General features: G+C 45.4%; 1 protein-coding gene across 1 annotated transcript; it reads left to right on the forward strand.

The window, feature by feature from the left end:
* The first annotated feature begins 39,777 nt into the window (after positions 1–39,777).
* Ccnq (cyclin Q) lies at positions 39,778–41,018 on the forward strand. Its single transcript, XM_085829771.1, has one exon. The coding sequence runs from the start codon at positions 39,862–39,864 to the stop codon at positions 40,612–40,614; it is 753 nt and encodes a 250-aa protein (XP_085685897.1). The 5' UTR covers positions 39,778–39,861; the 3' UTR covers positions 40,615–41,018.
* The last annotated feature ends 31,071 nt before the right edge of the window (positions 41,019–72,089 follow it).

The raw sequence follows: 72,089 nt of genomic DNA on the forward strand, positions 1-72,089 counted from the left end.
AGGAGAGAGGTATTGGCTCAGGCTATAAATTAGAGGCTTTGGGGCCTCAGCACAATGCTTTAACTGTTTCAGAGAGAAAGAGACAGAGAAAGGGAAAGATGGAGATGGGGAGGTGGTGGTGGTGGTGGCAGCCGGTTTCTTTGAGCTGTGAGATCTGGCCTCTTAGAGAGGCAAGTCTATGATCTCAGCGCATGCCCATGATTCCAGCCTTCAGAAGGCAAAGGCATGAGGAATAAACAAAGCTCCAAGTTAGCGCTGGTGAGATGGCTCAGTGAGTAAGAGCGCTTAGTACTGTTTCAGAGGACCTGGGTTCAGTTCCCAATATCCACAGTTGGCAGCTTGCAACTGTCTGTAACTCTGGTTTCACGGGGCCTTATGCACTGCATGCATGAAGGCACACATGCACACACACACACACTCAGGCACGCACATATACAAAGATTTAAAAATAAAAAAAAAAGAAAAAAAGAAAAAGAAAACTTAAGCCAGGCAGTGGTGGCACACGCCTTTAATCCCAGCACTTGGGAAGCAGAGGCAGGTGGATTTCTGAGTTCGAGGCCAGCCTGATCTACAGAGTGAGTTCCAGGACAGCCAGGGCTACACAGCAGAGAAACCCTGTCTTAAAAAACAAAACAAAACAAAACCAAAACCAAAACAAAAAAACCAAAACCAAAACAAACAACCAAAAAAACCCTTTAAGGCAATCCTTGGCACAGTTTGAGGCCAGCCTGAGCTACCTACGACCTTGTCATACATACAACAACAATGACAAAAATTACCCACCTCTCCCCTCCCAAAAGTGAGCCATCTTTTTTGCTTGCACATATACAGACACCCATGAAGGGCTTAAAAGCCTCAAAGCAGCTTAAATCTGTGCCGGGTCCCCTCAAATCCTCCATCTCTGCCAAGTGGCTTGATCACTCCCGACTCATGCCATGGACCTAACCTTCTATTAAGGTCATCAGACTCTGCACCATGTCACTCAGCCTCACTGAGCCCTGCCCATAAATATGGATGGCATGCTAACAAGACTTGGTGTTAATTCAACAGCAGTGGAGTGCGGGTGTGTGAGCGGATCACACACACAGAGAACGGTATTGAAAAGCAGGAGTAATAATTAGAGTTTAATAAATGGTAATTTGCTCCTTGCCACCTCATGTGTTGGGAGCTGGGGAGCATAATAAAGGGTCCCTTCAGGAAGGTAGAAGGCAGAACATTTGCTGCGATGGCTTCATTTTCATTCTCAGGACTGAAATTAATTCTCGTCTACCTACGGATCCTCTCCTTTCTGAAAATAACTCCCACAGAATGTAGAAGACACAATTTGATAAGAATTATTTATCACTGGGACCAAATTTTAACTGAAGTTACAGAATGAAGAAGCCCTAGCTCCAGAGAGGCAAAGTGTGGCGAAGAATGCAAATGACTATCTGGATCTTTCAAGGGAGGAATAGTTCTTGCTCGACTAAGCGTTTGACTCATCTGAATAATTGTTCTCATCCTTTAGGTCTGGTGGGGAAGTCCTGGCCAGAAGATGGGTCAGCAGAGAGCCTTAGGTGAGCATGTGTGAAGAAAGGACGGGAAGGCTGCAGAGAAGCTTCAGCCTCCAAAGCTGTATGGTGGCAGGCTTAGTAGGCTGGCCAGGCAGAACAGTGGTTGGAGGACATATGCCTTGGAGCCACACATGAAAGCAAGCAATGCTAATGGACACAGAAACCAAGGCCAATGGAGCCAGATTAAACCTGAAGATAGCTGTGTCTGGCTGAGTGGGGGTGGGAAGATGAAGAAATCGAGCTGAACAGAGCAAGGCGGTGTGCGCACATGCTCAGCTGTGCACATTTGCACGTGTGGTGTGAAAATGGAAGGGCCCTGAAGGTTCTCCCCTTTTAAATATGGCTACTTTAGGGGCTGGAGAGATGGATCAGGGGCTAAGAGTGTGCAGTGCTCTTGCAGAGGACCCTCGTTCAGTTCCCACAACCCATGATGGGCAGCTCACAGCCAACTGTAATTCCAGCTCTGGGGGAAATCCAGTGCCCCTGACCTCTGTGAGCACAGGCTCTCATGTACACATACTTCCCTCATCCACATGTAATTAAAAAGAAAATAAAGCTTGGGCTGGGGAGATGGCTCAGCGGTTAAGAGTACTGACTGCTCTCCCAGAGGTCCTGAGTTCAATTCCCAGCAATCACATGGTGGCTCACAACCATCTGTAATGGGATCTGATGCCCTCTTCTGGTGTGTCTGAAGACAGTGACAATGCACACACACATATAAAAATAAAATCTTTAAAAAGAAAAAAAAGAAATCTTTCTTAAAAAAAAAAAAGAAGACAGCTGCTTTAGAACTGAGCCCGGGGGTGCTCTGGGTAGCAGAGTGTTTCCTTAGTAACCATAAAGTGTTTCATCCCCAGCACTGTGTAAACCAGATGTGGTGGTGTGTGCCTGTAATCCCAACACTCAGGAGGTAAAGGCAAGATGACCAAAAGTTCAATAATGTCCTTGGATGCTACATTAGTTACTTTTCTATTGCTGTAATAAAACTCCATGACCAAAGTGATTTATAGAAGACAGGGTTTACTTAGTTTTTTGTTTTGTTATTTTTTTGTTTTTTCGGTTTCAGAGAGGTAGGAGTCTATCATCACAGCCAGGAGCATGAATGGCAGCAGACAGGCAGAGCGCTTGAGCAGCAGCTGAGAGATCACATCCAGATCCACCAACAGAAGACAAAGAGGGGACTGGAGATGGAAGGAGGCTTCTGAAACTTAAAATTCACCCATCGTCGTCGTCATGGTCGCACACCTCCTCCAACAAGGCCACACCTCCTAATCCTTCCTACCTCAGGTCAAGTATTCAAGTCCATGAGCTGATGAGGGCCATTCTCATACACACCACCACAGTTACATAGCAAATTTAAGGCCAACCGGGGCTACAGATGAGACCCTGTCTCCAAAACAAAACCAAATAATAAATTAGTTAACTAAATAAAATAAGCAATTATAGAGACAAAGACAGATGCTTTATTTAAATGTCTGGGTGATCTATGACCGTGATCAACTGGTGCACTCAGTTTTCAAACACGAATCTCTCTTGGAGGCTATGATGGTTTTTCTAGGAATTGCCCCCCACAGAGTCTCGTGTGTGGAAGGTTTGGTGGTACACAGATGGTGGAGCTCATCATGGAGAGGTGTCTGGGTTGTAAGGTCAGAAAGGTCATCCATGGATTAACCTGTCGGTGAGTTCAAACTGGACGGGCTCTGAGGCCGTGGGAACTGAACTCGATCACTGGGGACACGTCCTGGGAGGGTACACCTTGCCCTGGCCTGTCTTCTCGTCTGCTTCACTGCTCACCTCCCAGAAGCCTCTTCTGTCATACGCTCCTGCTATAGTAATAATCTCCACTCCCTCTGGCAGCAATGTGTCATCTGAGCATGGATTGAAGCCTTTGACCCTGCTCTAAGACATTTGTCACAGTGACAAAAAACCCAGCCAACACAGAGCTCAATGCAATTGCTACTAAGCTTACTGTAGAAATCAGTAATATCTGGCCGGGATGGATTTATAATTCCTTTTCTCAAAAGGCAAACCTTTATTCCTCTCTCCCCGAGTATATGGGTTGAATGTTAGTGTCTGACAGCTCTAATCTCAGCACTGGGAAGTTTGAGGCAGGAAGACAGCCAGGAGCTCAAGGTTACTTGGGCTACATAGAGAGACCTTGTCTTAAAAAAATCAAAAATCAAAAACCAAAACCAATAAATAAATAAATAAATAAATAAATAAGCAAAAAACAAACTACCAAGGCTCTGGCAACATTGTGGGAGAGAGGGCAGAAAGAATACAAGACCTGGAGGATTGGGAGGGCTGTTATGGAGTTATGAGTGGCTACTGCGTTCATGAACTCACAGCAACAGTGACCGCTCAAGACCACATCCCATTCCATTGTACATGGCAGCAAGGACTCTGTTATTGCCATGACTAGGTTGCTCTTGCTCAAGTAAATAACTCCTGACACACATTCAGTAGGCAACCTTAACTAAGTGCAATGGGCTGTGCAGAAAAAAAGAGATGTAAAAGAGGGAGGAAATTTGTTGTTGGAGGGAGAAAGGGGTCAGCGGAGGTAATGGGGGTGGGGCTGGTGAGTGAGTTAAGGTGCCTGAGTTGGATCTGCAGGACCCGTGTGGTACAAAGAGAACCAACGCCTGCCTGAAACATGTCTTCTCACCTCCACACGTTTGCCATTTCAGGCATACACACACACACACTTTCTTCTACATACACGAAGTGTACAAAACATTTAAGAGAAGGGGATGGGGGGAATATGATCAAACTATATTTCATATTTATGAAATTGTGAAAGAAGAAAAGGATGAATAAATGAACGACAGCAGCAGCGATAACACTCAGGACAAATGATCGCAGTCTAACACAGGTGCTCATATCCACAAGCGTTCCCTGAAGAATGAATGAGTGAAGCTGGGCTGTCTCCTGCAGATGGATGGCCCAGAGCTTAGGGGCCTTGAGCAGACAGCACAGGGACAAGACTAGCTCGCCAGGGTTTGTTGGTGGAGCATGGCCTGCCTCCTTATTTATGCACCAGGGCTTCATCATTTGCTACCCACACTTAGGGGATTAATTCCTGGGACAGGCAGTCAGTAACACACCAGCCAGCCAGACGACAGATACAGATAAGAGCAGCCAGCGTTGTAATTCCCATCCCATTGACAGGCCTTCAGCTAGCAGAGAAAGAATGGAGCAGCTGAAAGCTTCCATTCAAAGTCGGTAACAATAAGTTACAAGTGACTGTGTGGGAAGGGCAAGGGTGAGGTGGGCAGGAGGAGGGTGGGCAGCCAGCCCTGTTCTTTGTACCAGCCGAGACCACAGGGCCAGACAGACGGCAGGCTGAGAGTCTGCTTAGATCTTAGGGAAATGATGAAAGCTTTTCAATTTAGAAAACTGGAATGTAAGAGCTTGTATGCCCCCTTGGCATACAAAGCCTTAGAACCTTTACATTTTTAAGGTGAATATGATCAAGGTAGATCAAGGCACGAATGGGAATGTCATAATGAGATCCATTGCTCTGTACAATTAGTATGCACTTTAAAAAAAGAATTCCCTCATTAGAGGAATAGCAATTTTTCTTTTGATGAGTATAATTGCCAAGGAGCACCAGAATCTAGAGTGAACCTCAGCCAGATTCACCAACTCACCCTCCTCCCTGGGATCTCTGAGTGATTAAATAGCATAAATTCAGGCAAGGCGATGGCAATGGCAACTGCCCCATTGTTGTCCTCTTTCAATGAACCATTATTCCTAGAACTGCTGTTGTGGATGGGCTGTGTGGCTGTTGTGGATGGGCTGTGTGGCTGTTGTGGATGGGCTGTGTGGCTGTTGTGGATGGGCTGTGTGGCTGGCTTAGCTGGTAGAGAGTTTGCAATGTAAGTACAAGGACCTGGGTTCAAATCCTCAAAAAAACTAGGCTCAGTAACCTATGTTTCATTCAGTGCTCCTGCCAGGAGATGGGAGGCAGAGACAAGAGAAATCCCTGCAACTGAAGGGCCAGCTAGTCAGGAGTACGCTGTGGCTTTAAACAAGGTGGAAGGTGAAGACCAACCCTAGAGGCTGTGCTCTGATCTTCACACCGATGTTCATGTATGCACACATGAACATGCACATACACACACACACACACACACACACACACAGGATTTATTTTAAATTGAACACACAGAGTTACTGTATAATCCAAGTCCACTGCTTAGGTATATTTCCTAAAGAACTGAAGACCAACCTCAAGTCAACCCAGGCACAGGAATATTTGATATAGCACTATTTGCTAATCAAAGTGGCCATCAATACATGAATGAATAAACAAATTGTGGCATAGCTATACCATGGAATATTATTCAACCATCAAAAGGGAGGATAGATTGGTGTCTGCTGCCACATAAATGCACTTTGAAGAGATGATCCTAAGAGAAGGCAAACACAAAGGTTATAGGTGGCATGACTCCTTTTACATGAAATATCCAGGGGAGGCAAATGCATAGGCACAGAATGAAGATTGAGGATTGCTGAGATCTGAAGAGAGGGGAGTAAAGAAGTTTTGTATTGAGTACAGGTGTTTGTTTGTTTGAAGCAAGGTTTCTCTGTGTAGCCCTGGCTGTCCTGAAACTCAATCTCTCTGTCTTGTGGGTGCCAGAATTAAAGGTGTGTACCTGGCCTCCCACCTCCACTCGGTTGGTTTTCCAAGGTCTTCTCTAAGTCTGGGCCTCAGAAGTGGCCGGGCTCTCAGACCTCTTCAAATACTCTTCTTTCTTTGTTTTCCACTCAGGCCACCTTCAGCTCCTTCAGGTAACCATCCAGTGCCAAGGCCCTCTGCCCACCATAGCCTGTCAATCTGTACTCCCGCAAGGGTGAGCCCAGCCCTTGCCTGGCTGGTTGAAGGTATTCCCAAAAGTTTTTTTTTTTTTTTTTGGTTTTTCGAGACAGTGTTTCTCTGTGTAGCCCTGGCTGTCCTGGAACTCACTTTGTAGACCAGGCTGGCCTCGAACTCAGAAATCTGCCTGCCTCTGCCTCCCGAGTGCTGGGATTAAAGGAGTGCGCCACCACACCCAGCCCCAAAAGGTTTTGAGCCTAGATTTTTTTAGAATCAGATGGAACACTTTGACTCTTGTCACCCAGTGCTGTGCAATCAACTCATAAAAGACTGTTGGCAAGCTTTTTATATCAATATGTTTTAAAATATCTACTCGTAAAGCCATGCATGGTGGTACACATCTGTAATCCCAGCATTTGGGAGACAGAAGAGGATTTTGGGTCCCAGGGTCACCTGAGCTACGATGTAGCAAGATCCTGCTTTAAAACAAAAACAAAAACCAAAAAAATCTAGTTGCTGTTGAGCCTTGCTGTGCAGCAGATACTTAGTTGTATGCCCCCAAAAGAGTTGCACTTAGTCCCGTGGAGAAGTATTATAAACCTTATCGTGCAGAGGACCGCAGTAACGCTTAGAGAGATGGAAGAACGGGCCAGCTAATGAGTACAGAAAAACTGACTGGGAAAGCCACACTCTGCCTTTCTACCATGCTATCATATGGTCCAAAACCTGTCACTTATCAGAAGTGAGTCTTACCAGTGCCAGGGACTCATGCACCTGCTGACAAGTCCCTGGGAAACTATATCCAATATGCAAATGAGAAAGAACAAAAGCTGAGGGAACAGAGCATCCCAAGCGCTCTGTGCCCTAGTTGGCTGCACCCTTGACCTGGAGTAGAATCCTCCTCTTCCCTAATGAGAGTGTGAGTGTCTCTTCAGACCTGCACTTGTGGAGGCTGAATGCGTTTTCTATTTAGCCCCTTCTTGACTGGGGTACTGACCCACACCATCAGTGTATTAGATTCCGTTTGAACCCCAGCATGTCCTCTTATTAATAACGAAGCTTCAGACTCAGGAAGTATCATTTCTGTGCCCCAAATATTTGTGGCTCTCTCAGCTCAGAGCTCAGTCACTTCAGGTTTCCCACCCCCACCCCCCTGCCAGGCAACAAACATTCCAGGTCTCAGGGTTATCTCTGGCCACAGTTCTAGACCTGGGGTGATTCTTAATCCTCTCTCTCTCCAGGGCTTTCATCCCCTCTGCCCTCAATCCACACAGGCATATGATCGGGTCTTGGATCCAGACACAGAATGGATATGAAAAGGACATTGTATCTGAGCCCAGAGCCCAGAGTTCCATGGGTCAGGTTTCCACCTCCCACGAGCACTAATCAGGTCTGCAGAGTCACATGAGGGCCCGTGACCCCAGCCCAGATGGTCTCATGTCTCACCACAGGCTGGATGAAGCTGGGACACACTGCCTGACTCTCAGTTACAGGCTCAGCCCACTCCCTGTGGGAGCCATTCCTGGGAAAGCTGGGAAAGCTGGGAAATACATGAATGTATGAATCAAATCTTCTTCTTACCCCAGCCATGCATGTCATTTCAAAGACTCCTTATCCCCTGTTTATACTCTCACAGTGTCCCTTCTACTGTGGAGTTGAGCTGGTCTCTTTAGAGTGTGCATAATACACTAAGTGGATTATATATGAGTGGCCTCATTTCATGCTGACAATCTTGGAAGGCGAATACTGTTTTTATCCCCATCCTTATAGACCACTGCAACCGCTGCCATTCACAGAGAGAAGGGAGGAGATGCTGTTCTTCATGCATGCGGTCATTGGCTGACTGTTCTGTCACTCTCACTTCTGTGGTATAGATGTTACAATCACTGCCCATTAAATAAGAACCAGAAAGGTAGAGTGAGTGGCCCAGGTCACACAGACAGCAAATGACAGGGGCTAGTATTCCTGTCTGGTCATTCTGCCTCCTGGGACTCCTGGCCATTCTGCTGCACAGTACCTTGTGCTTCTTGAGACAGACTCACGTGTCACCTTAGCACACACAGCTTGTATTACAAATCGATGAGTTGTGAGCCAGAAGGGCCCTGGCTCGGTCATGGAGGTTTCCCCAAGTGCTGAAGGACAGACCACGGTGATTGATTTTTTGGCTGAGCTTTTAAATGTCAGAGTGTGCGTGACCACCTCAGACCTTGAGTCCAGAAATAAAATGCAGAGGGAAAGGACATTCTTCTGCTGTGTGGGACGATGATGATGATGATGATGATGATGATGAAGGGGAAGGAGGAGGAGGCAGGCAGAGCAATGATGTGGGGTGCACACATACAGGATGTGTGGGCTTCCTGGGGAGGTAGTGGGGGATGGGAGTGGGCTGAGAAAGGCACACTTGACCTTGAGCGACTAGGAAGCCATTTATGGAGTAACACCGGCCGAGGAGAGATGGGTGGTAACTGATTTCGCTCTCAATCTATATTGATTGGTCCCTGTTTGGGTCAGCTCCTTAGATCAGCCTGCCGGGTAAGCCCCACTAGCCTGCTCTCAGAGCTCACCCAGACCCCTCCTGCATGGCTCTATGGGTCTGCCTAGTCCTCTCACTGTCTGTCTTAGGAGCTAGGGGACAGACACACCCACAACAGACAGAAAGCTCCTGCTATCACATAGTCTCGAAGGAGACTGACAGACTAAGGGAGACTACAAGAAGTGACCGCAGGTGAATTTCAGATGTGTTGTGTGCTACAGTAAGGCCAGAAAATGAGGTCATGTGAGGGACTTGTGGGGAGGGGGGTGAGGGCTTCTCTGAGGACTTGACATTTCACAAGCCAAGATTACAAGCATACAATACCATACCATATAGTTTATGCTATGCTGGGGGTCAAACCTAGAGATTAAGACATGGGCAGGGGGCTGGTGAGATGGCTCAGCAGGTAAGAGCACCGACTGCTCTTCTGAAGGTCCTGAGTTCAAATTCCAGCAACCACATGGTGGCTCACAACCATCCATAATGAGATCTGATGCCCTCTTCTGGGGAGTTTGAAGACAGCTACAGTGTACTTACATATATAGTAAATAAATCTTTTTTAAAAAAGACATGGGCCGGGTGTGGTGGCACACTCCTTTAATCCCAGCACTTGGGAGGCAGAGGCAGGCAGATTTCTGAGTTCAAGGCTAGCCTGGTCTACAAAGTGAGTTCCAGGACAGCCAGGGGTATACAGAGAAACCCTGTTTCGAAAAACCAAAAATAAATAAAATAAAATAAAATAAAAAAAGACATGGGCAAACACTCTGCCAACTGAGCTATAATCCAAGCTCAGAGAGTGGTCCTAACAAACTCCCTTAACCAGAAATGACAACAATTCCTCTCAAACTCCCATGTATGCAGCTTTTTGTGTTGTGAGAATTAAGAGAAGAACATTAGTGACTACCATATTTTCATTTTCTTCTTTTTTCTTTTTCTTTCTCTCTTTTTCTTTTTCTTTTTCTTTTTCTTTTTCTTTTTCTTTTTCTTTTTGAGACAGTGCCTAACTATGCATCTCTGATTGTCTTGGAACTAACTTACTATGTAGGTCAGGCTGACCTCAAACTTACAGAGACCTGCCTGCCTCTGCCTCCCAAGTGCTGGGATCAAAAGTGTGTGAGCCCCAAGCCTGGCTTACACATTCTCTGTTTCTAAAATAGGGGAATTGTTTTATAAATTTGCATAAGGATTAGCATACAGCAGGCACATCACAAATGCTGTTTTTGTGGCTTTTGCGATGAGTTCAAGTGTCTCGTCAGCACCCAGCCATAGGCTTTGTACATTTTGAAGGCTCAGTAAAATTGCCATCATCTGCAGCAGCTCCAGGAAGTGTGTAACTCAAAGGGGCTGCTTGGATACAGTCTGTCATATTTGCCATCCCCAAGACTGCTCAGTGAGACCTTCTTCCCCAGATGTTCTAGTATTTTTAACCTGAGCTGCACACTGGGAATAAAATCACTTGGGGACTTTAAAAGAAAACTTTCGTGCCTGGGTCTCACGGGTAGGGATGTCTGATTTCATTGGCCCGGTTAGTGCCCAGACACTTGGGGTTTGGAACAGCTCTCTAAGGATTCTGACACTTCAGATTCAATAATTAACTAAGGATGCAGGACCAGGCAGAGGGCTGAGAGCTGAGCGGGGACAATGTGGTATCTTTCCTCTCTGGTCGGTCCTTTTCTCTGCTGTGTCCCTTTGGCCTCAGAGACTGCGGTCTTCAGGAAGAGGCAGGCTGGAGCTCCAGATGGTGGAAGTATTGGGGATCCCCTCCACAAAGCTGTTACCTAGGCACCTTTTCACATATTCTGAAAGGTGCTGCACTGCCATGGAGGATGGTGTACACCCATGCCAGAGAGTCAGAATGGCAGCCTGAATCACTGAAATCTTGATTGAGATGAGTAGCAATAAAAATTGTGGTTTGAGATAAGGTTTTGCTATGTTACCTAGACTGACCTCACCCTCCCAGTCTTACATGATCCTCCTACCTCCATCTCTGGGACAACTGAGACTAAGGTGTGTACTGTTGTGCCTGCTAATATTCTGCATAAATAAGAATTCATCTGCTGGTTATGGTGGGGCAAGCTTTAATCCTAGCTCTCAAAGAGGCAGAGGCAGGGGGATCACTAAGATTTTGAGGCCAGCCTGGTCAAAAAGGGAATCCCAAGACAACTAGGGCTACACACAGAGAACTTGTCTTAGAATAAACAAACAAATAGACAAGTAAATAAGTAAATAAATTAATAAGGACTCTAAACCATTGGGGAGAAAAGCATCCAAGTAGATGCTCTACATAATTAATAATGGAAATTATAGTTTATATAGGGCAGAGGATGTAGCTCAAATGGTGGAGTGTTGGCCCCAGTATGCAGGAAGCCCTTGGTTTGATTTCCAGCACTGTCTAAACAGGAAGTGGTGTTGTACAATCGTAATCTCAATACTTGGGAGGTGGAGTCAAGATGGCAAAGATTCTAGGTCATCTTTGTTCACACAGAAAGATTAAGGAGGCCAGACTGGGTTAAATGAGATCTTGTCCAAAAATGAATAAAAGGAGAGATGAAGGAAGGGAGGAGGAAAGGAAGAAATCAAGGAAGGAAGGGAAGGAGAGAGGGAGGAAGAGAGGAAGGAAGGGGGGAGGGAGGAAGGAAGGGAGGGAGGGAGGGAGGAAGGGAGGGAGGAAGGGAGGGAGAGAGGGAGGAAGAGAGGAAGGAAGGGAGGGAGGGAGGAAGAAAGGAAGGAAGGGAGGGAGGAAGGAAGGAAGGGAGGGAGGAAGGAAGGGAGGAAGGAAGGAAGGGAGGGAGGGAGGAAGGGAGGAAGGGAGGAAGGGAGGGAGGGAGGGAGGAAGGAAGGGAGGAAGGAAGGAAGGAAGGGAGGGAGGAAGGGAAGAAGGAAGGGAAGAAGGAAGGGAGGGAGGGAGGGAGGGAGGGAGGAAGGGAGGGAGGGAGGAAGGGAGGGAGGGAGGGAGGGAGGAAGGGAGGAAGGAAGGGAGGAAGGAAGGAAGGGACGGAGGGAGGGAGGGAGGGAGGGAGGGAGGGAAGAAGGAAGGGAGGGAGGGAGGGAGGGAGGGAGGAAGGGAAGAAGGAAGGGAGGGAGGGAGGGAGGGAGGGAGGGAGGGAGGGAGGGAGGGAGGGAGGGAGGAAGGGAGGGAGGGAGGGAGGGAGGAAGGGAAGGAGGAAGGGAGGGAGGGAGGGAGGGAGGGAGGGAGGAAACAGCTTAGTGTCTGCAGGCAGAACCTTTATAATGTGAGTTATCCAGCAGAGAAGACTGCTCCCGCCTGCGTGAGTTTAAGCCAATATAAAGTCTTTATTAGCCGCCTGGTGACTACCCTGGGTGTTTGGGATCCCAGTGTAGCCCTGAGCCTTTCTCAGGGTGAGCTTTTAACCATAAAACCCATGTCCTGGGTTGACATATTTCAGTCAGTAAGAACAGTTAGCCAGAAGCAGACCTACAAAAGCCAAAAAGCAAGGTTAGTACAGTTAGAGATTTTTTTCCAGAACTATGGACTTCCATGGTCTATGCCTTTGTTTTAGTTTTGGCAAGTGGTGCTGTCTCTATGCTGGGCTTTACAGCCTGAGTGGTTCTTTCATCATGGAGTCAGTTGTGCTAAGGTCTGGGGCCTTATTATACTTCATAGTGTTCATCAAATCCCCACCATACCCCCGTGAAGCACATATGAGCAACCTGGGGAAACCGAGGCTTAAGAGGCCAGGATTGCACTCCAGGCTGTCCTCTGTGCTTATCCCCTTAACCATCACATCCAAAAATCCATCACCCTGCCCTGCCCTAGCTAGATCTAGAGGAAGAATTACTGCCTTACTCTTCATGATCGAAGAAAATTCAGAGCTCAGAGACTCCTTCCTATTGTAGGATGGGAAGCTGAGCCTGGTCCTGGCCTCCCTGATTCTGCAAGTCTGGATTCTTTACTTCAATTGGCCCAGAGCCAGCCAGCTTCCATGACCCCACCCTGCTTGGATAGGTCTCATTTCACTTACAATTTTTCTTCCTGACTAAAGAGACCAAAGGGCAGATGTTGTCAGCCACATTGAGGGATCCCCTGACCTCACAGACTGCAAAGGGAACTCTCAAGATAATCAAGGTGGGGCCCACTCACTGAAGAATGGGCTTCCCCAGCCCTACTGGCCTGATATTCCCTCTAGGAAGTTTTGCCAGGACCGAGTTTCCACCATATTTTTAAGCAGGGCTGTGGGGGCACCAAGAAATCTACACCTTGCTAGAGTGCGCACCGCCTGGGATGTACCTGACTCTCTAGAAGCTCCCTGGGACCTACTGACCAGACACGTGGTACTCAGCCTTCTCTTCTCCTAGACTTTGAGCCTGTTTGACAAAGTCCAAGAGGACCTCTCTGCACTCTGGGAGATACTGTTGCCAACCTAAGGGCTTGGCACGAACCAAATTACGCTGAATTAATTGGATGTCATTAGTACTGTCAGGGAGGGGGCTGGGGAGCAGCAGCAGCCACGGAGCCTGGGGAACTGAAAGATGGAGAGGCAGGACAGCCCCCAGCACTGGATGCCCCTCCACACAGCTTGTGAGAAAGAATTCCTATAGTCAGCAAGAGCCAGAATAACCACAGCCCCCACTCCTGCCTCAGCGGGCACCTCCATTCTGCAGTGGCCACCCAGTCTCGGGGGCATTGAGCAGTGAGCCTCCAGATGCAGCTCTCCCTAGTCCCAGGAGTCACAGGGAGGCCTGGATAATAAGACCGAGCAGGCAGGGTTCCCAGCTTCCCCACTAAGCACTGAGTTTGAATCACAAAGGAACCGGCAGTCCCCACCTCTCAGTTGCACTTGCAGCTCCCAGTGGTGGGAGAAGTTAGGAAGAGTTCCCACAATGGATATTGTTAGGTCTGCAGGAAAACTCCCAAGAACCCCAAAAGGGCAGGCCCTTGGTCCAAAAGGGCAGCCTCTGCTCAGCTGACGCTGGCAGATCCTTTCAGGATCTCTTGGGAACCCGTCTATGAGGAAGTTACTTCCTTATCTCCCCTTCCTCTGGCTGATGAGGAACCTGGCCCTCTATTAACTTGTACCTCTGGTGCACACCAGAGCCAATGCCAGCCCGCAGAGTCCTGTCCCTATTCACGTGTACTTGTTGTGCACCCCAAAGCCCAAGCTAGAATCCTCCATGCTCCTCACTCCTTCCTCTAACCTCAACTCTGAAGCCGCCCCAGTTCCCTCCTCCCAGCTACTTGTTCTTATAAATGGCATGATCCCCCACACCCCACTTCTCCATCCCTGGTCATGTCTCCACTGTGTCTTTTGCTTTCTGCCTTAGACTCTTCCAGATGCCTCTGGATGCTCTCTCTTACCCCTAATAAAAACCTTCTCCCAATCATGGAGTGGCCATCTCAGTGGTATCTTTTCTGTGCCCTCGATTCCAGTCATCACAACTAATTTGTACACCTAAAGTGCACAAGTGATTGATTGCATATGTGTCTTAGTCATGACCAAGAAGCAAGTTGGGGAGGAAAGGGTTTATTTAGCTTACATTTCCACACTGCTGTTCATCACCAAAGGAAGTCAGGACTGGAACTCACACAGGGCAGGAAGCAGGAGGAGCTGATGCAGAGACGACAGAGGGATGTGCTTGCTTCTGCTTGCTTTCACAGCCCAGGGATGGCACCACTCACAAGGGGCCCTCCCCACTTGGTCACTAATTGAGAAGGGAAGCTCCTTTCTCTGTGATAACTCCAGCTTGTGTCAAGTTGACACACAAAACCAGCCAGTACAATATGTGTGTAAAAGACAGAGGACAATGTTACATGCCACTATGGTGCCATCCACTTATTTTGTAGCAGGTGTATCACTGGCCCGGGGCTTTCTGATTGAGCTATGCTGGCTGGCCACACTGGTTCCTGGAATTCACTTGCTGGAGACCACCCCACCACTGGAGATATAGACATGTGTCCTTGCACCTGACTTTTTACATGGTCTTAAGGACTCAAATGTTTGTGCAGCAGTCACCTTATCTGCTGAGCCATCTGTTACCCCCTGTTTTGATTTCTTTTGTTTTGTCGTCTTACCTTTGAGATACTGTCTTTCTGTGTATCCCAGGCTGGTCTTGAGCTCATTGTGTAGCTCAAGTTGACTTCAAACTTACAACAATTCTCCTGCCTCAGTTTCTCACAGCACTGAGATTTTTAAACTATGTCATCATACTTGGCTTTTTCTCAGGTCCACGTGATCATAAGGAGGATCGTGGGAGCTAGAGAGATGGCTCAGCAGTTAAGTGCACTGGCTGCTCTTACAGAGGTCCTGATTTTAATTCCTGAGTTAATTAGTTCATTAATTAAACAATATGGACATTGTTGTATAGCCGTCATTGATGCCCATCTGAAGTTCTGTGTAATCACAAACTAAAAGTTGTGCTCAATAGCACATGCCCTAATCCTCCCTCTCCTAATCCCTGGTCACCACTGGTATTTTCTTAAATAAATGGTGATCAAGGGTTCAGGATGTAGCTCAGTTGATAGATTGTGTGCATAGCATGCACAAGGCCCTGGATTCAGTTCCCAGCACCCTATAAAACTGGGTATGGTAACACACAACTGTCGTCCCAGCATGCAGGCAGTGGAGGCAGGAGGATCAGGAGTTCAGTGGCATCCTCAACTCCAGAGAAAGAGAGGCCATCTGGGATCCATGAGATCCTGTCATAAAAAAGCAAAAACAAGAAGTAGGGAGATGGCTTAGGGGGAAAAAATGCGCATTATACAAACACAAAGCCTCAAATTTGGATCCTTGCACCCATATTTTTTTAAAGCGGGGGGTGGGAGGGAGACTGGACAAGACTGCTCTCACAGAAACCAAAGGATCACTGGCCTTGCTGGTCACCAGTCAAGCTCCAGGTTCAGTGAGAGAAACCCTTCCTCAAAGGCAGAGAGGGACAGCAGGACACCCAGTGTCCTCCTCTGCCCTCTATGTGCACACATGTGCACACACTTAACCACCACCACACATGAAGGGAGAGAACAGAATGAAAGCACACACGTGCAGTGGCTCCTTAAGTGGAGTCCATTGAACAGTTTGATGGTGAAGAGGAGGCCGGCTTCCTCAAGCCGAGGCGAGGAGTCTTAACCCTGCAGACCTGATAGGTAATCTGTGTTCTGACATCAGTAGGGATAAATAATGAACCTGTGAATTGTTCCCTGGGATGAAGAGGATTGTGATGATTTCCCCCCTGTATATATAGAAGAAGCAGCACCTCTGATAGAGTTAGCAGAAAAGTCAGAGAAAGATTGTGGGGAGGCTTGAAGAGCAAGAATATTCTAGATCTAAGAGTAGGCATGTGGGTGTGTATCTCCATTTAAAACAACCTTTGATCTGTCCAGATTTAAACACTTTGCTGTATGCATATTACACCCTCAACCAAGCCATTTCATCAACTAATCAATCAGTTAATTAGTTTCATTTTACTTATTCTACTTTGTATTTGGAGACCAGTCCCATATACTACAGGATGACCCTGAACTCACTGTGTAGCCAAGGATGACTTTGAACTTTTGACCCTCCTGTCTTTATCTTCCAAGTGCTGGGATAACAGGCATGTGCCACCAAGCTTGGTTTTGTGCTGTGCAGGGGATAGTATAGTAGCCAAGACCTTGTGCATGCTAGGTGGACACATTACCGACTGAGCTACATCCCACTCAATCATACTGTTTTAGAAAAGTGATCTGGGGAGATTGATCAGCAGATAAGGCATTTGCTGTACAAGCATGAAGACCAGAATCCATGTAAAGCTGTATTTGTAATCCCAGCATCCTTACACTGAGATGGGAGGCAGAGACAGTAGAATTCCTAGATGTTCATGGGCCAGCTAGCCCAGCATATACAGTGTCTAACAAGAGACCCTGTCAAACAAAGTGGGAAGTGAAGACTTACAACCAACACACACACACACACACACACACCCCTCACAATTAAAAACACAAAACAACAAAGACCACAATATGTGAGCCATTCAGTTCAAGTGAGTGTAACCCTCTCAGCATGCTAGGCAAGGAAGGGTCACATCCTTCCCCCACCAGCCTTTTACAGGAACCTGAACTTGACAGTACAGTACAGTCTTGTCTATCCTGAAGTCACACCAGATCACACACTGTTTGTGTATTCCTCTGTTAGAGTTTGTGGAGCACCGTCTATGAGCCAGGCTCTGGGAAATGCCTGGAGGACCAAGGCCTCTGACCTCGGAGCTACCTGAGTCATCCTTCTCTCCCTGGCCCATTTTGCCTCTGTGGCTTCAGCCTTCAGTTGAAGCTCATCTCCTGCATCTTTCTCAGCAGAGGACATCCGAAAGATGCTCGTAGTGTGTATTGAGAGGCTCCAGCCAGACCGACAACGATAAGGAGTAATCCTTTTTGTCAGTTTTCCGTTGAGCCTTCTGACCTGTATTGGTTAAACACTGCCTGGGTGGCCAGGCACTGCAGTTTATCTGCTGTGTTCCTCTCACTCAGAAGTTCTTGGTATATATTCATCTCTGTATCTCTAATAGTTATTGAGTACATATATATACACGTATATATGTACATAAATATATATATATATACACACATATATGTGTGTGTATATATACACACACATATATATACATATGTGTATATACACACATATATACATATGTGTATATATATACAGTACAGTGTGTATTGTATATGCATATGTTGTATATATACATATGTATATATGTACACATGTGTATATATATACATGTGTATATATGTACATATGTGTGTGTGTATATATATATATATATATATATATATATATATATATATATAGCACAGCATGTGTCACACAGCAAGTGTGCAGTTCACAGAATGAACAGCTAAGTTTTAAGTGGGCAGACAACTACAAGATCAGTAAGTTCAGGTTGGCTAAAGGACAGGCTGAGGGACATAAAGGACTGGCCACATTGCCAGTGACAGTTGTCCCAGACTTGTCCGCACCTGTCTCTTACCTTGGCAGGCAACAAGCCATACCATAAAACTTCTTATCTGTCTTTCAGGAGTTGATTTACATCAGCCATCCAACGGCAAAAATATGGGCCTTCAGACTTTTACTGCCTTTTCATTATTCCCAGTGACACACAGAAATATCATTCAAAACATTAGCAATTACTTTAGAAGGCATGTGTCTGAAGGGCTTGGCGGCTATGCTCCAGTGAGGTAAGTCAGGGTGTTTCTGCCAGCGGGTCCAGGGCCTTCAGTGGGACTTGGAGCTGGTTCAAGAGCAGAATTGATCTCTCAAGCCTCATTTTCATCTCCATCAGCACCCTATCAGACACCTCATTCCCCTAGCCAGTTCCCATCCATGTATAATTTATGCACTTGATTTCAGGGGATTAATCTCTGCCTCATTCAATGGGGGTGGAGCGGGCAGATCCTTTCCTTGTTTCTCACTGGAGTCCACTCATGTGTATTTCCATAGATTACATTCTGCGTCCTCCTGGAACTTTGCTTTTTTAAAGAATTCACTTCTAAGTCACCCCTTTTTTAGTAAGTTCATAGGGGTGGGTGGGAAGGTGAGTGTGTATGGACTTCTGTTTATGTGGGAAGTACTTGTCCCCAGCCTACCTAAGAGGAGACCAGTTGATCCCTTCTTGTCACGTAGAGACAGTCATCCACTTTCAAGTTCAAACAGGGATGCTGGGAGCCTCACCTGGCACCAAAACCTGTGCCATTGACCTTCAACCCAAGAATTAGGTCCCCAGGCCCTGAGCTCCTAGCTCAGTTCTACCCCTCAAGTGTAGCAGCCTCTTGAAGCAGAGTAGAATACAGACAGAGGAATACTTGAGCCTCTTCCCTAGCCTTAGGACATTCCCATAATGCCACCCCCTCCTTGTGTTGTGTCAACCGCCCTTGGGGAATAGCTCATCTAACTCTGAAATCTCAGAATCCCGACCCAGAAGCCTGTCTAGATGGCTCAGTGGGGGAATGGTGCTTTCCCACCAAGACTGAAGACACTACAAGGTCTCAATGTCAATAGGTTGATACCTGTCTAAGGATTTACAGTGTTCTCCAGTAAAGTATGGATTTGAGATCTGTCACTATAGAAATAGTCTCCCTTTATTAACTCAGTGTTTCTCCAGTTTATTTAATCCCAGACTCTTTTAACCTGAATGAAGCAAGAAGACAGGTGAGCTTGCTGGGGCTGCTCACCCTGAGACACAGGCTTTTGCAGGTCCAGTGGCAGCAATGGTTTATGGAACAGACTTTGAGAATACTCTTTGGCATCCCCATGCTCCTCAGATTACTAACTTCCCCTGTAGCCACCCACACCATAGGTCCTATGGCATAGGTGGTACCACCAGGGCTGCAAGCACATGTGGCCTGGGACCATGAAGAAAAGTTTCCTGGAGGCACCCTCTGGTTACCCTTCTGATCCCGAGAGCCAGCTCCTGTCCTAACTGTTGATCTTCTGCCTTCAGGCACTTCCTGTCTCCCTGACTATCAGAGAAGCCACAGCAGCCTGCCTGCCTGCTTCCGGCTAGACAAGAGACTCTGAACTGGAGAGTGAGAGCCCTCTGAGACAGGCTTGGTTGGAAGGACGGCACCCAAGGCAGTGTTTAGCAGGATCCCTGCTGGGGAATCAGCTTTGCAGGGAGAAGGCATCTGACAGCTTGCAAGGCAATGAAGCAAACACTTCTCGGCACGAACCGCCTTCACAAGCGCATGGCGTGTGAAAGAATCCACCTGTCTCAACACCACTGCACCCACCCAGGTGACACCTAAAGCAGCAGCAGCCACCACCGCCTCCACCCCCCAACAGCCAAAGTCATGTGAGAGGCACCAGCCTTTGCCTGTCATCGCCGAAAACAGAGCCAGCCTAACTGGTACATTTTGTCCAACACAAAGCCCCAGTGAGAGATGAATAAAAACTAAGAAGGAAAAGAGGCCCAGACTGGGTCAAGTCAGGGTGGAGAGACCTGTGACGTAAGAAAGCCTTGTAATGTCTTATGATGTATATTCACTCAGGCTGGACATCTTCCTGCTAAAGGACCTGGACTAACGTCGTCCATGATTAACAGTGTATGTGTGTGCACGCTTGTGTCTAAAATAATAGAGATGAGGACCCATCCCTGTAATCCCAGTGCTCTAGAGGCAGACCAGCCTGGGCTACATACAGAATTCCAGGCCCACCAAAGTTTTACAGCAAGGGCATCTCAAAACTAAACAGGCTTTACAGTGGATAAGGGTACTTACTGCCAACCCTGGAGACCTGAGTTCTACTCCCAGTCCCACACAGAGGAAGGAAAGTACAAGTCCCATAGCCATTCTCCGATCTCCACATTCAACGTGGCAGGAGCACTTATATATACAAAAGAAATAAACATTAAAAACATGTAAAACCCCAATTGTTGCCAGACATGGTAGTCACGCCTTTAATCCCAGCATTTCAGGAGGCAGAGGCAGGCGGGTCTATGTGAGTTCTAGGCCAGTTTGGTCTACATAGTGAGTTCCAGGTCAGCCAGGGCTTCATAGAAAAACCCGATCTCAAATAAATAAACAAACACAAAGGCCCAATTGTTTAATTCCTCCTCTACCACCACAAAATAAAACAAAAACCCATCAGCAGGAACAAATTCATATATAAGCTAATTAACAATGGCTGGTATTAGATGTTGCTGAGTGGCTTGCATTGTGAGTAGACTTTGCTGCTAGATACCTGGTTATATGGGAGAGGAGACAAGAACACAGAAAAAAAAAAAAAAGCCAGACTGGAAGGGGGCAGAGAAACAGTCTCTAGGAATGAGCCCTGTTTTGTATGATTGAGTGGCAAACACTGGCATTGGTGACTGCCTGTCTTTCTGGCCTTCACCCATCCTGGAATAGGTTCCCCTAGCAAACAATTTCCAGCTTGACTGGTGATGCTATATATACTGTACAATAAATAGCACAGGGGCACAGGGTCCTGCACTATAACCAGAGGGCAAAGCAACGAGTCATCTATCTCCCCAGGTTGAGGTTCCAGGCTCTTACTGCCTTGATTATTTACTCTGTAATGAAACCACAGTAAGGTCTTAAGTACCTTCTTGTCGGGTACTGAGTGCCACGCCCCACTAACACTTTTTTTTGGTTTTGTTTTGTGCTTGTTTTTTGTTTGTTTGTTTGTTTTTTCTCAAGACAGGGTTTCTCTGTGTAACCCTGGGCTGTCCTGGAATTCACACAGTAGACCAGGCCGGCCTTGAACTCAGAGATCCACCTGCCTCTTCCTCCCAAAAGTTGAGATTAAAGGTGTGTGTGCCACTAAAACCAGGCTTCCCTCACATTTATTTAAAAGACCCTATTTACAATACAACTGATTTTTCTGCAAATCTTCCATTTGTGTGTGTGTGTGTGTGTGTGTGTGTGTGTGTGACAATCTTTGGAGCGATTAATCAAAAATGACATCGTAAGCTGTTCACTTTTCATCACGTCTTGTTTCTGCCAAGAGCTTGGAGCCTTCAGCTCCAGCTTCATGTTTCTTGGAGGAAAGTGGGGAAGCTCTAAGCTTTCAGGGGAACACAACGCCTGGAAGTCTGACGTACCCCCTAGTGTGTGTGAGTGTGGGGAGGGGAGGCAAGAACACAAGAGAAAGCAGGAAGGAGCAGTCTTATTCCTGTTAGTCCATTTGGCTCAGGCTGGCCTCGAACTCACTAAGTAGCTGGTGAGCACCTCCAGGTGATCACGGGTGTGTCCCATCATATTCCGTCCAGGCCGTGCTCTTTTTTTTCTTTTTTTGAGTCAGGAGTTAACTATACAGCTCCAACTGGCCTGAAGCTCATAATCCTCCAGCCTCAGTCTCCAGATTCCTAGGGTTACAAGCATGCATCATGCACCTAGATAAAAAAAAAAAAAATCTAACGCCAACAGGGACTTCATGTCAGTGCCCCAGGTCACCAACTCCCATTTCTTGTCACTCTTTCTCTCTTGACAAATATGAAACTCCTAGAACATACACACCCTGCCTGTTCTTTCAAATCTCTCGCCTTTGCAACATTCCCAGCATTCTAGAACAATTTCCCATTCTTTCTCCTGGCTAAATCCTGTTCGTTCTCTAAGATCCAATTCAGCATAATGTTCTCTGGAAATCTTTCCAAGGGATGGGCAATACGGTAAGTCCGCCAACCCAAGCTTGATCCCCAGGCCCTACGTGCTAGAAAGAGAGGCGTATTCCCATGAATTCTTCTCTAGCCCCCCTATAAATACTATGGCATGGCCCTCACAAAAGAAATAACTAATTTTGTTTATTAAGAACCAGAAGCTCATGAACTTAAATTGGGAAAACTACTACCTACTGGGAGTGTAGTTCAGTGGTAGGTTGCCTGCCTACCATCTGCGAGTCTTGGTTTTGATACCCAGCATTGCAATAATAAAACAGACATACATGTGTGTGTAGTCATGAAAAATAATGGACCAACTTATCTAAGCTGATTTGACCCAGGGTTTCTCTGATTTCAGCTCATTTGCAGCAAGGGAGGAATGTTTTACTTCAGAGCAGAGTCTGGGTCACAGGACAGAATAAGTGGGGCATCTGCATTGAGCTCTGAATCTAAGCAGGAAGCCCCCCTCTATAGACTGCCAACAATTTAAACAGCCCCTGCTGTGTTCACAGTGCAGGAGAACACAGACGCAAGCAGGAGCCCTGGGGTCAGCGAGACTGCCAGCAGCTCCCTACTCCAGCACTGTTTTTGCAAGACCTATTGGGATAGAGGTGAAGCCTTGCATGGGGACTGATTGATGAGAACTCTTTTCCTAACCACCGCTGTGTGAACAGGCCTGGAGTAGTAACAAGAGTTCTGAATATTAAAGCTGACAGTCCATCACCTACAGCAGGGGGCAAGAACAATGTACGCTCCACCAAAGAGCAGAACTATTCAAACTGCAGTCCTATGAAAGGAACATCAAACTTGAAGACGCGTCAGAAACACCTTGAACATCACCGGAAGCATCAGAGACACATGGCAGGGCCCTGTCCCCAGAGGCCCAGATTCAGTAGTCTGAAGTGGGCCAGAGTTGCATTTGTACAGAGTTTAAGGTGATCTTGAGTCTGTTGGTACAGGGATCACGTTTTAAGAGGCATTTGGCCTAAGGGAGCCACACTAGGCCAAATAACTCAGCCACATGGCTAATAATGTCACTTAGGGAAGTGAAGCTGGCCTTCAGCGCTCATTTGATATTAGCATGCTGACCAGTTGATGTAGCTTTGAAAGGTGGGACTCTGGCACAACAGTCCTCAACAGTGAGCAGCTCCTAACAGCTCACACAAGCCAGCCTCTAAGTTTTCAGAAAATTTGCAAGCTGTTTTGTTGGTGGTGACATTTTGTTTTGCTTTTTGAGACAGTCTTGCTAAGTAGGTCAAATTGGCTAGAACTTATCATCCTCCTGCCTCTACTTTCCAATTGCTGGGATTACAGGCTGGCTACAAACTGGTTAAGTGATAGAAAACACGACTTCTTTATTTTCAGTGCTAAGGCTTGAACTCCAGGCTCCTTAAATGCTAAATAAGCACTCTACAGCTAAATGTGATGGGATTAGAGTCATTCATCCATGGCACCTTCATGGCCAATTGGCCCAGGTGTGTGTGTGTGTGTGTGTGTGTGTGATTTTGTCCAATCACCGTTGAATTAAAACCAGTTATGCAATACACAAGAGAAGTACTGTAAGATTCAATCACAGATGTGGACTTTACAGCTGAATAATGTACTTTTACTTCTTTCTTTTAAAAAACAAAAACAAACAAACAAAAACAGGGCCGGGCCGGGCAGTGGTGGCACACACTTTTAATCCCAGCACTTGGGAGGCAGAAGCAGGTGGATTTCTGAGTTTGAGGCCAGCCTGGTCTACAGAGTAAGTTCCAAGACAGCCAGGACTATACAGAGACACCCTGTCTCGGGAAAAACAACAACAACAAAACCTACACGTAGGTTGGTGTGATGGCTCAGCAGTTAAGAGCACTGATGGCTCTTCCAGAGGTCCTGAGTTCAATTCCCAGCACCCATATGATGATTCACAACCATCTGTAATGGGATCTAATGTCCTCTTTTGGTGTGTCTGAAGAGAACGACAGTGTACTTGCATATGTAAAATAAATAAATATATCTTTAAACAAAAACTGTATGCTTTGAATGTTTTTCTCTTTAAATATGTGCATGTGCATGTGCATATGTGTGTGTGTGTGTGCATGTAGGTACCCTTGAAGGCCAGAGTTGCCCTATCTCCCTGGAGCCGCAGTTCCAGGCAGCTGTGAACTGCCCAACGCTGGGAACCAAACTCTGGTCCTTTAGAAGAGCAGCATGCACTCTTAGCCACCGATTCATCTTTCTAGACTCTGAAATTTTTTTCTCTTTGTATATTGTGCACATACATTCATAGGCTCAGACCACGATAACAAAATATCATAGGTTGAGTACCTTAATCAACAGAAAATTACTTTATTTTAGGTGCTACAAACTTCAAGATCAAGGTTCTAATTGTTTGGTTTCCAGTAAAGCCATTCTTCTCGGCCTGATGGCCACCTTCTCTCTATGTCCTCCAGTGTCTCTCCGTATGAGGTCACTAATTCTGTTGAATGTAGGGCTCAATATAAAATTTGGAAGAGGGACACAAATATTCAGACAATAACAAGTGAGCCATCATGTGGTTGCTGGTATTCGAACTCAGGACCTTTGGAAGAGCAGTGCTCTTAACTGCTGAACCATCTCTCTAGTCCCGAAAGGTTTTTGTTGTTGTTGTTGTTTGTTTGTTTGTCTTTTTGTTTGTTTGTTTTTTGGGTTTTCGAGACAGGATTTCTCTGTGTAGCCCTGGCTATCCTGGAACTCACTTTGTAGACCAGGCTGGCCTCAAACTCAGAAATCCACCTGCCTCTGCCTCCCAAGTGCTGGGATTAAAGGCATGCACCATCACCGCCCAGTGAAAGGGTTATTTGTGCATCACAGTTTTGATGTCTATCATACTGGGGAGACCACATCAGAGCAGAGCAGTTCACACCATGGTGGCCAGGAAGCAGTCAGGGAGAAAGAACACTTGTTTCTAGCAAACTTCCTCTTTACTTTCCCTCTGTACCACCATCCTCTGGGGTGTAGAGCACTGCCCATGTTCAGGGTGGGTCCCCCCACTTAGTGAGTCCTCTCTAGTGATGTTCTACAGACACACCCAGAGGTATGCTTTACTGACCTTGGTGCTTCTCAACCTAGCCAAGTTGTCAATCAGTATTAACCATCACTAGTCTATCTGTCACTCCAACACCTGAGCACGTTTTCTTAATCACTGCCTTCTACCTGCCTCTGCCTCCCAAGCACTTGAATTAAAGTCAAGTGGCTAAAGTACACATTCTTATCCTCAGAGGGAGAAACAGGAACCTAAGATGGAGGGATGAGATCAAAGCCAGACCAGAACCCACCAGGGAAGGCTTCAAATGCTGTAGCTTGTAGCTCCATGCATGATCTGTGGCACATAGTATCTCAGTATGACCTCCAATAAACTTGGGTATCTCTGACCATCCACATTTTCTTGTTGCAGTCCACATGGTCTCTGTCCTAGGCTGTCTAGGCTATTTCCCTGTGGGTTCCATAAAGTATCATTGTTTCCCTACTGAGCTCTCTATTGCATCTATGGCTTCATGCTCTGATCTCTCAGAGGGTCACCTGCAGGGACTCGGACTCTGTCATATACTGCCTGGCTTCATAGATCTTTCCTCTGAAATCTGAGTGGAAATGCCTGTGACCCTGGGACTCTTGCAATCTGTCCTCCAGCCAAAGCATCACATGGATGGAGCTGGAGCTGTACCCTCTTGGACCATGGCTTCAAGTCAGGTCCTAACCTAAACCCAGACCCCAGCCCTAACCTCTGAGTGCTTATGTAAATAAACATGGGAATACTGCACTCAGTGGCAGGTCAGACAGAGGCAAGTCCCTGGGTGGCTGTGTTAGTTACTCTTCTCTTGACTGTGACAGCGTACCTGACACAGGTAACTTTATGAATGAAGGGTTCATCCGGGCTTATGGTTTAAGGTGGGGGAGGGGAAGGTGGGATACTCCATCAGGGAGGGAAAGAACAAGCAGCAGGAGTAGGAGATGAGTAGTCACACTGCAGCCACACTCAGGACCCAGAGAGCAAATAGAAAACACACCCAGGCTATAAAATCTCAAAGCTGGTCCTCAGGGCCCCAATTCCTCCAGTGTGGTTTCACCTCCAAAAGATTCCATGACCTTCCAAAGGTCAGCCAGCTGGAAACTAAGCGTTCAAACACATGAGTCTTTTGGGGACATTTCGCTTTCAAACCACCACTGTGGTCCTATTTTATCCCCATCAGCCTGTGATGGTGGAGTCCTGATGCTTCCAAGATCTTCAAACCTTTCTGCTTTAAGGAAGCAGAGGTCGAGCTTTTGGAGCTTTTCATCTAGGAGGAAGAGGAGTTGGTGTGTCTGGGAATCGGTATGAGTGTCTCTCCCACACCTCACACAGGTCTGAGGAGGACAGTTCAGAGAGAAGGCACCCAGGAACCCCAGGTCACAGCGCTTACAGAACTGGCTGGCCTCCTTAGGGGCTCTGAATTCACCTATTTGGTTTGTTTCTGTCTGGCACCCCAACCGGGTGTTTCGGCGAACATGATGTGCACAGGCTGGCAGCCAGAACTGGCTTCAAACATGAACACGGTCACTTATTAGACTCTGTGTTAGGCAGGTCTATCAAGTAGGAATGGAAATGTACTGGGAACTGTGTACAAGTTAGGGCGTTTCCTTGTTATTATAAGTGATTAGAAAGTAACTTTAGTAGTTACAATTCTCATGGTTGCAGCTGAATACTTGATAAAAGCAACTTAAAGAAAGGGCTTATGTTGGCTCACAGATTGAGGGTCCAATCCATTGTGTGGGAGGGGCATGGTGACAGGAGCATGTGGGAGAGAGGGAGAGAGAGAGAGAGAGAGAGAGAGAGAGAGAGAGAGAGAGAGAGAGAGAGAGAGAGAGAGAGATCTATCCTGGGACAGATCTAGCTGGCTTCTGGTATGGCTGGATCTAGGCAACTAATTAAAAGTCCTCAGGCCCTGTCGTCCATCACTCTTTGCCTCTACTTTCCACTTCCTCTGTGTTGGCCCCCTGTCAGATGGGCATCTGCTCAGGGTGGGAGGATGGCTGCCCAAACTTCAGTCATACATATGGTCAGACTCCCACTCTGCAGTAAGGAAAACAACACTCCTCCGGATGACGCCCACACAGACCCTAGGCTTCACTTTGGACCCGCATCCTAAACCTATCTATACCAGTGGTGAATACAGGGAGCCAATGAAGCTACTGGGTCACTTGCATATGCTCCGGAGCCAGGATACGGCCTGACCCATAGCACTGGAACCACATACGCACTAGGAGTGACTTCCCACGGAGAGGTAAAGAGGTAGTTACTGAATGCCTGCTCCACCTTCCCCTGCCAGGGCCTCAGCTCTGGATTGATTTGGTTTTGACTGTTAAACTCTCACAGTGGAGTGAGGAGCTGGCTCAGTGGTTAAGAGTACTTAATGCTCCTGCAGAGAACACACCAAGCAGCTCACAATCCAATTCCAGGGGATGAAACAGCCTCCTCTGACCTCCTCAGACACTGGCAGGCGTGTGTTGTACATAGACACTCAATGGTACACACATATACATTAGTGTTATCTGCGGATAGCGACCATTTCTGGAGCTAGTGGTACAGGCCTTCAATCCCAGCATTCTGGAAGCTGAGGCAGGAGAATTTCCAGTTTAAGGATAGCCTGGCTGCAAATCAAGAGCCTGCTCTCAGCCCACTCCTTCCACCAAGAATAGCTAGGACAGAGCTAAATGCTTCGTGGAGTCTCATTTACTTACGTATGTCCAAAAATCATTAGAATAGATGACAGAGAAGGCCATATATACGACATCCAGCATATAATAGCTAATAAATATGAATTTTAAAAAAGAAATAAAAGGGAAAGGACGTGACTGTTCCTAGGTATTTTGGAGGAAAAAGTTTATTATAGGTGTGTGGGAGAGCAGAGCTGGAGGCAGACACATTTGGGAGTCCAGATTGGTCCTGACCCTGAACCCTATGGGGAGATGGAGAGGAGAAGCAGAGGGGAGACCCAGAGGCCAAAGATACAAAGAGAGCAGGTGAGGGCAGGTGACCAAAATGGTTGGATTAGACAGGAAAGAACAGTTTAGACCCCTGGGCAGGAGAGTTTAGAGTAGAAGGTGGAGCATGCCATTCAGGAGGGCCATTTAACAGGTAGGAGCTCAGGGATGCTGGGAGAACCTCTTGGCCAGGTCCACTTTGATATGCTAAATAGGTACCTTAGCTCTTTGTCCTAGGTTTGAAAGCCTAACAAAATATTTAAATAAATTTCATCTGCATTAGCCACTAATCTCCTACAGTATTAAGCATGTAACAGACGCTGATCTTCTCCGGTTGACTGAATAACACGTACGAAGCATTTCTGCATTTCTTCACTTCGCTAGCTGCACAAAGGCTTTTGGTATAACACATGGGAAATTCATTCAACAGGACAGCAAAATGTAAACAGAAAAATACAACCCGGACCAAGGGAAAACATAAATTAGAATAGATTAACAAGATGTACAGAGAAAGAAAATACATTCATGGAAATGATGGGATTCATTGGTGAGTTTGACTTTGAGTTTCCTGGCAACCAAAGAGAAAAAGGGAAACCATTTGTCAAACTCTCATAGTTCAACAGTGTAGGGGTGGTGTGGGGGGAGGGGGGAAATAGGAGGTATGGGGGGGGATTATTCCTTGTGGAAACCAATTCAATATGTCAGCTTTTGGATACAAAAATTCTCATAGGCAGTGTGAGCTGGAGAAGGGGAACAGAACCAGATACTGAAAGATCGGATTTGGAGAAAGAACAGCAGCGCAGGAAGCGACATGACAATAACCCTTCGTAAGACAACTGCCTGCTGTACCTTAAATAACAGGGCAAGGTGTCATTTAGGGTTTTGAAATAACATTGAACTCCTTGGGGAGAAGTACTAGGGAGGGACTCAAAGGGACAGGCTCCTAAGTTTGTCCCTGCAAAGAGGTTTGACTCAGAGTCTCCAGGTGCTGTCTCGGAGGCCTCAAGCCAGGGACTAAGGGGTTCACTTAGTCTCTTCCCTTGGTAGGATGTCTCTTTTCAGGTCAGGAAAGAGTTAAGTGTGGTGACCCAAATCTGCAGTCCGTCTCCAGCACACTGAAAATTACTTTTTAATCCTAGCTTTCAAGGCTTGCCTGGGGAGCCATCTGCCGTCCCCTCCCCCACCGCGGGCACCAGGGGATTATACCCACCTGCCTCACTGCACTTACTTTCCCGGGGGCCAAATTCTGTTCCTGCCCTTCCAGACAATAATAATCTGGAGGATGACAATTCCATCTATGGAGTTGGGGGTGGGGGTAGCAGCATAGGTTTTTCCACAAGATGAAGCTTAGTCTTACAGCTCTGATGAAATGGAAAACAGGCTGAGAGATGAGATTCCTCAGGGGAGAGGGTGGACGATGATCAGGACCCGAAGCCTCACTGATTCCCTGACATCTGTTGTGGGTACCTCTGAGGTAGTGTGCCATCAACCTTTAAGCTGGGCTCCAATATTTGAGAACCCCAGAGTCCTATAATGGAGTGGTGGCTGGGGATGTAGCTTACTGGGCAGAATGTTTGCCTGGTTGTGAGTCCCTGGTTCTACCCTCAGCACTAGATAAACCAGCCATGGTGGTATATGCCTATAACCGTAACTCTCAAGAGGCAGAGGTGAGAGGATCTGAATGTTCCAGGACATCCTTGGTTACACAGAGGGTTTGAATCTAGCCTGGGCTACAGACCCCATCAAAAAGAGTGACACACCCAAGCAAACTGAGCAGAAGTCCTTGAATCAAAACCCAGAGATAAGCCCTAACTGCCCAGTGTTTCAGCACCTACTCGGTGACCTGCTGGGTACTTTGTCCCTTGAGAGCCTCAGTAACCAATGGAGCAGAGAGATGAGTCAGTAAAGAGCCCAGTGTGATGTGTGTTGTGATGGGGTCTTTGGACTGACACTTAAAAAAATAATAGCACCAGGTGGACCCCTTCTATGGAAGGGGAGTGGAAAGGGCAGAGGCCTGAGTTGGGCTGATGTTTCCTAAGATGGATGAGACAGAGAAACAGGGTCTTCCTTGCATGACTAGTCTTAAAGTATCAATGGCAGGTCCAGTCCTGAAGATGAACAACCCAGCAATGACACCTGACATTACGAAAACACGCATTCTTTCACACAGATACCCCACTTGGAAGAATTTATCTCGAAAATACACACCCACATAGGCACAATGACACACTGACAATGCCATTCAATGCAGCATTGTCTGCTATGGCAAAAGGTTGGGAATGACCTAAATGTCCACCAGCGGGAGGCTGGCTCCCAGGACGATAGCGCACTCACACAAAGAGCACTCTGCCGTAGGAGAGGGAATAAAGGGGTTCTTTATGCTCCCCTATGAAACAACTCCAAGAGCATTGTTAGGTGATAGAGAAGCAAAGGAAACACCCGAGAGCATGTGTGGCACTGGCTTCTTCTTCTTTTTTTTTTTTTTTAATTCAAACTGGTGATGGGCGAGTCGTCAGGGAGAGGGGAGTGGGAAGATTCTCCCGGGATCTTTCCAACTAAGTGGAATATGGATAGTTTATATGTGGGGCTGGGGGCTGAAGTGAGGCACTTGCCTATCATTTATGAAGCTCTGAGCTTGACCCCCAGCATCACAAAAACTAGTAATAACCATTAATAGTAATAGCAGCAGTGATAAAGTTGAAAGGTATTGGGGTGGCAGGGAGAAGGACATGACCAGCCTTTAGTGAGGAGAGGAGGGGCAGAGGGTGGGTCATCCTCTAGAGGAGAAAGTGGATGCTGTATCCCAAGGGGTGTCTGGGAGTCAAGTGCTTTTTGTTAGAGGAGAAATAAAAGCAGGCAAAGCAGGGGAACGTGGCATGTTTACCTGGAAGACAAAGCAGAACAAAGCCAGCCTGCATGTTAATATCACCAGCGGCAACACTGGTTTGTGGTTTAGCGCATGGAATTTCCAACTCCTTAGTTCTCTTCCCTATGAGAGTTGAATGGCACATCTCTGTGTTTGCTTGTACAGACACCCAATCTCTGGAAGAGAGCACATATATAGCTGCCAAGATCTAGTCCAGGAGTCCCAGTCCAGGAAAGTGGAGTCAAGGCTGAAAGATGGGCTGGCAAGGACACTGGACTGTTCTCTTTCTCCCCACCCTCTCTCTTCAGAAGATAAGGCCTTCTAATTTTTATTAAATTTGTTTTTAGAATGTATGTGTGGGAGGAGAGAGGGAGAGAGAGAGAGAGAGAGAGAGAGAGAGAGAGAGAGAGAGAGAGAGAGAGATGAATACCCACAGAGACCAGAAGAGGAATCCTCATAGCTAGGTTGATGGACTGGGTATTGACATCCTTTCAGAGTAGGAGGGCTGAGGAGGGTCATAAGACCTTCACCTGAGTGTCCACCCCTCCCAACAAGCTGCATGCAGTTCTGCCTTCATTACCTGTAGCCTCGGGGAGGAGTAGTTATGTGAGATGGGAAAGATTAGGGAAGAGTCACCATCTATGCTGGGTGCAGATGTTCCAGGATGGCGACTTTAAGGCTACCCACACTTCTACCTGTAACCCTTCATCTATGCTCTATAAAGAAACCCAATAAATTCATTGGTTCCCCAGTGAAGTTTGGTTTATGTTTCCTAGGGAAGGAATTTTCACAACATACCCGTAATCCTGGCACTTCTGAGATAGAGGTAGCTGGATCATAGGGATAAATGACATGTTAATTAAACAGGGTGATATCCCAGATAAGGGTTACCATTGCAGTGATGAAACACCATGACCAAAAGCAAATTGGACAGGAAAAGGGTTTATTTGTCCACATCACTGTTCATCATGGAAGGAAGTCAGAACAGGAACTCAAACAGCAGCATCCTGGAGGCAGGAGCTGATGCAGAGGCCCTGGAGGGTGCTGCTTACTGGCTTGCTCCATGTAGCTTGCCAGAACCTAGAACCACAAGTCAAGGGGTGGTCCCATCAATAATGGGCTGGGCCCTCCCTCTATACTGGGCTGGGCCCTCCCACCTCAATCTCTGATTAAGAAAACACCCTATAGGCTTGCCTACAGCCTGATCTTACAGAAGCATTTTTCTCAATTGAAGTGCTTTTCTCTCCAATAACTCTAGCTTGTGTCCAGTTGTCATAAAACTAGCCAGCACAGGTAATAACTTCAACTCTACGTGGAAAGCAGCCAAGGAACACCAGTTGACACTCACAGCAAAGCCAAGTCCCACCCATAACTAGCTGATTTCACAGCTTGTGTTCTTTCCCCTCAAGTGAATCACAAAATCACATTGAAGGTAGGAATAGGGTCAGTGGGGTCCCTGACAATCAGAAGCAGAGGCCTTGAGGGTCTTTAGTGTCCATAGTATCTCTGCCAAGAAGCACACACAAATGCTTTTTGCAGGCTCACGAAGGAGCCTGGAGGTCACATGGATAAGAGAAGTGTATCCTGTGAGTCAGGTGTATCACTGAGACCCTAACTTCCCCTCTGAGAAGTGTGTTCTCAAAGCTGTTTCCAGGCATCTGCTCCCATGTCAGAGACACTATGGACACCCGAACCCCATCTTTTATCTTCCGTGGACTTCAGTTCTCTAACCTGTAAATGGGAATGCAAATATCACCCCTAGCTGTCTCTTTAGGCTGATGTGAAAGACAGATGAAAGGAGGTATCTGTTAATGACCTCATAGAAGGCTGCAGACTAGGACCGCCTCCAAGTCATTTGAGCCAGACATCTTTGACTCCACCAATGAATACATTCTAAAATGTGATCAAATGGAAGTGCAAGAACTCACTCTGCATTAGCAAGCCAGAGCTGTCACCTTGAACTTCCCTCAGCCACCACCCCCTAGATGACAATACCCACAGGTGGGCGGGGAGGATACTGAGCCCATAAATACACACAGGCAATATCCATATATTTCAAATGTTTGTCCTTGGCAAGAGCTGCAGCTGTCCCTTAATGTAGCTAAATGGAGTGGAGGAAAATCAGAAAAATGCAAATGAGCTTCTTATTTTAGGCAAATCAATCTCAGCAATGCTCATATCTGATCAGGCTTATCTTTAGGACGATCATCAGAATAATGGATTAATGTGAAAGGTTATTTTTACCCTGCCTGCTCTCACTCCTTAAAACCTTTCAAAGCTTATCCTGGCACCCCCCAAAGAGGAGACCCTTTACAAGTCATTTAAAAGACAGCATCCCCAACATTAGTTGGCGATGATGCTAGAGATCTTGGGGTCTGCCCAGTTCACTGCAAGGTCACCTAGCACCACCCCACCCCCACTTCTCACCAAGTACCTAAGCCACCTGCTGCCACAGTCAGGCTTCAGCGGTTTTCCTAAGGAAAGTCCAGAAAGGCATGAAGAAGCATAAGAATATAAGGGACTGTGTGTGTGTGTATGTGTGTGTGTGTATTTGTTGAGAGACAGTCTGAATGTAAGGTGAGCTAGCCTTGAACTTACCTCCAGCCCAGGTTGCCACTCACTTTTCGGAGTTGTTGTACCATGCAGATGAGATTTGTGTGCATAAAAGCACTTCATGGAATAGTTGATTAGGGGTATGTGGTAAAAATGACAGCTACCAAGTACTCAATATGCTCCCACTACTGTCTGTTTGAGACAAGGTCTCTTGTAGCCCAGGCTGCCCCCAGTTTTGCCCTCCAAAGTGCCCAGACTGCAGGCATGTGTATCAAGACCAGGTTTACGTGGTGCTGACAATGGTACCCGAGGCTTCTCGAATGCTAGGTATGTGGGTATGTACATGCAACAGGAGACACAAAATACAGAGCTGAATTACATTCCAGCCACTAGCTCTGTCCTGTATGTGCAAACATTTATTTTCATACTAGCAACAATTTTATAACGTAGTAAAAGAAAAAACAAACAAACAAACAAAAACCAAAACCAAAAACAAAAACCTCAAGGTTTTCTGGGTGGGAAGGGACACCCTGTTTTGAGGCTTTCTCTGCTCTATTGAGGAGGCAGCTTGAGAAGTCAGCTCCCTGGGACCCTGCAGAGATGAAACTCAGAGCTTACTCATTTCAAGTATTAGGCCATTTTTCGCCAAAGCTATAATGAAAAGCATACAACAGTAAGCTGGAGAAATTGGTGTCTGTGTATGAATCTAAGACTATGTGTCTGCAACATAAACAAAAGCCCAAATTCTTAGAAACAGCTTAACCAGGGCTGGGAGATGCTTAGTCAGTGTCCTAGTTTTATTTCTGTTGCTGTAATAAAATACCCTGACAAAAAAAGGCAACTTAGGGGAGAAAGGCTTCATTCTGATTATAATTCCAGATTCTGGTCCATCATTTCAGGAAAGTCAAGGCAGCAGACACTTGAGGCCCTGGTCACATCCACAGGCAAGAAAAGAGACAGGAAGAATGAGAAAGAGTGCATGAAGGTATACTATCCAGCTTACCTTCTCCACTCTTATATATAGTCCAGGGCCCAAACCTAGGGAATGGTGCCACTCAAGGTGGGCTGGGTCTTCCCTCATCAACAAATGCAAACACCACCTTCCTTCCATGCCCCTTTGAGACAGTCCAGCCTGATCTAGACGCTCTCTTCCCAGGTGATTCTAGATTGTGTCAGCTTTACAATTAAAACTAACCATCACGGGCTGGTGAGATGGCTCAGTGGGTAAGAGCACCCGACTGCTCTTCCGAAGGTCCGAAGTTCAAATCCCAGCAACCACATGGTGGCTCACAACCATCTGTAATGAGATCTGACGCCCTCTTCTAGAGTGTCTGAAGACAGCTACAGTGTACTTACATATAATAATTAAAAAAAAAAAAAACTAACCATCACAGTTAGTAAAGTGCTTGCCTTATAAACACAAGGACCATGACAGATTGTGTCTTTAACTCTAGGGTTGGGAGCAATGACAGGTGGATGCCTGGTGCTCAGTAACTAGTCAACCTAGTTGAGCTGATGAATTCAAGGTTCAGTAAGTGACCCTGACTCAGAACACTAAGATGGAGAGCCATCAAGGATTGGTCCAGGCAATCAAGGATATCAACCTCTGGCCTTTACTTATGTGTATACACCAATGCCTATACATACATACATACATACATACATACATACATACATACATACGAGAGAGAGAGAGAGAGAGAGAGAGAGAGAGAGAGTGAGTGAGTGTTATGGTGCATGCTTGTATGTTTGTAATTCCAGTACTAGGAAAGTGGAAACAAGATGGCCCCTGGGAGTCTCTGAGCAGCCACCTTCACCATTTCAGGCCAGTGAGAGAGAAGCTATCTTAAAAACAAAAAAGGTAGACAGTGCCTGAAGAATACCATCTAAGGAGAAACGCACAAGGTTGTCTTTTGGTCTGTGCAAACACACACACACCACCAACCACAGTGTAATCATTAATGCTGGTCTCAAGAAAAAATATAATATTCACCTAATATTCATTAGACCATGGATGACCTCTTTATTCACTTGTTTTTTGTTTTTTGTTTTTGTTTTTCTTTGTGTGCTTTTTGGCTTTTTGAGAGAGGGTTTTTCTGTGTGTCTCAAACTCACAGAAATCCACCTCCCTCTGTCCCCAGAGTACTGGGATTAAAGGAGAGCACCACTACTCCCTGGCTGTTTTTTGTTTGTTTGTTTTGTTTGTTTGTTTGGTTGGTTGGTTGGTTTTTCGAGACAGGGTTTTTCTGTGTAGCCCTGGCTGTCCTGGAACTCACTCTGTAGACCAGGCTGGCCTCAAACTCAGAAATCTGCCTGCCTCTGCCTCCCAAGTGCTGAGATTACAGGCATGCGCCACCACTGCCTAGCCCTGGCTGTTCTTTTTTATAAATTATTTTATTTTATAAGTACAAGTGTCTGCATGCATGCCTGTACACCTTGTGCATGCATGCCTGATGCCCTCAGAGGCCCAAAAGCATCCGATTCCCTGGAACTGAAATTAAATGGTTGAAAACTATCATGTAGGCGCTGGGAATCAAATCCAGATCTCTGGAAGAACAGCTAGGGCTCATAACCCCCAGCCATCTCTCCAGTCCCACAACTTCCTGATCTATATGTAGGATGAACGATACCTCCCTCACAGAATGTCTGGATGTGCGAGGTCTAAGTAGGGTCTAGAGTAAGAAGGTAAGAAGGCAGCACTAGTGTTCTTGAGATCTCTGCGCCCTTGCTTATTTCTTTACCAAAAAACTGGGAGATGGGAATTGGGAAAGGAAAGGATTTACTTTGGCCAGAGCTGGGGAGAGAGAAATTCTTAGCTTCTCCTAGCCTTGCCAGCAGCAGAGTTACAATTTATAAAAAGGATGGAACAAAAGCCAGGAAATATGCATATGTAGATTTAGCTCTGAGATAAGTTTGTGGAACTGTGAGATAAATCTTCTCCTCGGAGAAGACTCTTCCTCTGGCTCCAAGGCTCCAGCCTGCTCTCACACCTGGCCTGGAATTTTCTGGAGAACTTCTAATTCTTTAGGAGCCTTGTTGTACTCTCTCTCTCTCTCTCTCTCTCTCTCTCTCTCTCTCTCTCTCTTTCTCTCTCTCTCTGTCTCTCTCTCTTCAGTGAACTGAACCTTAATATCCAAGGTAATGGGCATAACATTTTTACTGTTTGATAATTTTACATTTCTAGCAGATAAAGGAACATGTTGCATTCAGTTGACACTGTGTGTAGAGATGGACACGCCTGCCTAGACAATTCTCTGAAAAGCCAGGAACTCCCTACTTCTTCCTCAGTCCAGTGAGGTATGCATGAGAATGACCCTTGTCCTCCTTTTAGAGATCAAGAATCTAAGGGACTTAATCAGTAGCTGAGCTTTTCTCGGGGATTCAGGGCCTGGCCAGCTAGGGTCATGCATGCCTATAATCCCAGCATTTGGAAGGACGGCGGAGCAGGAGGCATTTAAGGGCCAGCTACATACTGAGAACATCTCAGAGGAAAAGGCTGCAGACTGGAGAGATGGCTCAGCAGTAAAGAATACTTACAGCTCTCCCAGAGGACTTAGGTTTGATTCTCAGCACCCAAGTCAGGCAGGTTACATAGTCTGTAACTCCTGCTCCTGGGGATCTAATGCTGCCTCTGCCAGCACCTGTGCTCACATGCAGACATGCACACCTACACACACACAAAAAAAAAAAAAGGGGGGGGGGAGAAAAGGGTACAACTAGATGTGTATGGTGGCTCATGTTTGAAATCCTAGCACTAAGGAGGCAAAGGTAGGGAGATCAAAGCCAGCATGGATTATACAAGATCTGTCTAAAAAAAGAAAGAAAGAAGCCAGGCATGCCTTTAATCCCAGCACTTAGAGACAGGCAGATCTCTGTGAGTTCGAGGCCAGCCTGGTCTACAGAGTGAGTTCCAGGACAGCCAGGGCTACACAGAGAAACCCTGTCTCGAAAAACAAATGGAGGAGGAGGAGGGAGGAGAGGAGGAGGAGGAGCAGGAGCAGGAAAAGAAATAAGGGTCTAATCCTCGCTCTTAGTTTTCCTAACGGTTTAGGTGCACTTTGTGTGCTTCACTCATTCACTGCAAAGCCAAAGGGAAATGGGTGTCCCCAAAATAGGCTAACAACACGGAGAAGCCTGGAAAGGATAAGGACAAAAAAGAAAAAAAAAAAAAAAGAAGAAAGAAATAAGAGGGCCAGGTATGGTGGTGAACACCTTTAATACCAGCACTTCGTGGCAGAGGCAGGCAAATCTCTACAAGTTCAAGGTTAGCCTGGTCTACATGTGGTATTCCAAGCTAGCCAATGCTGGGCTACATAGAAAGACTCGGTGTCAAAGAGAGAGAGAGAGAGAGAGAGAGAGAGAGAGAGAGAGAGAGAGAGAGAGAGATGGAGGGTGATATTCTTTATTTCTAAAACTGAGTTCTTTCTCAAGGCCATGAGGCTACATCTATACACCCAGCCTCATTCAACCCAGCAGTACAGGGAAAGCCCAATACACTCCGCCAGACATGGCTCTGTATTGGCTTTAGGGCTTCAAGGTCTTGAAATATCCTTGTGCACTCAGACCTTTTTTTTTTTTTTTAAACACTTGGTATGTAGCCCTGGCCTTCCAGAAACTGTTTATGTAGACTAGACAGGCCTTGAACTCACAGAGATCTGTTTGCTTCCCACCCACCACAACCCCCACCCCCACAGTGGCCTTTGGACATGAAGGGTCATTTCCTTTGTCCCCAAGGAAATCTGGGAGGCCATCACCTGCCCGCCACATTTCATTTGTCTCACACTGGGGCTTCGTTTCATTACCCATGGAAATTCAGCTTCATTGCTATGAAGGGGCTAATTACTACAAGAGACATAATTACAAGACAGGAAATGGATTTACAGCTGCTTTCGGGGGAGGGGGAGCTGCAGCAGACACTGGCTGCTCTGCCCTTCTGCCTTGAGGGCTAACGCAGGCCCATGCACCCAGGCCCCTGCACCCAGGATGGACAGTCTCAATTTACCAGAGTGTGCTCATCCAGAAGTCAGGGTTCTACAGAGCTCTGGAAACACTTCTGTTTTCCCTCTCAAGTTATACCACTACTGTTGATGTGTTTTCAATAAGATCCTCTGACATAGTAAAAAAAAAAAAAATCATACTGAAGTGGGCAGGGCATTTAGTTCACGAGTAATGTGCTGGATTCTATCTGTCCCCAGCACTACCAACATAGTGTCTTCCACAGCATGTGAAAGCTCACACCTTTAATCCCAGCACTTGTCAGGCAGATCTCTGTGTGTTTGAGGCCAGCCTGATCTATATAACAGGTTTCAGGTCTGCCTGGGCTATTTAGTGAGATACAGTCTCAAAAAACAAAACAAACAAAAAATAAATAAAATTTGAGAATGTAGTCTCAATCGTAACATTTAAAGAGGAAGATAACAGTGTGCTACAAGTGGCCAAATGAGAAATGTAGACGTTGTGGGGTACTGCTTTTCTTGGAGGCTAAAGAACGCTGAGATTGAGAAATCCATGTCTGGTACATCATCTAATGCATATACCTCTTTTTTGAATCCCTATGGCTTAGGGTATTTTTTCCCACTTTATAAAAGTCTTAATTCATACAGACATATAAAGACATAAATGAAAGTGAAAGATTCCTCAAAACAAATTAGTAATAGCTAAAGGTCATGAGCTGGGTGATGGTAGCAGGGTGGGGGTGGAGGGGTGGGCAGCAGCGCATGCCTTTAATCCTAAGAGACAGGTAGATCTCCTGATTTGGAGACCAGCCTGGTCTGCAGAGCAAGTTCCAGGACAGCCAAGGCTACAATAGAGAACCCCTGTCCTGATGTCCTGATCTTTCTTTCTTTCTTTCTTTCTTTCTTTCTTTCTTTCTTTCTTTCTTTCTTTCTTTCTTTCTTTTTCAATTAAAACAAAATATCGCTGAGTGTGGTGTTGCACACCTGGGATAAGAGGATCAAGAGTACAAGGCCAGTCTGGGTTAAATGTAGAAAACCTGACTCAGAAAAATAATCATCAAAGCCAAACTTATGGAGCACACTTGATCTGCCTACATCACTCGTTCATTTTTCACAAGAGCTCCATGAGGAGGGGACAGCCAACCACCCCAACTTGCACCTAAGGAATGAGATGTAGATGATCAACCAAAGCCCCCAGGGTCACAGAGGCGAATGCCAGGGCGAGAGTTGGCTCTCATCCTTTCCATAGCCTGGATTCTCAGGAACAGTGAAAAAGTCCCTTAAATCAAAAGTAGTATCTTCTCAAATGTCTTAAAAATAGCACTCCCCATCTCCACCAAGCTGCTCCTGAGTTCCTATCTTTTAATGTAGGAGGAAAAGCGGAGCAGGGTGGGTGTGGCGGCAGGGCGGCTGGGGGCGTGGCCGCTTGACGGCACGCCCCCTCCGCGAGGACCCCCGGAGCCGGCCTCGGCGCGCCGGAGCGTTTCTCCTTCCGGGGCGGCCTGCTGGGCCTCATGGAGGCTGTTCGGCCAGACAGCTGCGAAAGGGGGACGGTGGCGCCGCGAGCCGAAGAGAGGCCGGCTCCCGAGGCGAGGGTGCACTTCCGAGTAACCCGGTTTATCATGGAGGCAGGCGTCAAGCTAGGCATGCAGTCCATCCCCATCGCCACCGCGTGCACCATTTACCATAAGTTCTTCTGCGAGATCAACCTGGACGCATATGATCTCTACCTAGTCGCCATGTCTTCCATTTACTTGGCCGGCAAAGTGGAGGAGCAACACTTGCGTACTCGTGACATCATCAACGTGTCGCACAGGTACTTTAACCCGGGCAGTGAGCCGTTGGAGCTGGATTCCCGCTTCTGGGAGCTACGAGACAGCATTGTACAATGTGAGCTTCTTATGCTACGAGTTCTGCGCTTCCAAGTCTCTTTCCAGCATCCACACAAGTACCTGCTGCACTACTTGATTTCCCTCAAGAACTGGCTGAATCGTTACAGCTGGCAAAGAACCCCCATCTCTGTAACAGCTTGGGCTCTGCTACGAGATAGCTACCATGGGGGGCTATGCCTCCGCTTCCAGGCTCAGCACCTAGCCGTGGCTGTGCTCTACCTGGCCCTGCAGGTCTACGGAGTCGAGGTGCCTGCAGAGGGTGAGGCCGAGAAGCCTTGGTGGCAGGTATTTAGTGATGACCTTACCAAGCCAATCATTGACAATATTGTGTCTGATCTCATTCAGATTTATACTATGGATACAGAGATCCCCTAAGGCCCTGGCCGAGGCCGGACCAAAGACCAGGATGATCGGAGGCCTGGGGTATCGTTCCACCAAGTTGCAGTGATGGTGTGTCTCCACTCGGAGGACTGGTTGTGCTGACAGAGGATGTCACTGGTGACTGCAATGACATGCTGTCATTTTGCTCCCAGCAGCCCTTGTTCAAATAATGCTAAGAGCCTCCATGTGGGCAGGACATATAGAGCTTTCTAGAATTGGCTGCATCAGCTTTTGCCCTTTGAGAAGATGCTGCATTTGAGGCATGGACCATTGCAGGTCGCCAACAGGAAAGTTAAAGAATAGGACTGCACCCTTATGGGAAGTATGAATGTGTAACATAGAATCTTATTTTGTATAATAAAGATTATGCAAATAAAATATAGGAAAGGTTTAATGCACCAGTCTGCCTTATGGTATTTCTAAGTTACAATAGGAGAGATACTGGAAGCTAAATGATCAATATTGGGGAAATGGTTGGTGAAGCATGGTACATCCATACAATGGAGTATTTATTATTCAACCACTAAAACATATTTGTAAGGGGTTTATGTCAATGTGGGTAAAGGTTCATATTAGGCAGCATAGAAGATAACAAGGTTATAGATGCACTATAATTTCTACAAAAAAGAAGTATACAAAGATAGGCAAAGTATGAGTTGGGGAATGTTAAACGTATGATAACAGCTGTAAGAATTTCGGTCTTTCAGCTCTCTGGATTCTTACCCATCATCCCATGATAATGGACCTTTATGGTGAGGTCTTGCTTATCATTGTGGGTGTCTATTTAAAAGGACAATCATCATACTTCATTATCCCCAGAAGTTCCCACACAGTGGACTTCCCTAAATCATAGGACAGGTGTTAGAACTGCCTCCTTTGTCCTGGCTGATAGCATCCGGAAGAGTGACCAGCCTCTTGAAGGTCAAAGGGGAAAGGCTGAGCACTCTGAGGGCAGGAGGATCCTGAGTTCCAGACCAGCCTTGGCTACAGAGTGAGACCCTATCTCAAACTTAACAAACAAACTTGAGCAAGGAAAGGAGGTGTTGGGACTCCACGGACCCAGGAGTCATTTAACCCTTCACGTTCTCAACAGACTTTCCCCTACGTGTGTCAGGCACCAATAAAAAACACAGCAGATGCTTAGACCTGCCTATCACATCAGGAAATAGGAGGAAGAGATTAGGCATGTAGCTCAATTAGTAGAAGGCTCGCTTAGCATGGATGAGATCCTGGGTTTGGTACCTACCACTGCATAAACCAGCTTGGTGGTATGGTGCATGTACCTGCAATCCCAGCAGTCAGGTGGAGGCAGGAGGATCAGATTTTCAATGTCAGTTTAAAATCATACTGGGTTATGTAAAACTCTGCCTTAGAAAGGGAGAGTGCTGATGGCTCACAGCACTTGGAAGGCAGAGGTAGTTCGATCTCTGTGAGCTCAAGGCCAGCCTGATCTACAGAGTGAGCTCCAAGACAGCTAGGGATACCCAGAGAAACCCTGTCTCAAACCAAAAAAGGAAGAATGAAAGAAAAATAGGAAGTTGAGGTCAAACTCATAGTTAAGGTAATGTTATGGGTTGGGAAATTAACTGGAGATGGAGTCATCCCACACTTTGAAATGAAGGAGAGGGACAGCTGGGGAATATGACTTGTTCTTGCTGGTCTGTGGTGGCAGCCTCTGTAATAATGGCCCTTCAGCAGTGTGGAATATGGTGGAATGATGGGAACTGTAGCTTGTCTTCCAGGTTTGTTCCCAGGCATTCACAAACCTTCCAAACACCTGGCCCATTAGGTGGTTGGCTAACTTGTTTGTGGAGAAGCAGCAGGCAGCTCCTGTATTGGTATTCCCTGACCCACTCTCCAGGGACTTCCAAGTTACTCTGATTTTCATACAAGGCCTCCAGGAGAGGAACTTTGAGGCAGAAATAGGAGAGTGACAGAAAAGGATCACAGCCTTGCTTGGGAAAAGCTCAGCCTGACTTTGGAGCCACACAGGGTTAGGCCACTGCTTCCAAGGGCCTTTCAGACGAGAGTCCTAGCTCAAGGCTATTCAGGCAGTGTGCCCACCTCAGTGACAGTGAGCCTGTGAGAGAGTGGTATTTTAGCTTCTCACACTCACCTCCTCTTAAGGTAACAAGGCCTACTTTGTACGACACCTGAGCAGTAGAGGGGCTCTGCAGGCTTAGGGGTGCAGCTGGGACCCCAGAGATATATTGCTACAGATCCTGGGTCTTAGGATGAGAGAAGCCCTGGAAGGAAACAAAAATCAGAGCTCCGTGATGCCCATGATGCACGCTGGGCCAGAGTAGGATTTCCCTGAAGTAAACGGCCACTTACATTGCTGGGGCCTAGGAGGATGGAGTTATGAGAAAGGAGCAAAACCTGAAGGCAAATCTCTGGGAGAATCAGGGAGTTGGTAACACTTGGGCCAGAAGAAAAAGGATTTTGACCAAGTGTTATTAATCTCCCAGTTAGTTTTACAGCAAGAATCTAAGGAACCCGACCGGGCATGGTGGCTCATGCTTTTAATCCCAGAAGTCCAGAGGCAGAGGCAGGTGGATCTCTGAGTCTGAGGTCAGCCTGGTTTACAGAGCAAATTCCAGGAATCCAGGACTGCACAGAGAAACTCTGTTTCCAAAGCAAAGAAACAAACAAAAATGTAAGGAACACATTCTTTGATAGGAACAAGGTATGCTCTGGTCCTAGACGTTAGAGGGCCACTCCTAGGGAAGACCAAGTGTCTCCCTGAGAACTCTCTTCTTCTCAAGTCACCACAGCCTCAAGTCTATCTATGGCCTGGGAAATTCCAAAACCTGGCTTATTAGAACATTGATGATCCATTTCCCTGAGCAAAGGCACTGGAACATTAAACTCGGAAGGCCAGGGCAGACTATATCGGCTCTGAACATTGGCTCAGGAAAGAGAAGAGAGCCTTATTTTTCTCTTTGGTTTGGTTTGGTTTTCAATACGTGATATCTCTGTATAGCCCTGGCTGTCCCAGAACTCACTGTATAGACCACTCTGGCCTTGAACTCACAGAACTCTGCCTGCCTCTGCCTCCCCAGTGCTGGGGCTAAAGGTGTGCGCCACCACTGCCCTGCGGTATATGATTTAACTGAGTACTTTTCCTTGAGGCTGGGAATGTAGTTCAGTTGGTAGAGTTCTTACCCAGCACTCCGAAAGCCGCAGGTTTAGTCACCAGCTCTATATAAACTAGGGGTGACGGCACACACCTGTAATCCTAACTCAGGATGTAGAAGCAGGAGGATCAGAAGTAAACGGCCATCCTGGGTTGCAGAAGGAGTTGAACTAGCATGGGCTGACGCACTGTCACAAAGGTAGACAAACAGACGAGTAAGTACTTTAGGGACTGATCACATACTGATGCCTCCATCGTGACATGTAACCCAGGCTCTGAAAGGGACTTCTGTATGGACTGTGTACTTCATACCATCTTCAAAAATTTTAGAGCTAAATTGGAAAGTGTGCATACTTTAAAGACATGATGGGCTCAGATGCATAACCCTTGAAAATCTTGGAAGAAGTAGTCACACAAGTTCTTAACAGTAATCTTATTCACATTAATTTTTTTTCTTTTTTCTTTGGAAACAAGATCTCTCTATATAGCTATGGCTGTCCTGGAACTCACTATGTAGACTAGGCTGGCCTCAAACTCCTCCTTCTGTCTCCCTAGCACTGGAATTAAAGATATACATATATAAAACCACGTCTAGCACCTTTTAAAGTCTCTCTCTCTCTTTCTTCACTTATTGATTGATGTATTTTGTGTGAATATTTTGTTCACATGCATGTATGTGTACCCGATGGATCGAGCCCCTAGAACTGAGATTACAGATGGTTGTGAGCCATTATATAAATACTGGGAGTTGAACCCAGGTCCTTTGCAAGAGCAATGTGCGCTTTTATCTAGTGAGTCATCTCTCTAGCTCCAAACAAATGTTCTTTATTTTTTTTTAAGACAGGGTGTCACTGTGTAGCCTTGGATGTCCTGGAACTTGCTCTGTCGACCTGGCTGGCCTCACACTCACAGAGATCCACATGCCTCTGCCTCCCAAGTACTGGGATTAAAGGCATACACTGCTATGCCCCATTCTAAAAATCTTTATGTCTACCTGTGACCAAGTATCCTTTATGGTCTGGGATTTTCTGTGATTTCTTCAAAACTTTCGTGTCATTTCTAAAGAGTCACTTCTCATCTGATATCATCAACCATTTTTTCAACTCATTAGCCTACTATGTTCTCCTCAGTGTGAAATTGCTGACATCAGTGAGGTGTGAATCCACCCAACTGGGCTCTGCTCCTCGGAGAGCTCTCTGCAGAACTGTGAGTCATGACTTCTAGATGAGAACGTTTGTCTATTTTTGCTCATTGACTTCTTTGAATAAGAGTATCTGTGCGTCAAAAGAGGGCTGGGCTGCATCTCAGTCTCACCTGAGCAGTACCCACATCAAAATGGAACGAGCTATCTCTGAAGGCTTATTTCATGTTCAATAGGGAACCAGGCTTTTGCAGTCAAACTCTCTGTGGTTCCAATTCTGTTTAGAGGTGGTCTCTGGACACCTCTGGGTCTTTTATTTTGAAGAGAGACCCACCACATTGGTCTCCACAGCCCTACTTTGGAGGACTTAGCTGGTGTTTTCCACTCACCCAGATCTCAGCACATAGGCAGACCCTCAGCTTGACCCTCTTCCAGGAGTAAGGACAAAAAATCAATCACTTATGTGCATCCCATAAAAAGTTTCCTCTACAGTTATCCCTTGCCTCTTGGGTGAGTTCTATAAGGCTTCAGCTACATTATTACATGCATCTTCAAGATTATCCAGAAAGTAAAACATACTGTTCAAGATCTTGGGTCCCCAGATTCTACCAGCGGCTTCCAGTCTTAGTGTGGCTGCCTTAATTCCCTCTCCAGTCTCATCCTCTCCCTTGTAACCTGCTAGGAGCTCCCATCTTGGCAAGGGAAGCCCACAGTCTTTAACACTTTTAGTCCAAGCATGTCACTGAGTACTTACTCAGGCCAGCTGGCCTTGTATGACAGAGTCGCTTTATTCTCCAGCCCCGTGTTTCTCCACCCCCATTCTCTGAGCAATGAGGTCATCACAGTTACTTCCTGCTGCTTCCGACACTCTCCTCCAACCCAAGCACCCCCAACATCCCCCCAGCTCCCAGTTGTAATCACCACCAGGCTGACTGGGGCCTTGGAGTAGGCCCAAATCAGAAAAGAATGTTAAAAATCCACACAGCAACGATGCAGTATTAGCTATTTCTGTATTAGAAATTATCCCAAAGTTTATCTGTTTAAAACAGAAAAGGAAGTAGATGAGATAGCTCAGCTGGAAAAGGTGCTTGCCATGTAAGCCAGAGGACCTGCCTGAGTTTGATCCCTGGAGCTCAAATAAAGGTAGAAGGTGAGAACTGACTTCACAAAGTTGTCCTCTGATTGCCACACAAGCCGTGTACACACACACACACTAATGAAACAAATAATAATAATTAACATGTCTCTTCATCAATGAACTTGCAATCTCAAGATTTCTTCTCATGTGGCCTCGGCTCCTCACAAGGACAATATATTTCATTAATCTCTGAAAACTATATTTATCTTCTGCATGACCTTAAAGGCCATCACAAAAGAAGAAAGTGCCCTTGAAGCAGTAATGGAAATACCAAAGGGAACGTTTGTGGAGCCAGCGAAGCGAAGTGTCTGCAGTATGATTTGTAGATCAGGGCTTCTTAACCCTTTTCTACTCAAGATTTCTTTTTTACCCAGGAAAACATGACCCCATATATATATATATATATGGTAGGAAAACTATTCCACTGGCCAAGGGCTTGCTATGCAAGCATAAAAACCTGAGTTCTAGCCTTAGCACTGACATAAAAAGCCAGACATGACTGTGGTACCTGTAACCTCAGCACTGAGGATGGGGAAACTGAGGCTCTCTGGAGCTCATTGGCCAGCCAGCCTAGCTGAATCAGAAAGCTCTGGCTTCAGGGACAGATTCTGACTCAAAGGAAAAAAAAAATGGCAGGGCATGACTGAGGAGGTCCCTGACATTGACCGTTGACCTCTGACCTCCCCTCCTACATATGAACACTGGCTCACATTCACATACCACACACACACACACACACACACACACACACACGCATGCATGCACAGGCACACATACACATGCACACACACATACACATGCACAAACCAACAATATATAAATAGACAAATAATTTGCTGAAATTAATCGTTAAGAAATTTATTTTGAAACAATTCTTTGGTATTCACATAATTTAAGCACTTATTAAAGATGCATGCATACTAATGAGATGAGTGTGTTTGTTTATTGTTACACAAGAATTACATCTTGGCCGGGCATGGTGGAGCACGCCTTTAATCCCAGCATTTGGGAGGCAGAGGCAATCGGATTTCTGAGTTTGAGGCCAGTCTGGTCTACAAAGTGAGTTCCAGGACAGCCAGGGCTACACAGAGAAACCCTGTCTCGAAAAAACAAACAAATAAAAAGAAAGAATTACATCTTGGCCGAGTGTTTGAGGTTGCAGACATCAGACACAGAACATCTTTGAAACATGTTTCAAAGTTAACTAATACTTTGATTTTATAACTGTCAATGCTGAGAATACCACTTTGCAAAAACACAGGATACAAAATGGCAAAAATATTGCTTAGGGCCATTTCAGAAATTGTTGAGAATTCCATCCTAATTGCAATTGCAGATCCATTTAATAATTTCCTTAAATGAAACTCAAGTCAGCAATTCAAGAGGTTTTCTTACATTTAGTGCATGTTTGTGTGTGTGTGTGCGCGAGTGTGTGTGCAAGTGTGTGTGTGTGTGTGTCTGCATGTGCATGTATGTAGCTTTCAGGAGTCGGTTTTTCTTCCTTTCACCCTGTGGTTCCTGGAGATTGAATGCTTGTTGTCAGGCTTGGCACGAAGCACCTTTATCTGTTGAATCTGTTTATCAACCCACTAGCAACAATCTTTAAAACCACACATTCTGACATTCTGTACATTCTGACACAATTCAACCCAAAGATAGACTAACTTGGTGCTTGCGTGCTGAGGAGCAATGGGAGAGAAACATTAAATGTCTTTCTGCTATTAAACCTTTTACTTTCTGGTAAAGACCAGAAACCTTCCTATTTCTTTCTTTCTTTTTTTTGTTTTTTTTTTTTTTTTTTTTTTTTTTTTTGGTTTTTCGAGACAGGGTTTCTCTGTGTAGCCCTGGCTGTCCTGGAACTCACTTTGTAGACCAGGCTGGCCTCGAACTCAGAAATCCGCCTGCCTCTGCCTCCCCACTGCTGGGATTAAAGGCATGCACCACCACGCCTGGCTAATCTTCCTATTTCTATGATTCCTAGCATCCACAGGTCTGAAATCTGAGTTGAGGTGTTGGGGCCAGTGCTCACTAGCGTCACGTGGGATAAGACTCGAGCAGTGCCATGTATCTAGGTGCTCTGGATCTAGAACCAAGGCCTTAGTAAAGGTGTGCAAGGAAACACAGCTGAGTACGGCCAGTAACACTGCAGTATTACTTGACTGTTGCCATATTTTAGGCCCACACTCAGTCACGTGATTCCATATGGGGTCACAACTTACAGTTTAAGAAGCCAGGCTATAGACGACCAGTGCTATGTGCATGGCCCCACCTGTCAGATTTGTTCAAATTTCAGCACTTGGGCTTCACTCTAGGCTTTCTGACTCAGACCCTGAGAAAGAAAGAGGTGAGAGAGCAGGAAGCCAACCAACATGTTTCACTGGGAAGACAGATGACACAAAACCTGTGCATGATGACACTCCAGCCAAATAGGGGGTTAGCCAGAGCACACAGACAACGAGATGCAGGTCAGGCTCTGAAAACCACCAAAGGTCAAATTAGAGATGCTGAGGACCTTTATGTTCCTCAAAGCAGATCTGAGAACCAGTGACAATATCCATGAATCAGAAAGGCCAATGACTGTTCTGCCAATGAAAGAGTGATGCCTGGACAGGTACCTCTAGCAGAAAATTGGTGATGGGTCCCTGCTGGGCAGTCAGCCTCCTCGGAAAGTTTTCCTTCAGTTGTTTGCACACCCAGGAGGGATGCTGTCCTGACCCGCTGTTTCCCTTGCTGTCACCTTCCATGACTCTAGTTCAGATTTGCTGAGATTGACAGAGCTGCCAGAGGAGCCAGCCCGGCTGTCTGGTGTGCACAGTTAAAAATAATCTTTAGTTTGCTAAGCTGGCTGCTGAATATCTGCGGCTTTAATTGATGGGCAATCTTCTTGGTGTTATATGAATTTAAAAACTAGTGCTTTCTCAAAGCACTGTTGTTGCCCCAGCAGTAGCCTGCCAAGCTGACCCCAACCCACCCAAACTGTCACCTCCAGAGGACACACACCTGTACTCTGATCCCTCGGACTCCAAGGCTTCCCCAGTTTACCGCAAGATACCCCCAAAACCAGCTTGAACACAGAGAATAACTAGGGGACCTCATCATAGTTTATTTTCGTTTTCAAGAAGAGTTCTCTGCTTCAGCCGCCTCGGGGGGCAGGTACAACAAAATGACAGAAATGAAAACACTGAGCCACATTAAAGCACTCTGCCAGCAACAGACAAATCCTAAGCCTTTGGAGACTAAACTGACGGCAACTGCAGCTGCCCTTTTGCTAGCAACAGGGATTGTGGGCTCAGATTGACGGCTCTGGGCTTAAGCCCAGGAGTTTAATGATAATGATGTTGGTGATGATGATAATTATCATAATAATAGCTAACCTTTATTGAGGACTTTCTGTGTGCCAGACACGGCACAATACATACAATGTGTTTATTTCTATCTGTTTCTCTGTATAATATCTACATGTAGACAGTGAGAATCTCCTGTGAGTCTTACTATATTTCTGTGAAAGAGAACTTTGGTAGAATAATTTTATTCCATTTTTAAAGAAAGGGAAGCTGAGGTTGGAGCGTGTCAATAACTTGACAGGTGAGTTTTAGAACCAGGGCACTCGTGGTTTCGTCTCAACCATCACTCAGATCTTCTGGAGAAGTATGCCAGGATATACCGCCGAGATAACTGACTTCTATGCTTTGAATGTATCCCTGGGCTCAGATTCTAGTTCTATGACCTCAGTTTCCTTATCTGTGAAATGGCATATCAAATGTGCCCCTTGTCCTTATAACTCACCTTTGGGCATGAATTACAGATTCAAGTTTCCTTAAAAGGAGGGAATTTACTCAAAAGATCCATGGTGTATTAATGTCAATAATAATGTTAATGCTTACTTGCATATAATAAAATCAATCCACTCAAACCAGCTTCCTGGATGTTTGCTTTTGGTGGTGCTGGGACTCAAATCCAGGCCTCATCTGACTCCGTGAGTTACTGGGGGGTTTTGTTGATTTGTTTTGTCATGTTGATTGTTTCTATTTAGTTATTATTGGTTTGTAGGGGATGTCACAGCGTGCATGTAGAGGCCAGAAGACAATTTTGTGAAGCCAGTTCTGTCCTTCCACATTTACATGGTGTGCTGGCAAAATTTCTTGTCAACTTGACACAAGCTGGAGTCTATTGGAAGGAGGGAGCATCTGTTGAGAAAGTGTCCCTGTCAGACTGACCTGTGGGCAAGCCTGCTGCTTGTTTTCTTGATTGATGGGGGAAGGACTGTGGGCGGTGTCACACCTGGTCTAGTAGTCCTGGGTTCTATAAGAAAGCAGGCTGAACAAACCACGAGGAGCAAGCCCATAAGCAGCACTCTTTCATGACCTCTGCATCAGCACTGGCCTCCAGGTTCCTACCCTGATTTCCCTGTGTGACAGTCTGTGGTGTGAAACTGTAAACTTAAACAAACCCTTTCCTCCCTGAATTGCTTTGGTCCTGTTTTATCACAGCAATAAAACCCCAAGACACATGGGTTCCAGGGAGTGAACTCGGCTTGTGATGCCTATACCTACTGAGCTATTGCCCTACTTTGCTTTACCATGACCAAAGGCAAACTTGGGGAGAAGTATTTCTTCTTCTTCTTCTTCTTCTTCTTCTTCTTCTTCTTCTTCTTCTTCTTCTTCTTCTTCTTCTTCTTCTTCTTCTTCTTCTTCTTCTTCTTCTTCTTCTTTTTCTCCTTCTCCTTCTCCTCCTTCTCCTTCCTCCTCCTCCTCCTCTTCCCCTTCTCTTCATCATCCTCTTCTTCTTCCTTCAGTTTATAAGTTAAAGTCCACCATCAACAGAGGCAGAGTGGGAACTCTGCTTCCTGGTGTGCTAGCCTTCAGGTTGTACAGTCTGCCTTCCTGACAACCCAGGAACACCCGCTCAGGTGTGGCACTGCCCACAGTGTGCCCTCCAATGCCAATCATCAGTCAAGAAAATGCCGCCATGGACATGCCAACAGGCCAGTCTGATGGAGGCCATTCCTCAGGTGAGGCTCCTGCTGCAGAGATGATTCCAGATTGGGTCAAGTTCACGAAAAACCTCAAGGGGCACAGCTACCTCACGGTCCTTGTTTTTTATTTTGTTTTTCAAAAACTGAGTGTCTCACTCTGTAGCCCAAACTGGCCTGGGACTCATCCCTGCTTATTGTTTTTATTACTTTGAAAGGTGATTTGAGGTTTTGGTATGTCTGAAGTCAGGGATTCAAGGGATATCTTGGGGTAATTTTTGTGGGGGACAGGACTTTTCTGTATAGCCCTGGCTGTCCTGGAGCTCACCATGTAGACCAGAGTAGCCTCAAATTCAGAGATCCACCTGCCTCTCAGATGGACTCTTAGTCTTTCTCACGCAGCTCTGCTTCTCTGTGTATGGGTCCCTTGTGCAGGGGAACCTCTGCCATGTAGGTTTCCTCCCTGCCCTGCACAGCTGATGAGATGGTTATAAGCATCTCTGGCTTCTACAAGGTATGAAGGAAAACAGAAGTCTGGACTCAAATGTTACAGACTGTTTTTTTTTTTTTTTTCTTTCTTAATTTTGATTTCTGAGACAAAGAAGGCGACCCAGGCTAACCTTGAACTCACAACCATCCTGCCTCAAGTCCCAAGTGTTGGTGTTACTGCACCCAGCTCTCTGTTGACATTTTAACTTTGGGCTCCTATGGGCTCCTAGCCTCCAAGAGTGTTATCTTAGCCTCTCTCTTCCAGTCTATGCTGCTTTGTTATAGAAGCTAAATGAAGCTTTGAAGCTTTGTTTTTTGTTTTGAGACAAGATCTCACTATGTAGCTCTGGTTGTCCTGAACTTATCACATAGACCAAGCTAGCCTCAAACACAGAGATCTGCCTGCTTCTTCTAACTTGGCCGTCACTGTTAGATGCTCTGTTTCCCTGCAGCCCTGACACCCCAAGATAAGCTTTCACACTCCCAGTCTCCTCCTCCCCTGTGTCCTTGGCCTGCAAACTCTCTGACTAGTCCCAAAAGCTGCTCACAGCATCCAGGGGGAGGTCTTTTCTCCTCCACAAAGCCTTCTCTGAAATCTCAGATGTAGCTGACCCCTTCTTTCATAGCATCCTGTTTTCTTCTTCTTCTTTTTTTTTTTAATAGTTGCCTTTGCCTAACTACATTGAAATTGTTGTTCTGTCTGTCTTCTCAATCAGACTGAAGAGCTAAGTCCTACTTATTTCCAGAACCCTCACAGCTAGGACAGAGCCAGCAACCAGGGTGAAGTTTTCAGTACATGTTTTTTTGAGGCAGGGTTTCTCTGTGTAGCCCTGGCTGTCCTGGAACTCACTCTGTAGACCAGGCTGGCCTTGAACTCAGAAATCTGCCTGCCTCCGCCTCCCAGGTGCTGGGATTAAAGGCGTGCGCCACCACCGCCCGGCTTCAGTACATGTTGAATAAGTAGACGGACCAGAGGGATACAAACATTAATTGCCAGTGATTGTCAGGGTGGACATAATAAAACCTCCTCTTCTGCCTTGCTTCAGATACATATTAACGAGATTAAGAAGTTAAATGTTGATGTGAAGAATTGGGCTCCTTTCAGATGTGGTGCAGGAAGGAAGCTAGTGCATCAGTTGAGAGCATGAGATTCTGAAGCAAAATCTAGCTTTGAATTCTGTCTCTGAAGCTCGCTATGCCTCAATAATCAAATATCATAAGCCTCAATTTCCTACCTGGGAAAATTGGGAGTAATGATGCCTGCCATGGTGTTGCAAAGATTAGGTGAACATTAATATGTATTTGAAGCAAGGCGCATTCTGTGATCACCTGGTCCCCAAAATCTTATTAAGAAGAAAATGGTCTCTGCCAAGGAACCTTCCTGAGAAGTGCTGGGAAGGAGGGTGTGGCCATGGGTGGTGCTGAGGCTCCTCAGAGAAAAGAAGAATGTTTTTAAGGGAAAACTTTTCAGTTTACAAATTACATGAACTTAACCAGGTGTAGTGGCAACTGCCTTTGATCCCAGCACCGGGGAGGCAGAGGCTGGCAGATCCCTGAGTTGAAAGCCAGCCTGGTCTACATAGTGAGTTCTAGGACAGCCAGGGCTACACAGAGAAACCCTGTCTCAAGAGCAAGAAAGCAAGCAAGCAAGTAAACAAACAAACAAACAAACATAAAAACCAAACTTCAGGCATTTATATTGTGCGCATGGCAGGTGGCTGATGTACCAAGGCATGTATAAAGAGGTTAGAAGACAACCTACTGGGTTACTTCTCTTCTTTTCTTTTTTCCTGGGAATTGAATTCAGATCATCAGGCTTAGTGGCAAGTATATTTACTGGCTGAGCCATTTTGTTACCGCCCCCCCCCCCAAAAGGTAAGCTTTTTACTTTAGAAGAATTTTACGTTTATGGAAAATCTATAGCTACTTGAGAGCATACCAGTGTTCCTTAAGGCTAACACAGCATATTTGTCAAATGTAAAAGATTAGCATGCTACAGCCCTGCTCACTAAAGTAGAACATTTTAAAAATGAGTGCACACAAGTATGTGCATGTGTTTGTGTGTATACGTGAGTGTGTATGTGTGTATGTGTATACACATGTGGAAGACAGAGAGTAGTATCAGCTCTTTATCAGCCTTTCCTTTATTGGTTGAGACAGGGTCTCTGAACCTGGAGTTCACTAATTAGGCTAGACTGTTTGGCCAGCAAGCCCCAGGATCCTGCTATTTCCCTTCCCTCTACCCTGGGGTTATAGGTTCTCACCTTCACACCCAGCCTTTTCTGTGGGTGCTGGGGATGGGATTCAGATCCCAGGCTTGTCCAGCAAGCATTAACTAAAAGTCTTGTCTCCAGCCCCTTGATTGGCATTTTGAACATCATACAAACAAATAATCCTTTCTAGTCTCAAAATGCCTCTCCACCCATTATACTAAGAAGGAGAAGGTGGTATCTATTTTACAGATAAGGAAGCTGGGTCTGGAGGACCAGGTAGGTATCTCAGGGGGCCTAGTCACAAAGGATGATGGACTGGAAGCCATCTCCTCCTTTTGAAATGGAGCAGTTAGCCTTGATTGTCAGTGTTTCCCTTCGAGAACAACTTCAGTCTCTTGGTAGAGTGGGGGTAGGGTAGAAAAGCTCAGATTCAGAACATACAGAATTTCCAAAATGTCAACATTTTAGCCTTAACAAATTTATTTGAAAACACATCTTCAAAATAATTTATTCCTAAACAGCTAAAGAAGAGGGGGGCAGGCAGTTGTCAGAGGCTGAATTGAGCAGACAGGATAACAGGCAGGTTAAGGAGAATAATTACAGGCTTTTTTCTCCTTACTCAACAGCTTCTTTTTCAGGCCTGTCAATCACTGTTTATCACACTTGAACCAAAACAATGATTTTTTCCCCCCTTTTCTCTCTGAGGTCGGGAGGACCTACTGGGGAGATGGCGACTAACTGTGGGGGCAGGGCCAGTGTGTCATAGAGGCTGGACCAAGGGACCAGGGGGCCCTTGTCAGTGAGAGGGGCCCATGTCCAAAGCTTACAATATACCTGACAGAACAGGAAGAACACATTATCTGAGATTCTAATATGGGATGACATCTCCCTTTATAGTAGGTGCTGGGGATTGAATCAAGTGTCTTGAGTAGTCTAAGTAGGTGCTCTACCACTGACCCACACTTTCAGCTCCAGCCACCAGAGGGTTGTTCTTTTTGTTTGTTTAGACAAAAATCTCATTCTTTAGCTCAGATTGGTCTCAAATTTACAGTACTCCTCTTGCTTCAACCTCCAGTGTGCAGGGATTGCTTGTGTGAGCTTTAAGGGTTTTTGTTTTGTTTTGTTTTGTTTTGTTTTGTTTTATTTCCTCCTCTTTCTGTCTGTCTCTGTCTATCTGTCTCTGTCTCTGTCTCTGTCTCTCTCTCTCTCTCTCTCTCTCTCTCTGTCTCTCTGTCTCTCTCTCTCCGTCCGTCCGTCCGTGTGTGTGTGTGTGTGTGTGTGTACACATGTGCATGTATATATACCCTTGTGCACATATTCAGGGGTCAGAGGACAACATGACAGTTCTCACCTTCTACCATGTGAGTCTTGGGAATTGAATTTAGATCATCAGGCTTGGCAACAGGCACTTTTACCCACTAGCCCTGTCAGAGGGACACTTTGGCTCCCATTTCACAGATGAAGACTCAGAGGCTCAGAAGGATTAAATGTAAGCACAAAACTGAAACACACACACACACACACACACACACACACACACACACACACACACACACACACACACAGGGATGTACATGCTAACCGGACTGCAGTACAGTTCCAGAAGTAATGTCATTTTATGTACAACTAGGACAGGTATCTGACTCCACAAAGTAGGCAAATCCCTATCCTCTTGGAACACTGGAGACTAACACGGAGCAATCAACCTGTCTCGGGGTAAGAGAGGAGACAGAAGAAAGAGATCCACTCAGTTAAGGACCTCAGGGTTGGGGAACGAGTTCATATTTGCAAACAGTCTAGGTAGACCGGCTGGTGGCACAGCATCTTTCAAAAAACCATCAAACAAAGCTCAAAGGCTTTGGATGAAATCTGGCCACAGACCCACCTTAGGAGAACTGTACTTAATAGGAGAAGAGGAAGGGCAGGTGAGCACAGTGGACAAGACCTGACCAGTAAGGGATTAGTGAAAACTTCCTGGAGGAAGGGGTGGTCACCTAAGTAAAAACAGAGGAGAGGATTCCCAGCAGATAGGACACATGTAAACATGTCTGCTAAAAACATCACAGAATTCAGAGAAAAACAAATGTTAAACTTGAGAGACGTGGTGGCCATTAGTAAAGCAACAACTAAGCCAGATGTGGTAGCATAGTCCTTCAATCCTAGCACTTGAGAGGCAGATCTCTGAGTTCAAGGCCAGCCTGCTCTACAGAACAAGTTCCAGGAAAGTCAGGGCTATACAGAGAAACCTTGTCTCGAAATACCAAAAATCAATTTAAAAAAAGATAAATAAATAAAGCAATAGATAATAACAGCTAACGTCATTGAATGCCTACCAGACACTTCTGAGAGCTTTATATATTATTATATATATTATTCATTCTCCCACAAATACTTGCTGAAGTTTCTAAGGCCTGCTACATGGTTTGCGAATAGTTCTCAGTACATTTGTAACAATATGGAACCTTGGTCAAAAGCAAAAGGAAGCTTTTCACTTCCATTCAGTCTGTCTGCCCTCCTTGTGGTATTTTGCTTGATATTGCATAACATCTGAGGCGGTTTGAATATGTTTGGCCCAGGGAGTGGTACTATTAGGAGGTGTAGTCTTGTTAGAGGAAGTGTGTTCACTGTAGGGGTGGGCTTTGAGACCCTTCTCCTAGCTGTCTGGAAGAAAGTCTCTCCTGGATGCCTTCAAATGGAGATGCAGAGCTCTGAGCTCCTCCAGCATTGTGTCTGCCTGCATGTGCCATGGTACATGGACTGAAGTCGGAGGACAATTTGTTCTTGCTTAGTTCTCTCCTACCACGTGAATCTTAAGAATTGTACTCAGATCTTTAGGGTTGCTGGCATCTTTTGAAGCCCTGTTTTTGAAATGGGGTCTCTGTGTTAGTCAGGGTTCTCTAGAGTCACAGAACTTATGGAATGTCTCCATATATTAAGGAAGATTATTGGAGTGACTTGCAGTCTGTAGCCCAACTAACCCAACAACAGGCAACTGTGAGTTGGAAGTCCAAGAGTCTAGTAGTTGCCAAATCCCATGAGGCTAGTTGTTTCAGTTGATCTTCTGTCTAAGCTGGGATCCTGAAGAAGTAAGTAGGTTCTAACAGATGTGCTGGCAAGTAAGTGCAAGCAGGCAAAGAAGAGTGGGTCTTCCTTCTTCCATTGTCCTTATGTAGGCCTCCAGTAGAAGGTGTGGCCCAGATTAAAGGTATGTACCACTACACCTGAACCTAAACTTTATTTGGAACTTGCTCTGTCCCAGGCTGGCTTTGAACTCAGAGATCTGCTTGTCTGTGTCTCCTAGGATTAAAGGTGTATAACACCTAGCCTGGGCTCAAACTTTTCATGGACACTATGCCTCAAGATCTGGATCAAAAGCATGTGTCATCCCATGTCAAGATCCAGATCAAAAGCCTCAAGATATGGATCACATGTGTGCCCTCCATTTCTGGATTGTAGTTCATTCTAGATGTAATCAAGTTAGCAACTGGGAAAAGCCATCACAATATCCTTAGGACACAATAACGCTCACATATACAGATGCCCTTAGGGACCCAGTGCTCTGCCGTAGAAACTTGGACTACAAAGCACACATTTGCTGGCTCTGATCCTTCTCATGCCCAGAGCTTCTCTGAGGTTTAAGGTAGGAGGGGCAGGGGAGGAAGTAGATGGAAATCTGTATGGAAGAGGTAGGGGACATCTAAGGCAGGATCACATATGAATTGAGGTGCCAAGTCCCTGGTGTATTGTCTTAGTCAGTGTTACATTGCTGTGAGGAGACACTATGACCGTGGACATAGAAAATACTTTACTGCCGGGCAGTGGTGGTGCAGCACGCCTTTAGTCCCAGCACTTGGGAGACAGAGGCCTCGCTCAGAGGACTTCTGAATTTGAGGCCAGCCTGGTCTCAGCCTGGTCTCAAATTCAGTGAGTTCCAGGACAGCCAGTGCTACACAGAGAAACCCTGTCTTGTAAAAACCAAAACCAACCCCCCCCCCAAAAAAAACCCAAAAAGCAAATAAATACCGCAGACCCTCTGGGTCCCTTGTCTGCGTAGAATGGGTCTCTAGCGCAGGTGGGTAAGGAGTTGGCGGGAATTGACAGACAGACTCAACACACGGGTCTGTGGATCTGAATGTAATTTGTCAAATCAAGCATCAAACTTTTTATACAGAAGAAAATAGGGAAGTTGGGTGACACACCGGCAAGGTACAAAGAGGTTACTGGATTCTTACACAAAACAGAGGAATGCAAACATGGGAGAACTGGCAGGAACATACTGGGGTAAAATTCAATGTTAACAACTGAGATCAAAAACAGCTCCACCTAAGGTCCACTTAATCTTAGAAGCCAGGGACAAGGGCTTCATGCCTTGCCATAGTTCCTACTCTAGTCTATTGAATAGTCCATCTTCCCCCTAGGCCATTGTAAATACTTGTGTATGGGTATAACTCAGCTATCTATAGTTCTAAGTATCTACTCTGGTTCCTCTTTAGGTCCCAAGCTTCCTTCTTCCTAGATAATGGTAAATTTCTGTGTAGGGCAGTGACTTAGCTATCCATGCCCAAGGTCGGATCAAGGACTGCCTAGAATCTAATTTAGCTATATGTCAAAATATCAATCCTTAGGCACACTTGTAATAAAGCAATATTAAGGGAAAGCACACAGATCTGTTCACCTACTAAAGCAAGGACATTGGAGCATTCTTTATATAGGATGCCACGGTTCCAGGAGACTAAGTTTCCATGAACTTTTCACCTCGGGACAGCTCTCAGGTTTTCGGGGCCTGTCGCACTTGTTACTACTGGAGTGGATGTAGCAAATAAACCCAAAACTTTCCTATAAAAGAAAGTATTTAATTGGGGCTGGCTTACAGTTTCAGAGGTTGAGTACGTTGTGGGAAGCATGCAGACATGGTGCTTAAGAAGAAGCTGAGATCCACAGGCAGCATGAAGAGAAAGCCACCTGGCCCAGTTTGGGCTTTTGAAACCTCAAAACCCACCCCTGGTGACACATTTTCTTCAACAAGGTCACACGTCCTATTTCTTCCCAAATAGTGTCACTCCCTGATGACTAAACATAGGAGCCAATGGAGGCCTTCCTTATCTGAACTGCCACATGCATTATCCTTTATTCTGTCAAATTTTGCTTACGAAACACAGATGAATACCGAAGTGGTGACCATAGAGTACTAAACTCAAAGTGTAAGAATGAGCCCCGTGTAACTGCACTGGTTGTGTGCCCTCGGCGCCATCCCTGGAATGCCATATCACGTACAAGTCTACTTTTCTTTTTGATGGTAGAGCTAGTCTTAGGTATCCCAGACTGATCTTGAACTCATTACATAGTGTAATCTAGAGCTTACTCACATGCCTCTACCTCCTGAGCCTACAGGTAGGGGCTACCACACCTATTCTGTTTAGTGCTGGGGATTAAATGCAGAGTTTTATGCTTGCTAGGTTAGCACTCTTCCAGATGAACTACGTCCCCATCTTGAATCTGGGTTATTGTGCTGAAATGAGTGAAAACTTGCACGTCCTCCAGCTGATATCCAAGTGGAAACCAACACAATGGAGAAATACATGGCATGGTAATGACAGAGAGTGCTGAGAAATACATGGCACATGTAATGATAGAGAGTGCTGAGAAGGGAAAAGGGTGTGAGAAGAGGGCACCGTGGTATTCAAGAAGGTGCCATGTTTATCTGTTGGTTAATTGGTTGGTTTTGGTTTTTCAAGACAGTATTTTTTTAAAGATTTATTTATTTATTTTATGTATGTGAATACACTGTATCTGTACAGATGATTGTGAGTCTTCATGTGGTTTGGGGGGAATTGAATTTTTTAGGATCTAGACTCACTCTGGTCAAGCCTGCTCCCTCCAGTCAACTCTGCTCACTCAGTCCCTGCTTGTTCCAGCCCAAAGATTTATTTATTATTATACATAAGTACACTGTAGTTGACTTCAGACGCACCAGAAGAGGTCGTCAGATCTCATTACAGGTGGTTGTGAGACACCATGTGGTTGCTGGGATTTGAAATCAGGACCTTCAGAAGAGCAGTCAGTGCTCTTACCAGCTGAGCCATCTCACCAGTCCAAGGTAGGGGTTTTAAGACAGTGTGTAGTTTTTGCTGCTCTAGAACTTGTTTTGTAGACCAGGCTGGTATTAAATTCAGAAATTTACCTGCCTCTGCCTTCTGAGTGCTGAGATTAAAGGCTATACCATCACACCCAGCTGAGGGTGTCATTTTTTAAAAGGGTGGGCAATTCAGAATTGCTTTGAGATGCAAAACGTATGACAAATTTCAGAGAAACAAAAAGTGGTCAAACAACATCTTCAGTGATCATGCACATAAGCATCTTAGTGCACTACTGAAGAATGCAACACATTTTCAACTGTATGTATTTTACATATAATAAAATAATAAATATAATTTTCTCTAAAAAGGGGGGGCTGGGTAAGAGAAGGCTCATTGAGAAGATGACTTCTTTTTATAATCTTATCTTCTTTTCTTCCTCTTCCTCTTCCTCCTCCTCCTTCTTCTCTCTCTTCCTCCCTGTCCTCTTCCTCCTCCCCCTCCCACTCCATTGAGTACATGTGCAGGTGTGCATATGCCACGAAGGTCAAGAGACAGCTTAAGGAACTCAGCTGACTCTTTTAAGCATGGATTCTGAGAATCCAACTCAGATTGCCAGGGTTCTGCCGCAAGCACTTTTACCCCTCCACCAATGTGCTAGCCAGAGAAAATGACTAAGAATATATATGTTCTCATTCTCATTTAAGCAAGCATAAATTCAGTGGAGAAAGCTCTCCCAGGAGCCCAAGATTGTTTACTTTGCCACTTCTGCCTATAGCCTTGTGGTGTCAACCTGATGAGCTGTCAGCACCGAATACATGGACAGCTCCTTCCTCAAGTGTTCCTTAATTCTCCCAGAACCTGGTCTCTGACTGTGGTTCTGCTCAAGACATCCCTGGCTATCTTACTCTTCATGCCACAACTTTAAGGACTGGGGTTAGAATCTATCTGGATTGTATTTCAGAAGGTGTCTTGAAGTTCATGATTCTAAAAGAAACCAGATTAAACAAGTCTGTAAGTAAACCAAGTGGTGGTGGCGGTGCAGGTTTTTAATCCAGCACTTGAAAAGGAAAGAAAAAAAAAAAAAAAGCCTTTAAGTAAATAAACACAAATACACTCTCTTTTCCCACCCCCTCATCTGTGTGTGTATGCGGAATGTGTCTGTACAGATTTGTGCCCATGTATTTGGAGTCCAAAGCCAATGCAATGGTGGGTGTCTCTCTCAGTTGCTCCTCCTTCTCCTCCTCTTCCTCCTCTTAGTCTTCTTTGAGACATGGTTTCTCTATGTAGCCCTGGATATTCTGGAACTAATTCTGTAGACCAGGCTGGCCTCAAACTTGGAGAGATCTGCCTGCCTCTGCCTCTCAAGTGCTGGGATTAAAGGCATGCACCACCACTGCTAGGCTTCCAAGTTATTCTATTTTAGACAGTGTCTCTCCCTGATTCTGGAGCTCATCTATTGGAGAAGACTAGTTGGCTAGCAAGCACAAGAGATGTTCCTGTCTTTATACCCCCACTGCTGGGCTTAGAAGTGTATGCTACCATTCCTAGCCTTCTTACATGGACTTTAGTGGTCAAACTCAGGTTCCCATGTTTATGTGATAGACACTCTTGATAGGCATCACCCTAGCCCCTAGTTATAGATATATAAGTATTCTAAACCCAAATCTCTGACTCCAGTTCTTAGGAAATATTGCATTGTTAGCTACAGAAGCTGGTTCGACATAGCATTTGTATTTTGCAAACAGTATAACTTAAAAAAAAAATCCTTAACAAGCCCCTACTGGATTGGAATTAATGTCTTTTATAGCTTCATTCTCCTTGGCTGTATTCTTCATGTCTCCAGAAAATGCTTATGTAGCTGCCTCAGCTTTTCACAAATTACCAGGGGATTAAAGACACATTTGGGGAGACCATGTCGCTTAAATAATCTCAAGAATATGTAGCTTAAGTAGCTCTCTGCTCTCGCTTCCCTGCCAGAGGCAGGCACAGACTACAGAAGGAGACAAATGGGAACCATGGCCATGTGAAGCAGATTCTGTTTGGTTTAAGGGCAGTGAACTGAAGCGTATATAGATGAACAACCGGTTTCTTAGAATTTAACCTATAATGCCGAAATGACAAAAGCCAAAGTTGTCCCAGGTATGATGGCACATGCCTGTTATCTGAGCACTTGGGAGGTAGAGGCAGTACAATCAGTAGTTCAAGGTTACACTTGGACACAAAGTTTAAAGCCAACCTGATCTATAGGAGACCCTGTCTAAAATAAATAGGCAAACAAACAAACAAGCAATAATCAGCTAAAAAGATAGAAGGAAAGAAAGGAAGGAAGGAAGGAAGAAAAAAAGAAAGGAGGAAGGAAGGAAGGAGGAAGGAAGGGAAGTGAGCTGAAGTCATCTTCTGAACTCCTTCTGTTGAGGTATTCTATAAATTTGGTCAACAGTGAGCACAACACTCTAGTACTGAGGTGTGTGGTGGAAAATTCCAGTTGTCAGCCTCTAAGAATACTCAGCTGACCCTACTTCTAGCAGACTGAGAAAGTGAACCAGCATTTTCAGCACAACCTCCATGTACCCAAGTCTCCATCAGTCACTTTCTGCATATTATCTCAAGGCATCCTCACAGTAACCCTGGAACGTAGGTAGTAGCATCATCACTGCCTCACTAATAAGGTAGCTGAGGCGTGAGAAAGGGTCATAATTTATGACCACATAGTTTGCAGAGAGCAAAGATTCAAACTCAGGTCAGTTTTAACACCAGACTGTGCTGTTAAACCTGTCTGTAGCTTTGGAAACTCCGGTGAAGAAAAGGCTTTGGTGGTATAGCAGAAACTGCTCCTGGTGCTTGGGTTGACGGCTCTAGGTTGAATGTAGAAAGCTCATGAGTACCCCTGTATTTGCAATCTGCTGCCTCTCAAAAGTTGGACTAGAGCCAGGTGTGGTTGTACATGCCTATAATTCCAATACTTCAGAAACAGAGGCAGGAGGATTGTCACAAGTTTAAGGCCAATCTAGGCCACATTGTGGATATCACAATAGAAACTATTATTTTTTATAATTAATCTATGCTAATAAAATGGCCTTAGAAAAAGTTGACTTAATTGGGCAGCGGTGGAGCAGACTTTTAATCCCAGTACTCAGGAGGCAGAATGGATCTCTGTGAGTTTGAGGCCAGCCCGGTATACAAAGTGAGTTCCAGGACAGCCAGGGCTACACAACTAAACCTTGTCTCAAAAAAAAACAAAAAGTAACAAAACAAAACACATAGATTTAAAAAGAAAAACAAAAAGAAAAGAAAAGTTGTCTTAAAGCACACTGTGAAGTTAGGTTGGTAGCAGTGGAAGCACCTGGTAGGCATGTGAAGAGTAAAATATTTGGACTCCCCATTCAAGAATATTCTATTTCATGAGTGTGTAACAGAGCCTGGAAATATGAATTTTTAAAGATTGTTTTTTGTCGTTCTGAGGCACTGACAAGTGTGGAAGCCACTGTTTTCAGGAGCCCCTGTAAGCCCACGGTTTCCCTTTCTGCCTGTTATAAACAATCCTCAGAGCCAAGGCACAGTTTTGAAAGAAGAGCCAGCATCCCCTGGAGGGATCTTAGGATGCTTTGAAATTGTTTGGACCAATAGTTCTCAATGATGGGAGATAGCATATGTGCCTGGGACACTCTCCAACCTCCACTCATCTCAGCTGAGAATCACTACACTAATCCGATGAAGCTGGAGATAAGTTAACAGGAACAGGAGACACCTATTTGCTAAGGAATTGATGTTAGCTGCTTCTGCACTGTTACTGAGTAGTCATGACCTTCTCCACCATCAGGTACCTTCCAGGAGAACTTCTAGTTTATCTCTAGGGAACCTCCCATGTTGCCTCCCTTACAACTAGACAGAGGTTGTGGATGGAGAGTCTCTTTGGGCTTTTCTGGATAGGGCTCTAGTATTTATTCCCCTGTGAGTGTTCTGGGCTTTAGAGAGATCTATAGCACACTGAGAAGAGGACTGAGATCAGATGGTCTTGGGTATAATGGCATAATCTGTATGCTATAAATTGTGGGACCAAGAAAACATCGCTTCTCAGTCCCAGTCAGCCCTCACTATGGAGAAATGCAGGCTTAGTATCTTCAAAGGTCATGATTTAAGAGAGAGAGAGAGAGAGAGAGAGAGAGAGAGAGAGAGAGAGAGCTGGACAAGGTGACACACCTGTAATCCCAGCATTTGGGAGACTGAGACAGGAAGATTATGGCAAATTCCAGACCAGCCAGACATACAGAATGAGTCTTTGTTTTGGTTCAAAAGCAGCCTGCCTTGGTTGGGCATATCTGTCAAAGGATCAGCTGCTGTGTCTTGGAAGTTGTAATCCTAAAATATTCACTCACTCACTCTAGTCTGTGTTGACTTGGCTGCCAAAGGGAATGATGCTCTTAGTATGCTCTTTGCTTTGAAATAAAAGGGCCGGGACAAAGTCAGTTTTTACTATCACCAGGCAGACCCAGGTAGATTGCTCTGAAGCATCTTTCTAAAATTCTACTGGTTGGGTAGACAAGATGGCTCAGTGGGTAAAGGTACTTGCCTTCAAGATCAATGACTTGAGTTGAATCTCCTAGGACCTATGTGATGGAAGGAGAGAACTGACCCTCACAAATTGTCTTCTAACTGAAAATGTGGACATGACCACTCCTGAGTACAGTTGAGAAGGTTTTATCATAGACATGAGGGAGAGTACTGCCAGAGGCATATGGAAGAGTCCAGACTAAACTGGGCCTGAGAGCTCTGAGAAGGGAGTGGGGAGAGAGAGAGATTGGAAGACAGAAGTGTGAAGTGGGCAAAAGAGGAGCCAAGGAGCCAAGAGAAGAGTTAAGAGTCAAGAGAGCTTGCAAGATCCAAGAGAGTATGTAGCCAAAATGGCTGTTACACAGGAATCAGAAGTTGGGGGAAAGGAAATGAAGCCCAGCTCCTGGATTGGAGAGGTTTAAGGTAGGGGGCAGGGTGAGAAGTAACGGGAGGAGCCACATATACTAAGGGATTCTGGGAATTCTAGCCAGAGTCCAATTTGAAATGTTAGTAGGCACCTCCTTTACCCATTTGTCCCAGGTTTCTTTGAGACCTCAACACTGACCACACGTGTAGGTCACACAAAAAAGTCACGTGGCCAGAGCTGGTAGAGTCCTGACAGTCATACCTATTCCTTTCCCTCTCAAAGTCCAGTTCACCCATGGACAGGATCATGTCCACTGGCAGGCTCTGCTGTATGTGGCTGGAATGAGCTGCAGCTGGCATTGCTCTTTGTCCATCTCCCTCACCCAGGTTCCAGATGAGCTGGGGGCGTTGGCTGTTTGTAAAGTCATTTTCTCCTCTACCACTGCAGGAGAGACCATGAACTCACTTTTTTTTTTTTTTTTTTTTTTTTTTTTTACTTCCTAACACCCCGAGTGTCAGTCTTTCTTGGTGTAAAGACGTTAGTGAAAGAACAGAATCAGGCAGCGGGTGAAAAATATTCCTTTTTTGCCTCATAGCTCCTACTTCCACTGTCCTCTTCTTTCCCACTCTGCTAGTGGGTGAGAACGCTGGTGTTAAATGCCTTTCCTGAGAGAGAAAGCCTCAGCTAGGTGGGTGGTTCTGAAACAAAAATAGAGGCAAAGGCCTGCCTGATGGAGAAGTATCCCAGGCAGTCTTGTGGATCTCCTCGTGCCTTCTGAAGCAATGGGTTCTGGGTGCCCAGATTAAGGGATTAGGTCCTTCAGTGAAGACCTGTATGTGTCAAAGACCAGAGTCGGTGACTCCTTGAAGGACATAGTCATGCCCTCAGGGAGGAGAGAGGAAATCGTTCAGGATTGCCCAAGGAGCTTATCTGGAATACTCAAGTCTGCTTACTCCACACATATCAACCCTATGGCCTCTCAGAATTGGCAGTGGGGGTGGTTATCAACCGTATATGTTTGGAAAATCTCCCTAGATGGGTCTGATTCATCTCTTTCCTCTCCTACAATACTCTCTGCTAATCCAATTGAAAATCACCGAGGTGAGATTTATGTAATGATTTCTGTTACTTTGGCACTGGCGAGGCTACATGGAGCACATAAAAGAGGTATACATGAGAACACAGCCATGACTTAGATTTTCAATAGCATAGTGAATGGGGTTAGACACATGCATAATAGGCTGTAGGTGACAGTACTGGCTCCTCTGCATAACTGAAGGCATCACCAAGCTTAGGGAGTGTCCAGCTGATTTACTTTTGGTCAATTAGAAGAACATATACAAATGAGGATGGGTAAGGTGGTTCATCTGCCCTTACAACCAGAGTTCGATTCTCAGGTCCTATAGAGTGGAAGGAAAGAACTAACTCCTGCAAGTTATTTATCCGCTGACCTCTCCACATTCATACTTGCCTGTGGTAGCTTCATGTGCACACATGCACATAGTAGATAGATAGATGCACATGATAGATAGATAGATAGATACATACATACATACATAGATATAATTAAAAAAAAACTTCAACAGCCTAGATGGAAAGCCATTAAAGAAAACTCTTAAAAATTGTGATAAAGATGCTGAAGTGTACACAACTGATGGCTTCTGGTGGGGGTGCAGGTGTGGAAGATTCAGTTTTCTTTAAGTGGCTGGCCATTGGGAGTTTGACCATGCTCCAGTGAGTATATAGGCAATACAAACTGGACTTCTTTCTTTCTTTCTTTCTTTCTTTCTTTCTTTCTTTCTTTCTTTCTTTCTTTCTTTCTTTCTTTCTTTCTCTCTCTCTCTCTTTCTTCTTTCTTTCCTTTTTTCTTCCTTCTTTCCTTCTTTCCTTTCTTTTTTCTTTCTTCCTTCCCCTACTCTTTCTTCTTCCTCTTCTCCCCCCATCTGCTTCTTCCTCCTCTTCTTCTTCCTGCAGGGTGTCACAAGGATGAAGGGACAGATCTGAGGGGACAGGGAAGTGAGTGTGATCAGGATGCATGATATAAAATTCCCAAGTAATAATAAAAAATATTATGTTGAAAAAATCCACATAGAGCCTAGACAAATAGCAGGATCATAGGTTGTCAGGGTCTATCCTTGAGGGAACCTCAACAATTAAACCTTGAAACTTCATAGTTGGCAAAACTATTGCTTTTTTTTGTTTTGTTTTGTTTTGTTTTTTGTTTTTGAGACAGGGTTTCTCTGTGTAGCCCTGGCTGTCCTGGAACTCACTTTGTAGACCAGGCTAGCCTCGAACTCAGAAATCCACCTGCCTCTGACTCTCGAGTGCTGGGATTAAAGGCATGTGCCACCATGCCTGGCAAACTATTGCTTTCTTGAAAAGAATATATATCACTCAAGAGTGATGTCTATTAACCAGTTATCCCTCGTGCTATTTCCTTGCTCTGTCAAGCAATCATTGAATCTTCTTTCTCATACAGAAAGCACTTGCCTACCTTTCTGGCTCTAGAAGCAATGGTTTGGCACAGGAAATAACTTTCAAATGGTTACTGTTTGGTATCTTATGAAGGTTCGTCCCAAGGCTCTGCTGATAGGGTTTAAACACTTAGTCTATTGAAAAAATGGCAAAACATGACCTCTTGTACTCGTTATTGGTTTTCAACTTTGGTTGTCTTCAAAATAATCTTTCACACATGTAGTCCTGGCTAGCCTGGAACTCTTCCTTCTGTCTTCCTGCCTCAACTTCCTAAGTTGTAGGATTACAATTATGTATCATCATTCCAGTCTATAATTGGCCATTATTAGAAACAGGGCCTCATGTATCCCAGGCTGGCCTCAAACTCAATATATAGCTGAGGATGACCTGGAACATTTGATCCTTCTGCATCTACCTCCTGAATGCCAGGGATTAGTCTAAGAAAAACCAGTCTTACTGGCTTTTGCCTCTGCAGCATGTAACCCGGTGCCCATCACAGCAGAGATTGTAATTAAATATTTTGAAGTAAGTAAATCAGCTCTCAAGGCCAGGTCCAGCTGGTCTTTCCAGATACTTGACTTTGCGTATTTGTTTTGGAGCAGGGTAAGTCCTGGCTGCACTGGAACTCTCTCTATGGATCAGGCTGGCTTCAGGCTCATGGCAGTGCTGCCTCTGAATCCTGAGTGCTGGGGTTACAGGAGTGTGCCAGCCACTATGCATGGATACTAGCTGACTTTTTTTTTTTTAAAGATTTGTTTTAAAATTTTAATTTATGTGTATGTGTGCCTGTCTGTATGTATACATATGGATATGGGGGTGCCTGAGAAAGCCAGAAAGGAGTATGGGGTCTCCTGGAGCTGAAGTTACAGACAGTTGTGGGCTGTCCAACCTGGGTGCTGGAAACCTAGCTCATGTCCTCTGCAAGAGCAGCAAGTGCTCATAGCTGCTGTGCTCTCTCTCCAGGCCCCAGTACTTCTTTAAAAAAGAAAAAACACTATTGGGTGTGGTGTGGTGGCACCCACATTTAATCTCAGTACTCTGGAGGCAGAGCAAGAATAGCCTCTTGCTCAAGGCCAGCCTGGTCTACCATCTATGAAAGTCCAGGCTAGCTAATAGATGTCATCTTCCTAGCCTATCCCCAAGATATAACCCAATGTGAATACCACATTACCTTTCTGTCTTTTATACCTTAGACTTAATGGCACCAGACTAGCCATTAGAAAAAGTATCAGGCAAATCCACATTGAGAGGCGTCTTGCCTCGCTTTATCAACATTTCTCAAAACCCTTGGGGTCATCAATGACAAGGAAAATCTGGCAAGCTGTCAGAGACCAAATGGCAACTAAATGGGGAAACCAAAGGAGAATTACCCGCAAAATCTGTCCTATTTTCGCAGTTTATTTATTTATGCTTATGTGCATTGCTAAAAGATTATTTATATGTGTGTAAGTGTCTTTCCACATGGATGGATGTGCAATACATGTGTGTCTGGCATCCAGTGGGGCAAGAAGAGGGTGTCAAATTGCCTGAAACTCAAGTTCCACACAGTTGTGAGCCACCCTGTGGGTGCTGGGAACTAAACCCAGATTCTCTGAAAGAGCAGCTAGTGCCCTTAAACTGCTGAGCCATCTCTCTAACCCCTCCTTTTGCAATAAGATCTCACTATGGAGCGTTGGCTGTCCTGGAGTTTGCCTTTGCCTCCTGAGTGCTGTGGGCATATCCCACCATGCCCCTAGATTTGCAAATTTCTTTTTAAAGATTCCAATATCAAAAGGATGTGGCCAATTAGGGCAAATGCAGTAAAGATGTATTTCAGCCAGCGATGCCCTCTTGCCCCCTGGCTAGTTTTATCATTACTGTGATCGAGATTACAGACAGAAACCTTGTGGTGGAGAAGGCTTACTCTGACTCGTGGTTCAGAGGGCTTAGTTTGAGGCTGCCTAGCCTTGAGTGTTCTGGCACAGCTCAGTAGTCGGAGCCTGTGGTCAAAGAACAGAAAGCAGAGAGAGAAAATGCCATTGTTCAGATGGACTTCTTCTTATACTCCCCTTAATCCTCCTGCCTCAGCCTCCTGAGTGACAGGATTATAGGCCTGTGCCACCACATCCGACTCCAAATATTTCCTCTTATTGATAATTCTTCTGTGGCTTAATTGCAAACAGTCCTTTAATGAGAAAGATTATTGTGATTAGGAGTAAGAGCTGTAAGGTATAAAGTTTCAATTAGATGGCAGGAATAGATTTATAATGCCTATTGCACACTATAGTTACTATACTTATAATAATGATTGTAAACTTAAAAATGCTAAGAGGTGAAATTTTCAAATATTTTCATCACAAAAGTGATCTGTGAAGTGATAGATGCTAATTAGATTAATTTAATTTTTTTACATCAGCCTATATATGTATATACACACATATATATATGTGTGTATATATATATATATATATATATATATATATATATATATATATATGACTATAATTTGCCAATTTAAAGGCACAAATAATAGCTGGGTAGTGGTGGCACATACCTTTAATCCCAACACTTAAAAGGCAGAGGCAGGTAGATATCTGGGTTGGAAGCCAGCCTAGACTACAGAGTGGGTTCTAAGACATCCAGGGCTACACAGAGAAACCATTTCTCCAAATCAAACAAACAAAACCCACAAATAATTTAAAAGAAGTATAAGATATCCATATATATTAATTAAAAGTGAGGCTGAGGATGTAGCTCATAGGGTTAAGCTTTTGCCTAACATGCACAAGGCCCTGTGTTCACTCAGCATAACTGGGCATGGTGGGTCACATTTGTAATCCCAGCGTTTGGGAGTTAAAAGGAAGAAAATCAGAAGTTTAAGGCTAGCCTTGTCTACACTGTGGGTTTCAGACCAGCCTGGGCCACCTGAGATACTATCTCATGAATAAAAGAATAAAAATTGAATAAGTAAAAGCTACAGGATTACTTGACCCTGCATCTGAGTGTCAGCGTCCCTGATTACTAACTGCCTACAATTGTCCTTAGGGAATTTAAGTTCTTTGAACTTTACTTATTCAGCTGAAAATACAAATAAAAATAAACCCCAGAGCTCCAGCCTCCCAGAACTGTCATGCCACTTAAGTTAGCCCTTAGCATCAGGTCTGGCACATAGTAAACCATTAGGAGTTGTTACTGAGTTTATCTTTGATTATCTTGGTATATGGTGTAATACATGGATTAAGTTTTCTTTCCACTCCATATCCTTTTGTTTGTTTGTTTTCGAGACAGGTTTTCTCTCTGTGTATCCCTGCCTGGCTATCCTGGAACTCAATTTGTAGACCAGGCTGGCCTCCAGTTCATACCATACCCAGTCATCTCAGATCTTTAAGGAATATGCTCCAGCATCCTTGGAAGGATCTGTCACTTTCTAATTAATTGGAAAATGTCACTGTCAAGAGTGATACTTAAATAGAATAATATTTGTAGGCTTTCTATTCTGTTTCAAATTATCTGCTTGTTTATTCTTGTGCAATTTAGCACACGACGTTGCATTGTAGCCTCGTGCAGCCTTGTGATGTACTTGTCTACTTAATAGCATGATTCCGGCTCTCAGGGTACGACTCTTTATGGTCACAATTATGTTGACTTAGAATTGGAGGGAAGAAATCTGTACAGGGTCTTTTTATTCGCTTAGTGAAAAGGGCCCTGGAATTAGATGTCATAATGCATAATTCTTCATAATTCGTATGTGTGTGTGTGTTTCTGGAAGCCTGTAGACTCTGTTTTCAAGGAGACTTTGATATAAGAACAAGATAAAACAGTGTTTGAGGAACTAGCAAAGACTGCTGTAAGAGCCCAAAGCTGGGCGTCCTAGTGAAGTAAGTGGACTTTACAAGTGGACTAACCTGAAGGATGTTGGGTTTCAGACCCAGAAGGGGCTGAGGTGCATATTTAACATACCAAAGCAGACCTGGCCTTCAGGTTCTCCCAGCATCCTTCAGTCCCAACTTGTTACAAGGTCTGGCTAGCATGTCCTACCTTCTACCCTGAACTTTCCAGCCCAGGGGCTGGCCTGCCCCTCCTCCAGAAGCTCCTCCCTAGATAATCCAGACATTTTGGTCTCCCCTCTCTTCTCTCACCCCCTCTGCATTTTCTCTCTCCCTGTCTGTGTGAGGTCTCTTTCTTTCTTGCCCCTCCCCTCTGTCTCCCTCCTTATGGCAACTTCCTGGCCTTGTTCTTTGAGGCAAGTGAACTTGCCTAAGAGCTGCTTCCCAATAAACCTGCCTTTATATACTTCAATTTGGCTTGAATTGGCTAATTTCATGGGTGGAAGAGAATAATTTATCAAAGAATACAACGGTGGTGATGATTCAGAAAGGAGGTAAAGGAAGGAGGGCACAGTGGAATGTTCTCTGCAGAGAGGAGCAGAATGTGAGTTTGTGACTAGCTTCCAAAGGCTGCAGGCACTGTGCAAGGAAGACTAACTGGAACATACACGTACATAGGCCTCAAGTAATTCCAGAACACTCCAAGAGCAACTTCACAGCTTAAATTCTAACTCATGTCTTTCCTAGGTTCTTTGCAACTCCGTGCCATGACCAATCTGCTGTCCCAGATTATCTGGGGATATTGCTAACATTTTGCCTCCACTTTTTACTTATGTTCATTCCACTCTTACTCCTTGAAGAGGCTTCTGTGTTTCTCTTTGACTTGTTGCTGGTTTGGTTTGGTTTGGTTTGGATTTAGGGTGATAGGGTCTCGATACATAGCCCAGTTAGACCTTCAACTTGTAAGAATCCTCCTGCCTTTCTGACTCCGACTGCCAGGTATTAGGGTTCAAGAATTGCCACTCAAACCAAACAAATACTGATCTGAGTTAAACAAGTAGAGTTTATTGAACACACACCATAAAACTAAACATCCAGGATTGC

This window comes from Mus caroli, unplaced genomic scaffold (assembly GCF_978045245.1).
Source record: "Mus caroli unplaced genomic scaffold, Mus_caroli_1 scaffold_13, whole genome shotgun sequence".
NCBI lineage: Eukaryota > Metazoa > Chordata > Mammalia > Rodentia > Muridae > Mus > Mus caroli.

Excerpts from the sequence above, each read along its gene's own strand:
- Ccnq (XM_085829771.1), top strand. The coding sequence starts at position 39,862 with ATGGAGGCTGTTCGGCCAGACAGCTGCGAAAGGGGGACGGTGGCGCCG.